Genomic DNA, 72089 nt, shown 5'->3' with positions numbered 1-72089 from the left:
AAAATATATTCCAACCCTACGTTGTCTCTGACTAGTGAGTTAAAAGTCCAACATTCTGATTTGTTAATTTTTAACCTGGGTATATAAAAATGTTCTGATTTTTTTAAATGAAGACATAAAATTAGCAAACGTTTCCCTCCACACACACATTTCTACACTTGAATGTAAAACACACAGTTAAGCGCCACTTGAACAATACAGTAATAACTAAACTAGATAACCTATCTGGATTTAATCCAGCCTGAACAAAGACAGCAGTTCAAGTTGAAACTGAAAGCCAATATTTAATATATGAACTGGTAAAGACAGCATTCGATGTAACTTTAACAGAATCACAAAAGTTTAACAATTGTGTGGGGTTTGTTTGTGAATTTTAACCTTCTATTTATTGCAGACAGAAAAGAAACATTTTCAAATAACAGCTGAAGAAGCTTACAAATTAAATTACATGAATGCGTCTAATCTGGGAAGAAGGAAGTTCTGCCTCAGATACATATGTTTTATGCAACAGAGCTGTTTACTTTATTTGTAAACCCTTCAAAATACTGTCCAAAGTTCATTCTTTGTTCAAGGTAAGAATGTAATTGCACTGCCTGAAATGCAATATAAGTAATAAAGTTAGGATTCACTAGAGAAAGACAATTTGGAATAAAGAAAAGGCAATTTAAACAATCTTAATGCCTCTCCTCCCTCCCCTCTTTCTTAATGACTCTCTCTCGTCCCCTTAAGAAATCTTTGAAGTAAGCCAAAAAGCACAAGCGAGTCTGTTTAAAGGTCATGTGTATCTCTGCTCCGTTTCCCCTTGGTGCAATACGCCTTTGATAATCCCAGGAGTATACACTGTTGTTTTACATTTTCATCCAAGTTTCATTTTTAGGGAAGACACAGCAATGTCCAAGCTTTATATACAACCTTTGATATGTGTTTAATATTGTTAATTATGCTCTTGTTCAGACTTTCAAAAGCAAAGCCTATCAGTGGAAGTTCAATGGAGATTTATTTGCAAGCACAGAGCATACTTACAGAGAAATAAAATTAGGGAAATAGGAAGGCATATTGAATATAGGCACTCTTTCTGCAAAGATAAATGATTTAGTAATGAATAGATTCTTCAGGCCATAAAAAATCCATTTATTTTCTTTTGAATTTCAACTAGAGGTCTTGCACTTTCCCACTCAGTCATAATCCATTAAAATTAGAATACAGAGAATGAAACCAGTGTACAGGCAGACCAGACAACAACCATAATGTATAATAATAGGAGTTAAAGTAACAGATATTTTAAAAGAGGCAGCATTTCCACAGAAAGGTACTCGTTTATTACCATTCAACATGGAATGAAGATGTGATCTAGAACACACACTGCTTTTACAAATTATCTGCCTCATAACAACATGCTGCCAGATTTTAGTCAACTCATTAAAATGAAGGATCCGCCTGACCTCTTCTGTAATTGTGGAAATATGATTAGTCCAATAACTTCAAGGTTGCTCCACATTAAGCTTGCCTTATCAAGGAATCTGACCCTGCAGCAGAGTGAACGCACCGAGTGCTGGCTTCTGCTCCACTCGTGTTTTCCTGTGTTTTATCTGCACGGGAAGAAGAAAGCTGACGTACACCTGGGGTGGAGCACAACAGACTCGCCTCGCTTTGTGCCACGCTTCATCCCTTGCTTTCAGAGGGATGGACACATCAGAGGTGTAGTCGTGGGGGCTTGTCCAGGTTGTAGCTGTCACAACAGGGATTGCCCACCCTGGGACCAGGGACTTGCTGATGGCCGCGTGGCTGCGCGAAGGCAGAGCCCTTGGGGCAGGTCTGATGGGACAGTTCTGTGGCCCAAAAGCTAAACTCAGCCTGGGCAAGCAAAATGGTCTTGTTAGGTTTGAAACAGTATTGACTCGGTGGCTGAAAATATGCTAAGCAGTGATCAGTTACTGCTGTAGCGCCGCTTCCCCTTCCCCCTTTCATTTCTGTGGTTCCCAGGGTCTAGCTGAGTGAGATCTCTTTTTAAAGAATTAAATTTCTTTTTAAATATGAACTGGAAACAGGTCCAGTATTGCTACCTTTGGGCCCGTGGGGACTTTTACTATTGAAAAGGTCCCCCCGAGGTCAATAGCCAGAGCTATTTGCATGATTAAGGGTTTACTGAAACAAAGGAGAGAGACTGGAAAAATGAAAGGAGAACTGGCTGTTTAATTTTTGTGTTACCTGTAGCCTTCATATTTCAGCGTTAATGTGAGTAAATGTGTCAGGAGTTGGGTAAATGTGTTGAAATTAGCTGGATGATTACAGAACAGTGAGAAGGGAGCCAGTTCTGCAATAGCTCCATTCCCGACACTGCCGCTGTTTCTCCTTGAGACGAAGAGATAAAACACAGTTGCCTCCAGGTCCAGTCAGACCTTCACCTCCTGTCTGCTCTGATTGCTGAATTTACCACACTGTTTTCATTAGCAAATATGATTTTCCTTAAAACATCCTTCTGAACACCAGGGTGGCTCAGGAGTTAACAGCGCTGAGACTTTCGTGTGGCTGGGAGCGATGGGTAGATCTGCCAGCCCTCCTTGCTCATTGTCAGGCTCAGAGTGTGCAGTCAAGTCAAGTGATGGGACTCTGCTGTAAACACCAGATTGACAGTTCCAGTGTTTTTTAACAAACACAACTTAGGCAAAAAGAACTGGGGTTTGATCTTCAAAGTATTTTCTAACTTAATGCTTATGAAAGTTATGAACAGTTGTATGATGCTTTGCAAACATCCAGGTTTTAGCATTTTTGGCTGTGCAGATTAACTGGAAAAGTCTGTATCCCAACCAACTACCCTGAAACACTGAAATATCTGGATCCCATTTCTCTAACGATAATCCATATAGTTTAGAAATTAGAATAGAAACAGAAATAGAAGGGAATAGAAATTAGCTTGAATACAGGTTAAGTAAAAACTTTAGTCATGATTTTATCCCATTATTGTTTTCTCTTTCCTCAAGCTGCTCATCAGAGCTGCAAGCGAGCTTCGTCCCCAGACAGACGCTGCACTGGGCACACATCTGGAAGCTGAGTGCTGCAGGAGGCATCCTGCTTGTTTGTTACAGCTGGGCTTGAGAAACACATTCAGGCCAAAAGGATCTCAGGGTTTGATCCATACTTACTATCTATAATTTGACCCATGGAATTTCTGTATATCCTGAAGCCCAGGAATTTTAATCTAACAGTTTACATGTTTAAAGACAAGAGCTTTTGGTTACACACTGTAGCTGCTCAGTAGATGACTGTAAATTTAAGCAAATTGCTAAAGACTGAAACTCCAGAAGGCAGGAGGAATGATGCAAACAGAAGGTCCTGTTCTGACTCAGTCACTTACCAACTTGTGTTACATTTTTATTGCAGGTCAAAAGTCGACAGAGTATGCAAATTTAAAAAAAAAAGTTCTTGTTTTGGAAAAATACACCATTTTAGTATTTATAATTACACACTGAGGGACTTTTATGCTCAGCCTCATTTATCTTGGATTTTTGCATAATTTGAACTAAAAGTGGCAATATATGTAGAGCTCATTTATTCAAATTATACAGGGTTAGTGTTTTCCCTCTCTTGAACATGGTGTGCATTTTGGGATAAGTGCCAGATTCAAGGAGGGAGGAGGAGTATAAAAAGAAGAGACTGGAAAAAGACTACAGAGATCATTGTTCCACTTTTAAAATGGCTTCCAAACCCTCATGAAAAATTAGATGTGTAAGTTAAATCCTCTTCCCTTTGTAAGACAAATATATTCTCTGCAGATCTCAATAAATCCAACTGACATTTGCAGTATTACTCATGCCATCTAAGGTGTACAGAAAATTGCTGTTCTCACCTGTGTAATTTAATAGAAGGCTGCTTTTCTGCATCCTCAGACACTAAGTCTTCCCTTTTCACTTGCCATTCTTTAAAATAACATATGTCAAATACATTAGCTTAAAAATTGACTTACCTTGGCTGTGTGCACAATGTTACAGATTTTACTGTAAGGATTACTCACTGGGCATCCTGTTGTAAATAATGTTGTGAATAGATCTTATCATCCATCACAATCCAGGCAAAACATGTTTACAGTGTGGTTATCCAGTAAATGAAGTGTTTTGTATTCAGTTTTGCACTATACTAATGAACACTTAACACGGTTCAAATTAAAGGCATGAAATTCCTGCTGAACTAAAATCTCCAATGCAGCAGAACTGCTGTGCCAGACAGGACGGTGTCAGTCCTTAAAGGAAGGTGGCATAGGGCAGTCTTTAAGAGACTTAATTATTCCCCAACATAACAATTGTAGCTTGTATTGAAGTTGTTCTGTCCCCTCATCTTCAAAATGTGATCTTCCCTACCTTCCTGCAGGCTACTTGGGGGGACTTTTGCACAAATTTGTCTGTCGAGCAGACTGAAATGAAAATGTGTGTTTGCCATGAGCGCTCTGGCAGCTCACAGCTAAGCGGGAGGCAGGTTCTTCACTCCCAAATGTAAACTGGATGCAGAACATTTTAATGTATTTGGAGACCTTAATGATCTGTACTTAAAAAGTGAATTTGCCATATTCTCCACTGGTGTAAATCAACATTCACCCATTAAGTGCGGCATAATTTTATGCCAACATGACGATCTGCTCTGAAACCCATAAAGAAGCACATCCCATCAGCACAAAAAAAGACGACTTGTGCTTCTGTGGGCACAACACAGGTTGCATAAATGGAGTCATTTTTGTGAGTCTAAATTTCCAAAATGTCCTTCTGTAAGCAGGGACAGATGCAGCCCAGATGTGAGCGGGACGTTTGAACATCGTTCCTTCCATCCTTGCCCCCCGTCGCCGCGGCTCCCGTGGCCGGGAGACACGTCCCCCTCGCCGCCCTGACCTGGGCCAGCGGTGGCTGTGGCTCCCGACGGGGCGGCTCCAGGCAGGGTGCAGCGGACCCCCAGCAGCCGCGGCTCAGCCCGCAGAGAGCCCTGTCCCACCACCACCACAGAACGGGCCTCCAGGCTGCCCTGGGAGCTCCCGTGTCCCGCTCCTTTCTCAGAGACCTGGCCCTATTCACAGTCTTGCTCCCATTCCCGGGTCTGTGCTGGCGACTGAATTCTCCTTGAAATACAAAGTGTCATCGTCACTACCGTGGTTTTTACACAAAATGGTAGTTTCCAAGCTTTCAGCTTGTGAGTCCTGTTCTGGGCTCGTGTGCCCGTTTCCTTCTGCACTTCCAGGTCGTGAACCAGCTGAGTCACGAGCTCATCTTTGGGAACTGCCGATTTAAAGTATCATCGTAACTCCATTGCCAAGCTCCAGCGAAGTGCTGTGATTAGCAGGATTTATTTTTCTTTTCTAATAATACATTTGTTATGGAAAGAACAGAAGTTGATCTTCCATTCCTTAGGAAACAAAGATGCAGTGTTCCTTTTGTAATGAGATGGCCTCAAGGAACGAGTAATAAGGAAAAAAAAGCAAAAAAAAGCAGACATCCACTTTTTAAGATATCAAACGCTAAATTGTGCTGTACAGAAAATCTTTTAACAGCCCCTGCTATGCTTGTTCCATCTCCATGATGGGCCATATTGTTGCCCCAAGGAAATCTGTAGAAAACTCCCGTTAGAAAGTTGCTTTAGTGCTGCTGAAGGGCAAGTGCTGTATCTATACGTGTTATGTTTTGAACCATTCTTTCTCCGTGGCTTGAAAATGAGCGTCACTGCTTCCACATGTAAAATATGAACTCCCAGTGATACTCTTCCCAAATGCTAATGCACAGCTGTGGAGTTTGGATATTCCAGAGCTGACTCATTCTGCAACACAGCAGATTCACAGAGATGAAGTGGAGGAGGGGCAGTGCAAAATAGCTCTTTCAGGAATTAAAAGAACTCCTAAACCCCAAAGTATTACTATTCCATTACAGTATTTCTTTCATTGAAAAGTTTGGGTTTTAATGACCCCTAATTGATTTTTTTTTGGCTTTGCTTTGTTTCAACTTAAAATCTATGTCACTCCGGCGCAGCCTGCCAGTCTTTTGTCTGATGTTACAAACAAATCCAGCCAAACATTAAGATTCATAAGGGGGATGGGGGGGAAGCACAGCTTCTTAAAGCCACATCAAGTATGTTAGAGACAAAACATTTAATTTAAATGGTAGAAACTAACACAAAACAGCTTCAAACCTAGTAAGCAGTGTTAGCTAAGTAGAAACACATGTTCTTTTGACATTTGTTTTCATGACAATTAGAAGCAACTAGTTTTCAGCTAACATTCTTGTTCATCCTTTTGAGGTTTTGGCTAATACATTAATTCAGAATTACTGCAGAACAGGTGCCGATTGGAACAGTATAGGTAATTACATGCAACTTCATAGTATGTAAGGCAAATAAGCCAAGTCTGGTTCAGGCACGTACATAACCATATATTCAATGAGTCAAGCAAATGAGGAACACAAAACGCTTTCATTTTTATGTTGCTTTGACCTCAGTGTATGTTTTGTTCTAATGTGTTTTGCATGCTCTGATCATCCTGATCACATGCATGTGTCTCATTCACTTGCAGAGCGTATAGTTTCTTCCCCCCATTTGAAGACAAAGCCCTGTGACAGCTTGCAAAGACAAGAACAGGTTTTTAACTTGGTGTCATTAGCTGGTTGGGTTTGCAACAGTTTTAATGTCAGCCCAGAGCCACTGAGAGGATTAACTTGTCAAAAGGCTCTTCCTACCTTTTTTTTATTTTCTCTTAGCCAAGCAGTGAATCCTTGCTTTACTGAAGTCAGTGGAAGGTTCAAGCCTGACTTCAACAGGGACAAGGTTTCACATGCAGTTAGAGACACGGCTGAGGGGTCTGACATGCCCTGCTGACTGCAGGGAGGTGATGGGGAGACGGGGACCGTGCCCTCTCCGGTAAGTAGGTAACTCAGGCTTGAGTTCTGGGATAACTGTGAAAGTCCAAAAGAACCAAAATTGCCTCAGAGCTGGTCAGCAGTGTGCGTTACCCTGAAATGTGTTGCTCCAGGAATAAAGGACCAAGTTTGTCCAAGGCCAGGCTACTTTTCTCGCAAATAAGGGTGGAACAGGATTGAGGAGACACGGGGAGAATCGTGAATGATTTGGCTTGCTATTCCTGGGTGCCTAAAAGGGGTTGGAACAACACTGCCAGCAGAAACGTCAACACATTCGCACCGCAGTCCCTCCCGGGGTGGAGCGGCATCGATGTGCCTTCCCTTTGGTCCGACACAGGTACAATCCTACGGACTATTTTCCCTGTTTTGCATCCCATTCCTTCCTGTCACCTTTGGCAACTGCGTGCCTCATCGATGCTGGTATCAGTCCTAAGCAGTGACTTGGTAAGGGTCTGACAGATAGAGAAGAATGAGCAGGTTGTGTCCCAGAGCATATGGAACAGGGAGACGTCACTGGGAACATTAATAGAAATTGTATTAGCACCTCTGAATCCAATTTTCAGAAGAGCTACGAGAACTAGAAGCACACACTGCTGTTGCTATCAAGGGATTTGTGCTAGTAAGTGAGATTTTCAAGAAATCCAAGTGACCTGTTATTGTTAGCCAATCAATAATTATTTTCTTTTTGTTTGTTTAAACAGATTTACCATGCTACTGAAAGACAGGAGTAATCTTAAAACCCTTGCTAATGAGTTAGGAAATGCAGAAACACCACACCCTGCACTTGATTTATTTCAGTCAAACAATGGATTTGAATGTGATGAAGAATGCAGATGTGTCATATGACAAACCCTGTATGGATCTAGCCTGCATTAAATGGATATATATGTGACCTTGGCCTTCATGAAAGACCAACAAAAATCTTGGCTTATTATCCTTAAATCTTCAAAATACCATTTCAGCATCCATATATGCTCTTGACATACATGCATCTGTATATGCAGAGCTGGGTCTTCTCCCGTATAGCACAAAAACATTATAGCAGGATGTCACAGTCTTCCCAATACTGCTGTCTATACCGCAGGGCTCCTGGAGCGCAGCAGATGGGTGAGGACCGCATCCCTCCTCAATTCTCACTGATGCCATTGCAAACCCAGGCAAACCAGGGCGTTTGTGCTGGTGTCAGCCGCTGCTGTGCCTCCACGTTAGGGGTGTGCATTTGCAGGGGTGTGCATAAATTTTAATACTATCACAGATTTAATACAACTAGGTTAATGAATATCACTTCATGTAATTAAATAGGTAAAACCTTACTAGAAATATAGGACTGAAATGTAGTGTCATAAATTGATTTAGTGCAAGTATGGTTTCACGGGCAGTGAAGGTTCTCCTGTTCAGTCTATATCAGGACTCCAGCAATTGCTCTCCCTCTGACCTGATTGACTCTCACTCGTTGTTAAAATGGTTTTGGTTTTATTTTTCTTTCTTTGTTCTTGCTTCTCCACAATATAATATATAATATATATTATAAACTTTATATATATATAAAAAATATATATATAAACTTATACATTATATATACTACTTATTTAAATACAGCAGTACTTTTCACCTCTAGGAGAAGAAAAGATTCTGGTACTGCCCAGACAAGCTATATCTCTCCCGGGAGGGGGTTGCCGCTATAACGGGTGCCATGCAGCGACACGGCAGACTGTTTCTCAGCACCACGGGCTGGGGCTGAGGTGCGGCAGGAAGCGTAAGTAGTTCAGCGGGTGGCTCCCCCCCAGCTGCAGCAGGCTCTTGGGGACAAAATGTTGTCATTGCCATGAGACATAAAGCCGATCCTACCCCGCTCTGCTCATCAGAGTCCCAGCAACAGTTTTTGCAACAGCAGGGTGTTCACTTCATATCAAAATCAAATTATTTTACTTTGACGGCCTTTACCTCCAATTGGATCTGGCCTGGTGTAATCTCACTAGGAGGAGCATTGGTTAGACCAGCAGAGAAGCTGTCCCTTAATTCCAGTTTGCTAAGCCTGCAAAGTACTTCAGAATCAGCCAGAGTGAATGTTGGTATACATAAATACTGCTATTATCATGCTGTTAAATTATGCCTTTTATCTGATGATCCCAAGCAGTTTATCAACAATGAATGATGCCCTCACAACATCACTGTGAATCTTGTCAATAGATAAGGTAATGCAAAAGAATAGAAGGAGCTTTATACGAACTCTGTGCTTTTTAACAAGCTGTAATAAATTGTGTATCACAGGGTGCAGAAACACTACATAAATACTTCTTTGCCAATGCTATATTTTGTGCATATGATTTTGATTTAATCTCACTTATTTCTGAAGTCCATTAAACCAATTGTCTTAATCTCACTTATTCTGCAGTGTATTTGCTCTGTGTAGCAACAGTATTAATAAAAATCCCTCTATAAACACACACCAGCTGGAGCAAGCACCACAAGAACTGAGAAGGGTGACCCACATGTACAGCATTATCCATATTCTTTTTATTACAGATAAACATTTTTTCGGGTCCTTCTCGAGAATGCCTTCTCCTGGATGCCCTGCTCTCCCCTCCTGTCCTACAGAGAGCCAGCAGCTGCGGCAAATCAGACACTTTGCATCCTGCTCCCCACCCCATGGGGAAGTAGAAATTTCTCTTCCCCTCCCCTTTTCTCTCTGTTCAGCCGGAGGTGATAATCCCCTCGGAATGCAGCATTTAGCACTTGTCAGGTATATGGTAATTGCTACATTCCCAGGGGATTAAATCCGTGGAATCTAATTACAGTGGACTGAAACCTCCCTATAAGAGAGGAGCTCTGCTGTACGAGAGGAGTGAAAGTCTGTGTCGGAGTAACAGGGAGCTGAGGGAAGGTGAGGCCTTTGCCTCTTTCCTACCCAACAAAAGCACTATGGTGGTTCTTCTGTCTGTCCCTTTTGGGGTGAGTATGGGCACTGCCATTGCCAACTGCGTGAGCAGACCAGGCTATGGGAAAGGCTACGGGTAGTGCTGAGCTCTGGCTGCAATTCCTGTAAAGGTCTGTGAGTCCCCGGTCAGGGCAGACTTGCATCCGAGCCTGAAAGACCCTGTAAATCAGGCCTTCATCTTATGGCTATAGAAATGCATGAAATATGAAGGAAAAGGTTCTGTTTGTCCTGGGCAGCAATAACGGGGCCAGGCTGGTTGCAGGCAGCCAGGAGCGGGAGGAGGTGGGGAGGCAGAGGCAGCCCTTCAGCAGCAGAACAGGCTTCAGGCAGCTCAAACAGCAGCAGAGCCTCACCCCGAGAGCAGCGCGTCCAGCTCCCGCACCCACAGGCACCGGGTCACGTGAAGTCACCCCACACCTTCCCTTGGAAGGGTGTTCCAGGTGGCCCGAATGGCCTCAAACTTCTTTATTTCTCCTGAAGTATACCTACCATGATCATTTTTGTCTCCACTTGTTCTCATAACAACTCTGGGTTGTGCTTAACTAAGCTCGTGCTTAATTGTATGCCCTCTTGTATGTGCTTACCCTTGCGTTTAAGGTGGGCAGTGGTTCTTAGGTTTGGCCTTGCTAGTGAGCTTTTTCATTCCTTGAATAATATGGATGCAAGCCAAACCCCACTGAAGTCAACTGGAATTTTACAATTGACTCATAGGCCTTGATCAAACATGATTTTACTAAATCAGATTGCAGTATACATCCACAAACAAACCCATATACACTCATCTACATATGTCCATAAAAATTGTTATTATGGATAATCTAATCCAGCCTCAGTTGCTACTAATGTGTCACCCAGAAGCATTTTAGTTCATTTCCATTTTGAAGGCAGCAGAGCCTATTGCAGAGGAGGAAAAGAAAATTCAAAAGTATGTAACACGAATATGCTGATCTATAGATGATACCAGTAGAAAATGAAGGAGACAGGAAGAGGTTTGTTTGTAAGAGGAAAGATCTCACTACATACACAAAGATGAAGTGCCTTATGTCAAGATACCAAGTGAGATTCTTGCTCTGTTTGATTTAGATCAAAAAAGAACAGATGTGCTGCAAACCCATCTATAGAAGCTATTTTGTTGCATTCAGTTTTCCAGTGGATAGTTATATTTGGAGAGGGAAAAAATATATATACACAACACCTTGATACCTCAAATCAAAGCCCTTTGCAATTGTATGCCTGCCTATTCAAAGAAAAGGGCTCTGTCTTTGATTACCCGACCTAATCTTCTGAAAACATGAGTTTTAAGGAGATGAGTTTCTCCTCTGTTAAAATCTACACCTGCCGACTCTGTAACTGACAAAACACAAGTGGGAAGATTTTAAATTGTTCCTGCCTATCTGCATTATTTGTATAATACTGCCAAGACTGTGTTGCCAAACAACAGTATTAGAAATAAAGTAGTAGAACTGACTTTCCAAAGCCTTAGGTTTTAAAAATATTGGCTTCTTTATTTGTTTGTGATTTTTGAGACTGTGAGTATTCTCAGTTCATATTTTCAAGCTTTTGTTTTCATTCAGAAAGACTAAAAGAAATAAAGAAATAACTTCGAGAAAGTACTTACGGTTCTCATGGAAACACATGAGAACATTTCTGCCTCCCAGAACTGAATCTTAAAAAACCCCGTTATTGTAAGGCTTAGTGACATTGCTGGAGTTGACACACTACGCAAAACATCACTTCTGCCGTCTTTGAATTATTATTTATTAAATAAAGAGATGTACAAGCAGTTCTGTAATGAAAATATTAAAAAAATTCTGCACAAAATATTTTAAATTAGGAGACCTGGCTCCTTTACTAGCCTAGCCACTGAATTTCCATATGACTCAATTTCATCAGTTTTTTGCATCTTTACTTTCTGCATATATGAAGTTGACTTGTCATCCTTAATAAATGAATCCTTAAGAATGTGCTCTGAAATTCTTGGGTGGAGGTCATACACATGTCTAGAGTATTAATCCGTATTATTAATGCTATGACTAAGAAGCATGCATAATTAGAATTTGGAAACATAACTGGACAGTATGTATATAGCCTATTATAGACATCTCACCAGCAGGGAAATTATTTCTAACTATGCCACTGATTTATTTTTTTGTTTGGGGTAAATTACCTCTGATGCTTGATAGTTTGCTCAAAAATAAATAGGGAATACTAATTCCTGCTATCCTTTCTGGAAATGCTTTTCTTCTGATTTGGGAAACGTTGAGTGTTTAAGTCCCAGTAATCATAGTTAAATATAGCATCAATGAGAAATGGACTGATAAAATAATTCTTTATTCACTTATTCATAAATCACAAAAAATGTGATTGACCTTGGCATACCTATCAGCTGAGCAGAACAAATAATTTTACATCTATTTGCTCCATCCTTTTTTTGCAATTTTATTCTATCTTTCTTCATTTTGCCTGTGTATATTTGGAACAACATTTTGATATGCAGTAGTGTCCTTTTGTGGTTTCTTTTTTCATATTTTCTCTTTTGTATTTCCCTGTGGTCACACTCTATTACAGCGTACAGTAATTTTAGACAAGAGGATCCACGCAAAACAAAGATGCTCCTTCAAAGACAGGCAGAAAAGCAAGAGCATGTTACAACCCAATCTCCATTAGTCCACCACTGACAAATTACATTGCAGTCACCTAAAATTTCCTCTGCTATTGCACTGAATTTTTGCATGTTATTTACGAGCTGTTGCATTCGACTCCAGAAGTGGCTGCACTTCCCTCAATGAAAAATTCACCTTGCAGTTTCGAAAACCTCATTACGTTAGCTCACGTTTAATTTAATCTTTGCTCAGAGTTTGACTGGGTGTAAAAAACGAGCGAGGAGTTGAAGAGCTAGCCCAATATCTGCAAAGTGTAAAGTGTTGCTTTGTCAAGAAAAATGCCCATGTAAACAGAGAAAAGGCTCTTTGTGGTGATGCCTGTCAGTTAATATAAAATCATGTGTCCTAAGAGCCGGCTGCGGGGGAAAGTGTTAAACGTGGCTGGCACATGGGGGAACATACCGCAGGTGAGAAGAATGATCTGATGGGCCAAATAAAGAGTCTAGAGGTGTCTGTTTGATGGTGAGCATCGTGCTCGCAGGAGGCCTGTCAGCTGCTCCTGTAAACCTGCAGAAGGAGCTGGGCTGGGGCTGGCGATGGCTGGTGGCATCACGGGAGGTTTCTGAGGAAGGGGCGATGTAAAAAGACACACGCCACTTTCTCTCCATCAGCCTGCGTCTGTTCTGCAGGCCAAATCTCCCCCCTCGCCCGGCTGTAAAGTTTCAGTGCGTTATCAGTATCCTCCGTGCTTGCTTCTAGGCCAAGCGCAGCTCCAGCCCGGTCCTCTCCGCGTTGCCCAGGTTGAGGCTGGGCGTGCTGGTGTCTGCCCCGCCAGCCGCCCGTCCCCTTCCCGGGAGGGCACGGTGCTGATTGCAACTGCTCTGGTTCATGGACCCGTTTCATATTGCTCTTCTGTCAAAAGCCCTAGATTTTATATACTGATTTTTGGGAGCTTCAAAATATAGTAAGTCCATTAAAAACTCCCAGTGAAACAGGCACTGAAGCTCACTGTTCATATTGACACCATGTTTAACCTGTGTCCTTACCTACCTTAATTGCTGTAGGGGTCAAATCAGAGCAGGGAGTAGTTTTTTGTGTGTTTCTTTGAACCTGCACATTTTTTTTTCATTACTCGGAATTTGTTGTAAGGAAGATTAATACTTAGTAGCTTTGTGAATATCTTCACTCATTTTTTTTCAGTAGCTGCACAGCTATTAAAAGCAGGGATTTTTTTTCAGCCAAATAATAAGGGAAAATAACATTCTGAGAAAAGATCATGTGACTTTTTCATAAAACTTCTTTACAAGTATCCTATTTTCTTAGTTTTATTATCTACTAAGCTATTGGATTTCATGTTTGTTTGATTTATTTTTTTTCTTTCAATCTGAGTCATAACATTTATGCAATAACAGCACCAGAGCCTGCTAGTGAAAAACAACTGTGAATCCAACCCAGATTAATTTTGATTGAAAATTGTCACCTATTGATGAAATTGGCCTATTAATTTAGTGGCTCCAGCCGCACGAGTCGCTACACCTGAAAGCCACCAGTGTGGCTGACAGCGTTCGCGCCCGGGGAGCGACCCGCGGTGCGGAGCCCAGGAGGATGGGGATTCCAGCCCTACCTCCGGAGCGGCTGTTTTCAGGTCAAAGCTGAGCTGCTGGCTGTGTGCGAGTGCTCAGGGCGTCTTAGGAGACATTTCCTCCCTGCTCTACTCCTAGAGGAAGAAGAACTTCATTTCCTAGGGTTGTGACGTTTTAATAAGTACTAGATTTTCTCTTCTTTATTCTTCCCAGAGGATTAGAGTTAACTCAAGCAGTAATTTAATATCTGATTACAGATAACTGGGAAGTGTGACCCAAAATCTTGAGCTTGGTTGCCAGAGAAATTTGGAGAAGTCCTACCTCAGCTGTACACTTTGTCTTTCTCGATGCAGCACTGTGCACGGGAAGTATATTTCTGATTAATATTGGGGACACGTATAGATGAAATTACTGACTGTCTACACACATAAAATGAATTCGCTAAGTATGAAATTAGCAGTTTGCTGCTGAGCTCAGGGTTGCTGCAAATTTAGAAGGCAAAATACACAGCAAACCTTGGTTTAGTCCTCAAACTCTCATTTACATTAAAAATATGCATATGCATGCCTATCGGGAAACATCTTCAGAAGTTGGCAGTTTAGGGCAAATTTGCAATGCAATAAGTAATTTATCTTAGCGAGGCTGCGAGATGACTGGTCATCATATGTTTAAATCTTGCAGCTGTGTATTGACTCATTCCTGCACTCCTCCTGCCAGCCATTCTTCCTGACTTTTAATGTGGAGACAAGAAAGGCGAGTGGAAAAACTGAAGGGAAGGCCTCGCGGTTCTGTCAGCTGCACGTGGGCAAGCGAGCAGGGTTTTTTGCAAATACTGCCCAGACATCGGGACTATGGGGTTTATGGTCACTTTTACAGGGCAGGTTAAAAAAAGATTTTACCTAAATCTTCCCTCAGAGACATCCTAATGCGAGCGATCGGAGGTCTCTGTATACACAGAATTACCAGGCTTTTAAAGGGAAAATAACATCTGATGAGCAAGATATGTACCGGTTATTATAGGTGCCTAAGGAACTTTGCTCATGGTGAGACCTGTGAATGTGATGGAGATTTGTGCATAGTTATTTTTAGGAGCATCAAATTGATGTCACTGTGACACTGCGTTTACGATTTTTTATGTTGCTTTCCTGAAGAGCTCACCAATTTCTTCATCTCATCAAGACAAACTATCAGAAACATTTAGAAAACGAGAACAAAGGATAAATCATTCTGTGCTATTGCCAAATCATTCTACACTCTTGCCAAATTGTAGGACTTTTTTTTTTATTGCTTGAAACAGTATTAAAAAATATTTTTTAATTTAAATTGAGTGGGGGAGACAGGAGAAGAGGGGAAAGGGAAGAGATATTTTATTTGTCAAAACAACGAACATTGTCCACGTAGTGAAAAAGAACAACACATTTCTGGACACTGGTTATAAACCCTATATTTTAGTAGATAAATTTGGAGCCACATAACTATTGTCAGGCTAAAAAGAATATTTAATAGAATTTTTCTTTTTTTTTTTTCCCTAAAAAAAACCCCCACAGCCAGCTATTCTTCCATTATTTCTAATCACTATGTATAAGTGCTTTGCTAGGAATACATTATCTCCATTTGCAGACTGCAAACTTGTGTTTCTGATGATAAATCTGCTGAGACATTGGCTTAGTTATGAGCACAATGCATGCGTAGCTGGATGATATTTCATGTACTGTTTTATATCTAAATTCAGACAATATGAGCCTTATGTTCCTAATATTGCCAATGCTGAAAATGTTTCACAAATGTTAATATTATACCTGAAACGAAGTTCATGGAAAAAGTAGGAAAACCCTTAAGCTGAAAGCAGTCCTGTAACGAGACAAAAAAATATGTGTACACTTCACATTAGGTATATATTGAGGTCCTGTTACACTTTTTCTTTTTTTTTTGAAACAATGTCTTAATGGAATCATAATTTAAGGTCTTATCATTAAAAAAAATTATATTTTTAACTTCTTCATGCACTTCTGAATGCAATGTACCTTTCCACCAATAATCATCAGTCAGAGCAGTGGGTATTCGCAGCTGGAATTATACTAGATGAGGTGTCCTGTGCATTACAGCAATCTCTGAGCAGGTACAGCAGTTAATTAGTCCCCTAGTGTGAAGTTTGCAATCAGGTGTTGAAGCAGTTTCAGTTACAGTGTTGTGGTGAATCATTTCCTTCTGATGCTTGTGGTGATCAATCATGTGGGGCCCTCTTCTAGATTTTCACACTAGCTTTAAGACAAAAGACGTTCACAAAGAAAAACAAAATATTATCCATCTGGGTACCCAGCATGTATCTCGCATCACTTTGACTATTTTAAAACTACAAGGTTATACAAACATTTTACTCTTTAAAATTTACATATTAGTCTGAAACAGGCTTCATAAGGAAATGTTCTAGAAAAAAATATCAGAGTCTAAAATACAAAAAACTATATATATATTTGAAATGCTGGGGGGGGGTGTGTGGTTTTTTTTTTAATTGCCGGCCTTCTTTCTGAGCATTAAATATCTAACCAATATAACACTCAGGAAAATATCCTGCTTTTCCAGAGGCAGCTTTTAAACCGCATAGCACATAAAACTAAATACTTTCTTTTTTTCTGAAATAAACGGCAATACAGGCCTGTACTTGTATGACCACGCATATTTCATTACGTACACAGAAAGCACATATGAAGAATTTTCACCTGCAGCTATTTTGATAGATTGATTTGGATTCAGGAATGCATCCCTATTTGAGACCACGCTCGAGCATGTGGTTAACAACACGCACAAGGTAATACTTAAAAGTTGGTCACGCACTTAAATGTGGTCTTGAGGAGGGCAGGATTTGAGCGTGTGCGAAAGTGATTTCTTGACTTGTGGCCTTTGTCGTTGCAACACAAAAATATGCATGGGGAACGCCAGCCGCACACGGCAATTACGACAGCCTAACCTCCTGTCCTCGGTCATGTTTTAATATATAAAATAATTGCGTGATGATGAAGACCTTGGGCTCTCAGAGGTTTCAGTGGGAATTAAGGATCATTGGAGGTGGCGAAACTAACAATATTTGCATAAAAATGCACATGGGAAAAAGAGAACATCAACTGGATAATAATATTCCCGGCCCTATTTTCAGCGCCTTCTCTATCTTTTTAGCTGACTGCTATGCCCAGGATGGGTTTTGCTAGAAATGTAAATGAACGTGCATTTCCAAAGATACACTTTTTTCTTTACCTGATGGTAATAAATTATGGAAAACAATTTTTAACTTTTCCCCATTGTTTGCTCCATTTTCCAGATCTGTACCCTGGGGTCTGGGAAGATTATTAACTGTGAAGATTGCTTGCTTTCCATTGCTACTTATAATTATAAAACGGTTAAATGAATAAAGAATAAGGAACGTGACTTTGTCACCCTAACTCATGAGTGATTGTCAAGTGAGGTATCCCAATAGGTCAAACACTGAAGTCTTCATTTATTTTTTCATTTTATCATGAACTAAAAATGGAAATCCTGATCTCCCAAAGACTTCTGCGCATTCATACTTTAAAGCATCAGAAAGAAAAGCCTGCGTCTTAAATATGTATGTTACAGAAGTGAGACGTAAGGAAATCAGAAGTCAACGCCATTGACTTCAGTAGAGGTTTTCCCATGAAGGATTGCAGGATCGGATTCCGGGGTGATACAAAGGGAAGTTTACAGAAAGTGCTGGGGGTGGGGGAGCTGTTATTGAAGATATAATTAAAGTTGCAAGAGTAGTTACTAACGATCACTTCTGATGAAAGAAGCAAACTATATGCCAAGTAAATTTGAAGGTCTCTGCTTTCTTCTCAGTTTAATTTCTAACAATAAGGATCCTTCCTGAAAGCAAGAGGAGGGTAGGTCTGGGGGAGGGGTGTATTTGCATTTTCGTAAGAGATGGGGGATATCACTCGGGTAGGGAGAGTACAGAATAGTGATTATGTGGAGACGCTGGCACTTGAATGTTATTGCCCCTGCTACAGTATTTTCAATAGCTGGGTCAATATAACATTGGCTGTCCTTGCAAAACACAACAGGTCAATAAATAAATTTGTCAGCATTTTTCTAGCTTGCCACGCTAGGAAATAATACAGGTTACTAAAGAATTGTCACCTTTGATTTATAAAGCTAATTAAATGTAGGTGGTTTGGTTTCGCTCAAATCATTTAGCAAATTAAAAGATACAGGGGAAGAAAATTCTACAAGTGAACCAGAGAAATACAGTACCTCTGAATACTTCTCAGCTTATGGAGACATCTGACCTCGATTACTATGACTGTGTTTAACACAGCACTTTAGTGTTTCTTACCCTTTGTCTATTGACAAGATATGATATTCAAAATAAATCTGCAATGAAGCAGTTTTAAATTAGCGTTTCAGATTCTAGGAATTCATTCCAACTTCAGTCTTGGGGCAACAGATATTTTCCCTAGTGATTTCCTGCTTTTGCAGCACTTACTATTTTTTATTGCTTTGCATGGTATTGTATTAATAATACTTGCGTCTATTCATCTCATTGGGATTCATTTCATGTGCAAACTGGCTTTACTCTTGTATTAACAAATATTTCAGTTGAAGACACCATCCTTCTAGTAGGCTTTGGAAATATTACACACTATTTTGCCCTGATGTGTTACAAATGAGTGGCTCCTGCAAACTAAAGGAACAGTTTCAGGGATTTTTTTTTAAATCATGGACTTTTCCTAATCACCTTTGGCTTGCAAACAATGAGAGTCCCAGATGAGAGTCTCTAATATTCCATCTAATTAGGATTCCTTTGTTTCTTTTTTTTTTAAAAACCTTGGATTAAGATCCTCTGCATCTGACTGCAATGGCCCAAACCGTGTGCAGTTACACTGTGCGGCCTTTCTTAAGGAAAACAGCCAGACTGGTACTTCCTGAATATTGTGGGATGAAAGGGGGGTTGGATAGATTCAATCCTAAGAAACCTACAGCAATGAATGGGGGGAAATGAAGCTGACTCGTTAATGAAAACTTCCTATATCTCCCCTTGGGATTTTGTATTGGGGATGATAAGTATCGTGTCCAAAGCCATGAGTCAATATATTCCTCACAGCCAGCGGCTCCCAAATCCACTCAGCCCTTCCTTGGCTATGAAGAGCTAATCTGGGGCTGATGAATTTCTGTCTGGGATTTCCTGGACAGAAATACATGCACACGTGCTGTGTAATGGCATGTAGAATTAACCTGATGTATCCAGGATGCATCAAACTTATTGCACATGTGTGAATCAACCATATGTTGCGTGGTCAATAAATCCAACATTTCCGAGAAAAGCGGCGCAAGAGCTACGCACCCACTACCCAGATCCCAGTAATCTGGGATGTATGAAAACTCATCTGATTCTACTGCACAAATTCTAATTGCGCTGCCCTTTTAGGGAGAAAACCCAGGTGAAGGGCAAATCCAGCCCTTGAATTTGTCTTGAACAAAGAAGAAAAGGACAACAAAATTATTTTCTCCATCTTGTTGGTGACAAAAAAGTATGTGCTTGCAAATATGTAAGCATAGAGTAGCCCGAGCAAATCTCACTGTATTGCATCTTCCCGTTCTGTTCCTCCTTTGGCTAATTACTGCCAGATCCATAGGTTTGGTTCATTAGAAGATGTCATACGGCTATTGTACAGTATTCTTTAAAGGTTTTATACACTTGGTTCAGTGGCTGTGTCTCACACTTGTAGCACCTTGGGGAAAATACTGTGCCTCTCTAAGCCTCAGTTTCTCCATCTATAAAATGGGTATGGTGGTGCCTACCACTATTTGTAAAGTACTTGTACCGGTACGCAGCAGTGGTTCTCTTATTCTTATGGCCGTCTATGACTTTTAATTAAACTGTGGACAGTTTTAAGTAAGACTTGTGCTACCTATGCAGATTGTGCCTCTGCAAGTCGCTCACTCCTACACAATGCATGTTTAATGCATTAAACAAAACTCACGTTACCTTTGACCTATTCCTGTTTCTAAGACACAAGACATGAAAGTCTAGGACATTAACATAGTGCGCGACCCTCTCTGAGCTAGCTTCAAAAATTCTATATAGTCATAGCTATCTTCAAAAAGTCTTTTTCCTCCCTTGAAAAATGATCAAGTAGAAACAAAGGCTGTTCAGATGACAAGTATTTCTTACTAAGAATAATTTAAATCAATGAAAATATTTATAAAATTAAGTAGTAGGTGAGTATAGTGACTCTGTTGACTTTATGTAACTGGTGATTATTATATTAAATACAAGGCATATTCTTACTACAAATCCATTATCATTCAGTATGTGGCTTCTTGATCAAAGCAGTTAATGCAGTTATGAACCCTTAAAAAGGATTAGTGACTCTCCTGCCTTAGAAAAGAATTATTTTCCCTTTATTTTACAAATTGTGATTTTATTTTCAAAGCTGAAACAAAGGAAAGGCTGTACTCTGGCAAGGAGAGGCACTGCTTAAGGCTGACAGCTGGAGTACTGTATATAGGATGGCAGTTCTTGATTTGTCAGCATGTTGCTAGGGGTAGGGAAACTGAGAATATAGTAAAATGCCTATTGGGATATTCCTGTACCTCATGATACATATGCACACTCGCTCTTTCCCTCGCCTATCTATATTCACTGCAACTCCTTAAAAAAAAAAAAAAAAAAAAAATCCTCTTGACAAGCCCAGAAGGACACATCCTTCTGTGTTTCCTTCTTCTCTCTGCCTTTGTGCACAGGTCTAAAAAGTAACAGAATGAGGGGCAGCAGAGAAACCGAGTCCACAGGACGGTCAGGAGGCAGCCCTGGGATGGAGGAAGGGTGCAGCACAGCCGTGCTGCCGGGGCGGCAGGACAGGAGAAGGGGGGCGGGCAGCAGCGGGCATGGCCGGGGGCCCTGAAAGCTAAACCCTCTCCTTACTTCAAAGGCAGTTCTGTACGGGGACCCATGGCAGGAGAGAGAACCTTAGATCTTTTTGGTGTTGGTGCAGGTGGAAAATGCGGAGGGCACATATTCACAGTCAGTTCTTCCGATTTCTCCTGAGTGTCTGTACAGGTAAAAGGAAATGAAAATTTGCCCAATTAGCTCTTTCCATGTACAATTACCTGGTTTACATACCTGAATTAAAATAATTACATGCCTAAAGCAGCCATCCAGCTTCACGCACATTTGCAATATTCCATCGAGTTCCTAATTTTTCTTGAAAATCCACCTTTGATGACGAATGTCTAAAACCATTTTGGTCTCTAACCCAGCAGAATAGATTACGGAGCTTTTCTTACACTGTATAAAATGATCCCATTTACTATTGCCTTTCAACGTTTGCTAAAGGCATTTATCTAAATCTACACACACAACACCAGAGGACACAGCATTATGAGTTTACACGTTTTTCTAAACTTTTGTGTGCCGCGTTAAAGGCTTCAATTCGCCGCGCAGCCTGATAAAGATGTACGGTCTGAAAGCAACTGCTCTGTGCTGTTCCTGCGGCAGCAGCAGGAAGTCTGCAGCAGGAAGCATTTTCTCACTCTCATGGTTTATAGTGTCACCAGAAGTCCTTGATAAAGCTATGGTTGCATCTGTTGGGCAAGGATTTTGTCAGCACCAAAAGCTGTTGTTAGGAGACCTGGGAGAGAGGTCTGCTTCTCTACAATATTAATAGCTAGCTGCTGCAGTATACTTCAGACTAACATGCTTCTTTTTTCCTGTAAGTATGCATGTACATGTACTTTCCACTCATTATATGTAGTCTGTACCGAATGTCCTGCTGTCTTAATCACAGAAACAAGCTGTCTTCTCCCAAACTGTGTTAACAGAAACTTCATTATTATGCAACTATAATATCCTCTAACTTTGGAAGAACACTCTCATATTAAAAAAGTCCAATTTAAAAATTTTCTCCTATTTAATCTGCGGTAACACCATCTCAGATGAATAAACTGAAAGGGCTTTACATTTCAATTCTACATGTCATTTCATTTCTGATAGTTTAGTTTTTGCGTTTGCTTCCACAGAACAAGTCACCTTCCTCTTTGTCTGTCAGTAGTTGAAGCTTAAAATGTCCTCAGTGTTACTGTGAGGCTTCATGGTGTCTTGTTTGAAAACACGGGTTTTAACTGTAGAAAAATTTCCAATTATGTTAATTTCTTTTTCCAAAGTCCTCTCAAAAGCTTCAATATGAAGTAATAGCTAATTTCTTTTGAGGGAAAAAAAAAAAGTCATACAGGAAATAACTGTAATAATGGCAAAAATGAAGCAAAAACTGATTATTTACTTTGAATAATATCCTGACACAAACAGACTGCAGGGAAGGTATTACTCTGTCCCATATATAATACTTCCATTGTAGCAAAACACCGATGTCAAATTTTGGATTTCCACATGTGAGTGGAAATCCTGCTTGTTGACGGGCTGACTTCAGAGGGCTGCCTTGTCCATACGACAGCCTGCCCATCACCGCAGGATTAGGCCTCACAGAATAGTAGGTTTTAAAATCAAAACTCCTCTTAAGCATGCTAAAATGCTGCGGTGGAATCACAGCTGCTGGAAATTACTGTAGCTCCATTAAAGGCAATAGTGTGATATTGATACGCACCAGCTGAAGCCCTGCTCTGAGCAGCCCCTTGCTGGCACCATCAGCGCCCCAGCCCCAGCCCCCTCATCCCACTGCATCCCAGCAGTAGATGAAGGCTGGTAGGGAAGGCACACTAGGTAAGCAGGAACTCAGCATTTTCTTACATGTGTTTTAATTGGGCGGGTTTTCTGATACTGGCTGGCTATGGAGAGTTGCCTGTACCTGAGCCGGCAGCACATCAATATTGGCAGCGTATTGACACCACTTCTCTTGTGGGATGGTTTGGGAAATTTTTGGCACGACTTGGCGCGGCAGGAGTTGTGGAAGCTGTGCAAAGAGGCTGCGCTTTGGGCGTGGGTTCGAAAGTTACTTGAAAGCTTCTTAGATTTGGGAAGTGGGGGTTTTTCTGTTCCCCCTCCCCCTTTGCCCCAGAACATAGATGGCAAATGTTCATCACCTGTTTAGCAGGGCACCGACTGCGTCGTCTCGCACAGTTGCAAGAATGTTATTTTTGCAAGAAGAGGGAAGCAGAAAAATGTAAATCAAATAAACATAACAAATGTAAGGACAGAGATCAGGTTACTCGTCAGTTGTGAAAGGAGAAGAAAGCTAATGTGTTCTGACGTAAAATGATATTGATAGCTTCTTATGGTGTCAGAACAATAATTCTCAAAATGGGGAAGACATTCACTGTGTGTGTAAGAACATGTGAGGCAACTCTCGCTCAGATCAAGCAATACTTGTTCTCATTAACTAGCATTAGAAACCAGTGAGATCTGGCAACATACCATGCCTTTGTCAACTGTCATGCTAATACCTCATTTTAAACAATTGCTTGTCTTTTTTTATAACCTTTCAAATGCACATTTTTGTCATACCAGCTCTATGGCATTCACAATGTTAAGAAGCCTCAGATTTTTTTTCCTGCATTTCTGATACAAGGAGGAAGTGTTGATGAAGGTACAATAGCAATCCTGGGAAGAAACAAATAATGATAACAAAGAGCCAAGCTCAGGGAATTCTTTCTGGTATCAGGTTAGGAAGAAGAAAAAACATTGCAACCCTCCAAGAATGGTAATACCACTTCAGGATTGATCAATATTAGCTTTCTATTTATAGAGCACCTTTCATTCTGAGGCTGTGCGGTGTTTATAAATTAATAAACACATGCAAGAATCCCATCATCCATTATTAATGTATCAGCACTTTCAGTTTATGAGAGACAGTTATTATTTTTAACACTCTGAAAGTTTTGGAAAGAATCACAAAATTACTTTCTGTATCCCATTCTCTCTGCCCTACGATTCAAGCATTTAAGTGCTGTAGTAGCGCTATAGCTGAGTGTGAGGACATACTCTAAGGTAAATACTTTTGCAAAACTATGTCTCAAAAAATTAACTGAACTCACCACGTTGTTCCTAGGGGCTACACCTGACAGAGTCTGGGGTAATCTCACATAAAAACCCTTACAAAATGAATACTTCCTTAATTCTGAATTAATATGCATAGATGTCTTCAGTCTCTCCACTATCTTAAGGCAGATAATTTTGTTTCCTTGCCCATGGTTCAGTTCTTGTGGATCTGCCTCCACATCACAATCACAAGCAGCAGTAACTGCCACCCTCTAAGGCAGTTTCAGTCTTTGAATGCGCTTTGAATATGCCATAGAAAGTAAAGGAATTAATCTAGAAATGCCTTCTTCAGTTTGGGAACACTGTGAAACTTTGACAGGCTACTTCCATTATTTTGATGATACACCCTGTGGTAAATATTATTGGTGTGCCTGAAATTTCGGTTCAATTTGTTTAAGATCAAAACAAAGAGGAGGCAAACTTCTTTAATGGAAGGCAAAATGAAAAATGACCCCCAAAAGGAGAAGTGGAGAAAAAGGTGAATGACACCCACAGCATAGCACAAGTGTCAGAATTGAAATGTGGCTGTAAAACTCTTCTTTTGCAGACTTGTGAGCTCTGTAGGATCTTAGATTTTTGGTGTAGATCAATTTATTTTGTAACAAGCATGAACAAAGCTTACTAACGGAGTGAGGAAAGTTGTATTAACAAATACAGGATTTAAGCATGTCATCATATCAAAGCAATACATTTAGGCTTCAATTTTAGAACCAGTTCAGTTTACACTTACCTCTGTATGTGTAAGTAGCTCAGGGTTGGGCTTTTAATATTAGATTTTTTTTTTTAATTGAAGAACGGTGTCAGGTGCTAATTAGCATGGGCGAATATGCTTTTATTTTGCCATATCCAAGCAGTGGAAAGAAGTAGTTTATAAACTCAGAGTGAGAAGACTGGAAGCTCAAACTAATCAAGGAAGAGAGAGGATTAATAGCCAGTCTCTAGATCTGGCTCTTGATATTCAGAGTAAAGGCCACGTGATACCAGGAAGGACAATTTGGAAAGTTACAACAAAAGTTTAGGGCCTCTGGTGCTGATAACTGAGCCATTCTGGGCAGAGGGTATGACTTCATTATCTTCAGTTTGTTTATCTTCTCAAGCAGCCTTTTTTACATCATTTATATTTCATCGATGTATTTGTCTTCATTCACTGCACAGCACAAATGTATGCATGCTTGAAGTTTGTTTCTGTTTTTAGTCCTGAGGAAGGGCTTGCGTGCCTGAAAGCTCTTCTCTGTCTTCCAACTACATCTAATAAAAGATATTACTTCTCCATGCAAATCTTTATTCTCCTTCTATCACCACAGTAGCAACAATGCTGCTGTTATTACTATTGCGATATACTCCACCAAACAACTAACGTGTGCTTGAGTAAATAACAGTAAGATCCCACAGATCTTTCACCCCATGAGTTATAAGAAAAGAGAACATACACATCATGGTGTGCCGTCATTTCGAAAAGGATCCATTTGCAGAACAAAGTACAGGAACAAAACTGTAGTTTGAGCAAAATGAGCTTCGAGAAAGGGATGTATTTTCTTTGAGAAATCTACATGCTATTGAACAAGCTTCTGTTTACGTCTTTTCCTATGCTACATGTACTGTGATAAGTAAAAAGAAAACATGTCATGCTTCAAGTCTGTTAAAGTTCATACACAGCGAAAACAAAACAAAATCAAGGTCAAATATTAAATCTTTAATGGCCGTACTGTCAACGTGCCTTGCAGGATTTGAAATCTATGAGTTTATACAGACAGGATGTATAAAACAGTGAAAGAAAAACCCTGCAATTTCTTTCTCATTATAAAAATTATCTGTTCTACATTAAATGTGCTGCTTAGAAAGAAGAAACCTTCAAATTCTAGCTGAGCATAAAAATACCTACGAATGCATTTTTAAAGAATGCAGCACTTTGGTCTAGAATGCAAAGGGGGGGGGAAGAGCTGCTGTTGATGGGAGGGAGCCTGGTAACTGAATATGGGTTGAGGAGATAGTTACTAATGCAACAGCCAGGCGCATTCTTGGGGGGGAGGGCGCGGGGAGCCTCTGCATGGTTACTGCACAAAGTCGGTTCATGGATTATCTGATGTTGCAAGAACCTGATTGCTTGCAGCTTTCTCATCACCGTCTCATCTGTGTCTTCGTTTAGTAAATCTAATCATGTGAGCATGTTAGTCAAATCTGAGACCGTGTCTAACTACCAGAGTGCCTCTGCAGCAGGCGTTTCCTGTAAACATACTACTGCGTGTGCTTCTGCAGAGGCAAAAACAGGAGAATCATCTGACACGATGGGATTTTCTTTTACTCGTTGCTGAAATAATGCTGAAAGAAGTAATTTGTGCAAAGAGGAAATTCAAAAAACAAGCCACAAAACACTGATAAAGCCTTCTCATAAGAGATTGTCTGTTTTCTAGTCTCAGTCTCATCTGAACATCGCACAAACAATTTATGAACAATTTTGTAAGCAAAGAAGCAAAATGATCCTGACTTTACAAATAGAACTTCTTGTGCAGAAATGAAGACTGTAGAATTTTATATTCCAACTCATGGCCCAGACACCCATTTTAAAAAGGACTTCTAAAATTCGTTCTATAACTTTGAGCCATTAGGTTACACTCTGATCGTAGTTTCAAGCTTATCTCCTTAAAAGCTAAAACACTGCCTATTTACTTTATCTATTCATGCCAGCGAACGGAGAATTTCATGTAATGACTTGACTGCTAGAGCAGGGGCTAAAAAAAAAAAAAACAAAAACCTGCTGAATTTTGTGAGCCCTGTGAGAAGACACCCAAGATCACGCAGGAAGTCTGTGGCAGAGCTGGGACCGAGCCCAGATCCCCTAAATCCCATTTGTGCCTTAACCACACGGCGGGCCAGATTTAATAGCTGCCTAAATATGAATCTAAAATGAGAGAGTCCCTGTGCAAAAGAATGAAACTTGGCTGATCTCCTGCTGCCAGGTATAGACTGGGTATTTTGCTACTCAGGCCAGTTGTTTGAGACAAACATCCCCACTAACCCTCGAAAGACTTTAAATTTAGGTAAAGGCTTCCTGTTGCCTGAGCAGCTCAGTTTTCATTCTCTCTGACAGCGAGGGTTTTCTCATGTGCACTATGCAGAACAGCAGGACTTAAGCCAGTTTGCAAGACTTTTAGTATGAATTTCTACATAATGTAAATGTACATAGTGTAATGTAAAAGAACTTCTAAATCTAAGTACGTTAGGAGTTTGCGGACTGAAACTAAACTTTTCAGCTTTAAGCAATGTTATTTTATTTTTTTCTGTTGTTATGGAGGAGATTATCACAATTTTGGGCATGCTGCCTGGTTCCAAAGTCTAGTTTGGGGCTAGGTTTAATATTGCAAGACCATGTAGTAACATATAGTGCAGAACAGGTCTGTCAGTCCTTCCTGTGCATTTGTTGTAGAAGTTTTTACTTCATACATAATACATCGATTGCTGGAGCTTCTCCAGAAAGGCAGCAAATGTCCTCAACGCAAGGCAAAACAGAGGGAGAAGAAAATATAAAATTTATTTTTACAAGTTGGCCCTTGCCTCATATCAAACATTTCCAGCACCATGAGCATAAATCACAGAGGTCATTGTGGCTAATCTGTAAAAATAAATTGGATGTTTTCATTTCAGTCATGTAATGTGATATTATATGATGCATTTTGAGAAAAAGGGAAAAAAGAAGAAAAGTTGTTCTAAGCCCCTCATTTTTTCTGAAACAGTCTTTTTACTTTCTTATGTTTTCCACAGAGGTACCATATCTCAGTGGATAAAAACCATACGGCTTCTATGTTCTCTGTTAAATGATGTTTACAGTCATCCAGAGTCCTGGCTGCAGTGAAATGCCCCTTGTGATCAAATGCCCCTTCAGTATATTTCACCTGAAAAAGTACAATCTTTAAAAAAGGGTAAAAAAAGAAAGGGTGGGGGGCAAGTAATGGGTTTTGGTATGTCATGAGAACAAGAAATATTGCAAAACCTGACTCTGTGAGTCTTTTAGGAGACATAGTTAACAACAAAAGCACAAGTTTAATATTTTTTAAAGTTTGTGGGTCCTTAAGTTGTTTGTAAGTCTTCAATATGACTTTAAAAATGCTAAAATCAGAAGACAATAAAAAGACTAATTTTTTAACACTCATGATTTTTAAGAGAGTCATGTGACTCAGGACATTGGGTGTAGCAAAACTGGTAACTCCCACACCCATTTCCAGCAAAATTCTACTTTGTTCTTTTTCCCATGCTGCCATTTGTAGATAATCGATACTTAAACTTACAAGTCCCACTGGAGTGTGCTGGTCTGCTCCTATGCTTAAACTGGGGAGTGTTTGTGGGATCAGGTTTGGTCACGTGGTACAAATCAGTGCGCAGCGAGTTACAAGGAAACGTCAAGCTCTTGCAATACAGTGGAATATTTTGCATACATGTATAAACACCTCACTCGGATACATCATACTGCAAAAAAATCACACTTAAAAAAACAACTGAAATTGCTCATTGTGCAACCAGCCCTGCATCAGCTTCCTCCTGTATCAATTCAAAACTCTCAGACCATTCAGAGCAGCGGGAGGACCAGGACCTAATGCCTGAAAACCTGTAAAGAAGCAGATTAAGGCAAAACTCCGTGGTCTTGGTTCACACAGCTGATTCACACAGAGTTTTTTTAACGTTCAGGAAACTAGTAAGCGTGCACCATCTACCTATATGACTAGTTGAAGGGCCAGGTCTTAAACATATATATTTAAAAAGTTGGGCCTTATCAGTTTTGGCCTTCTTTTCATGAAAAGAATTCTGTTTCAAGTTAGTGTGAGGCAAGATTCAAATTTGCCAATAGATATTTCATCTTCCAGAATTACCTGGTGAGTAAGTATATTACCACATTCTGTAATGTTTTTGATTAATCCTTATTTACCATATAAGTGACCTAAATTTCAACCTGAGCAGCGTTGCTCATTTTAGACTGGGAGAACATTTTGAGAGCACTTTAAAAAACGCATTAAAAAAACCCCACATAATTTTAGTTGCAATTATTTTAGAAATGTCCTCCGTTCAGGCAGGATGATTTTTACAGTGAAGCAAATAAGCCCCTGGGTGCGATCTAAACCTACTGATGTAACCTAAACTGACTTTAACAGGTCTCAGTGTGTCTTTGGGGGAAAAACAAGAGGAGAGACGACATGGAAACTCACCTCTTTCTTATCCCATTTACTTGAAAAAGGTGCTAACCTCAGAGTCTAGCAGAGATTAAGCACTTTGCTAACAGTATTATAACAGTATTACAGATTGCATTAACTCCTAAAAAGCTCCTCAGTTCCAAGTGGAATACTTGAAAACGTGTTTTCAGTCACTGCTTAATTCCACTTTAGCGTCCGTGCCTCTGGAGAAGCAATGCTATGCCAGACAGAACAACGCTTATGACTGTCAGAAGAAACGCAAAATATACGGAATCCCCGGCCGTTTTTGGGTAACGTCCACAGCCAACTGCCGTCGTTCTGAGGCGCCTTCCTCCCGGGGAGGCCGCCTCTCCCGGCGCAGGGCCCGTACGGCAGAGAGCTGCCCGAGCAGGCGGGGGTCACCGGACTCCCAATGGCACGACAGAAAGGGATGGTTCGGGCCATTTTACCCCTCAACGATCCACCAAAGGAAACCGATGGACAATACTCACCAGGTGCATTGGTTTTATTTACATTTGCAAAGGCCAGGCTATAGCAGCGGCCCAGACCGATCCGGCCCGAAATGGCCCCTGCCGGGTGCACGCTTTATGTCGGGGCGATAGAAGGCTTTCTGTAACGGTCCTTCGCGGCGTTTTGTTATTCAGGGAGATAACCATCGCCCCATCTCCCTGCATCACAAAACACAAAGGCCGCCGAGGCCTCGACCCGCCGCCGTTGCGGGGCCGCACACCGCCGGGGACTGCCGCGCTCCCCCTCACACCGCGGTGGCACAAAGGGAACAATCGCCGCGGCTCCCGCGTCACCGCCCGGCAGGCCCCGGCCCGGCAGGCCCCGGCCCGCCGCCCCGAGGCACCACCGGGCCGAGCGGCAGCCGCCCCGCGCCCCCCGCCCCGCTGCGGGGCACGGCGGTTAACGCCAGGGCCGGGCCGGGCCGGGCCGCCCCTCCGGCCCCGCGCCTCACGCGCCGCCCGCCCCGCGCGAGGGGGCGTGGCCTGCGCCAACCGGGGGCGGGGCCTACGCGGGGAGGGCGGGGCCGAAGGCAGGGGCTGCCCCAGCAACAGCTGCGGCGGGAGCGGTTTACAAACAGTGCCCCGAGCGCCAGCGCCGCCGAGTCCGGGCTCCGGCGGCACCGCGGGCGGCCGCCCCCGCTCCCCTCCTCCCTCTGCCCCCACCTCAGGATGCCGGCCGGGGAGGCGGCTCAGGCGCAGGTGAGGGAGGGCTGGGGGTCAACTTCCAGGGGGCTCTGGCCCCCCTCCCCTCCTCCTCCCCCTCACAGGGGGCACCTGAGGGAGGCGCAGCCCCCTTCCCCTCGGGGCGGCCTCCGCCGTGAGGGGCTGGTTGTGTGACGGACCGCGGGGGGGGGCAGCTGCCGTCCGGGACGTGTTAAGGGGATCTGGGGGGCACAGCCCCCTTGTGAGGAGGAGGGCTCGGGGAGGGCCCCCCCTCAGAGCAGGGCCGCCCATCCCCGTGCTGTCCGGCGCCTGGGAGGCTGGCGAGGCGCACTGACCGCCCCGGGGGGAAAGAAGGAGGAAGGGCAGGTGTGTGGGGGGACGCGGCTCCCGGGGGGGGAGGAAGGGCCGGGGAGGGGACCAGGTGTGTGGCAGCCGGCCCACCTCGGGCCGCGTCAGCCTCGCCCCCTCCTGCGGCGGAGCGGCAGCAGGTAACGAGCCCCTCCCGCCGCCCCCTCCCTGGGGGCCGGCCGGCCCGCAGCGCCCGCGGGCGGGCAGGGGGGCGAGAGGCAGCGGCGGGCGCGGAGGGAGCGAGAAGCCCTTCCCTCGCTCCCTCCCACCCGTAAACTTCTCGCTGTCCCCGATTTCCTTCTCCTGCCTGGGGTCGCCTCCCCCTCCCCTGCTGCCCCCCGCGCAAGTAGGTGTCTCAAACTTCCATTGTATACCTGGGTATTCGCGTTTAAATACTCAAGGCGCCGAGCCCGGGTTTTGGGGGTGCTGTTCTGCCGGGTGGGGGGGTGGAGCGGGAAGAGACTATTTCTTTGTGAGTCAAAGATGTTCCTGGAAGAAGGATTTGTAGTAAGTGGCTCACGGGGCGGAGGGGAGGGGGGTTGTTAATGAAAAGTTTATTGATCCGTTTTGCCAGTTTTTGTTTCGTTTACCTTTGTCTTCAAGGCTAAACCCTTCCTGATAATGTCTTTGGCGTCGTGTTTCTCTTTTTTTTTTTTTTTTTTTTTTTTTGAAGGGGAATAGGAAGTTTAGAAAATAAATAAATAAGCCTCAACTGACTTCTTAAGCAACAAAAGACGTTGCCAAGCGAGGACAATAAAATTCTAGAATATCTAGAGATTGGATTTCATTCCTGTTCCGTGATACCCACTGGACTTTCTGTTTCTGGGTGTGGGGTTTTTTTTTTTGTTTGTTTGTTTCCCACACAGAAAACCTGCAGCCAAAGTAAGGTCTGTATGTACTCTAATGAGCCATCCCATAAAAAGTGCTGTGTGACTCCCAGTAAGTATTTGAATTGAAGTGTAATAGTTTTGAAGTGGTGGTGAACAAAAATCTTTATGTTGGGTTATTGATCTGCTGATGAAAGGCGTTTGAATTTGAAAAGGGTTTAGTTTAGGGGTTTTGTGTGTTTAAAGGTTTTTTTTAAGGCAACAACATTTTTTTTTATTATTATTTCTGAAATGACCTTGAGATCTTTAAAACTACATCAGTTTCTACCAGTGGGTTTGAGGGGGAGTCAGTAGCAGAAGGATCTAGTGAAAATCGAAAATAGAAATAGGAACTGAAGTAGATGCAGTGAAATGTTTTCTTATAGAAGTATGTGAAAAGGGAAGTTTTTGCAAGAATGTGTGAAAAAGAAGAGAGGGAAATAACGCAGTTTCAGATGCAATGAGAGAGAGGGAGCATATCATTCTTCACATTTTATTAGGCCCTGAAATGCAGGAGTGATATGATCTGGAAGACACAGAAATAAAACGCCTAACTACAAGTTGAATAGCAGGCATTGACTTGCTGACCAATGCTTACATGCTTGTTGGTTGGTGGGGGCTGGTTTTGTGTCTGCAAAGGTATCAGAGCACAGTGCTATGACAATGGCTTGCAAATGCTTTAACGCCATGTTTTATTGCTCTTAGGAGCTCTTATCAACTGAAGGTTTGGGAATACGACTAATACTTTAATTTGTGATGTCCACACTAAGGTTTAAGCGTTTCCTTGGATAATATAAAAGGACAGTTTCAAATAAGTAGGATAAACTGCATTCTTTGGCAGAGGGGGAGGGAAGAGGGAAAGGGTGGAGGAGGTATTTTTTTTTTCCTTCCCCTTTACTAGTTCTGTAACTGAGTCAATATTTTAAGATCTGTAGCAGGAATGTGGCTTTGTGATCACTAATCTTTCTGTAACTATTTTTTTAATGAGCAATATTGCAATTCTGTGCAAAATATTTGGATTTTATATCTCACAGCTCGTTCTTGAAAGCAGTATGAGTTTTCAAGTTTTGTCTTTAAGTTTTTAGGATGATGAATATGAAAACCAAATAACTTTAGAAACATGGTTATTACAGTGATTATTGATTGGCTTGGCCTACAGCCAAGCAACTCTTCTGCATGCACCAGAGTTGCTGATTTAAATTCTATAGATTCTTTTTCATATGTTAGCCTTTTTGAATCGTTGAACAGTATATATAGCTATTTAAGAACAGTAGATCAGTTTTTAGTTAAGGTTGTTCAATTATGTCTTCATCGCTTTGGAGTTGGTTGAATGACTTGACATGAGATTAAGCACAACAAAAGAAAAGGCAGGGGAACAACAGCTGCCTTCCAGTACCAGAGCACTAGTATTCTTAGCAGTTAAGCATTTTACCTTTTAGTATTACGTGGTGTCAGGTTTAAATGTTAATATTTATATTCGTGTTTACAAGAACCTTAGGCATTCTGATAAAACATCAGACACTCGAGTCCTGGATATTCGTGTTTTGGGGTTGTTTGTCTCTTGCATTTTTAAGAAAATTATCTTAAGATCTGATACTGAGGAGTGAATTGATCTCATTAACTTTTCAGACAAAAGTAGCAAACAGTCACCACTAGTTTGTACTTGTTTAGTTACTGTGTGGTAAGAACTTTAAGGTGTGTCCTTAATGGCAACTGACGATTCTTGCTGCGAAGCCTTGTTTATTTTAGGTACATGTTTTATACAGAATTTCCAGTGGGACAAATTACTACACTGACTGCACTTATTCTTTCTGAAGACTGGCTGTAAGCATAAGAGAATAATTTTGCCATGCTGCAATCAGTATATATTTTAAAATTGAAGCCCTTAAGTTTTGCTGTATATTTTGAGGCTTTTCCTACTTCCTTTGTTTAAACGTTCTTAAGCAGTGCATATCATATATGGATTTAAAACATTCATATGACACTATTGGGGCCGAATTTAAATTTAAAATGAGTACCTATGTCCTTGTTGATCAAAATAGAAAAAACATTTCTTTAAATAAGTGGATGTTTTCTGGTTTTGAATGTGGTAAGAAGGCTATATTTGTATCTTGTAAACAAAGTTTCATATTAAGTAGTCTTTAGAGAATGGCCTCCAGGCTTTGGATTAGAGGTTTTTTCTTTTTTTTTTTCCTTCATTTTAAGTGAATAATCTTTTTTTTTTTTTGCTTTGTTTTGGTAGGGGTGGGGAGAGCAAGATTTAGGGTAGCGACTAGAAAGAGGAAGATAATAAACTTTAGCACCTTTTATCAGACTGTCTTACACAAAAGGTTACTTCATTTGGTTTCCCCTTTCATTAGATCACACTCAAAAAATTCCTTTTTGAGCACTTATGTCTAATCTTCAGTCAATCTTCTTCTTCTTACTCTATATTTTCATTTAGAACTATGTTGATAGATTAATATAATATTTTACATGAACAAAGTGCTAAGTTATTACTGTGATCAGGGAGAAGTAATTTTAAAGGGGAACTGTGAGTTTCACATAGACTTTCAAAACGATGATTACAATAAACTTCTAGTTACAAAAATCTGAGAGTTTGTAATTAAGAAGCTCTGGGGAAATGTTAAGTAAATTTTAACTTCCCTTTGTTCTTTGGGACTTTTTGTTGTCCCAGCCTTTTCTAACCTGAATCTTGATTTGGAATTCATTGTCCTAGTAAAAGATTCCATACACTGTATATGTAAATACACTCCCTCTTTCCTGTGTTATGAAATGCTGTAACTACAGCTGGCATATGGAAAGAACAGTCCCCCCCTTCCCTAAGGTAAAATGGGCTAAGCTTTCTTTTCTTTGCGAGAAGCTGAAAGAAGAGTTTGACCTTTGAACTCACCCTCACACTTCCACACTGCTTTCAGGATGATTAAATAACCAAGGATATTTGCCTGTGTCTTATGCTTATTTATCTCACTTAAAATGTTCTAATACTTAACTGTTGAGGTATTGTCTTTAAATATAGCAAGACAGTACATTTCAGTTACAGCAGGGCTGCCATTTGCCAGCTCAGCCCTCTTATTTTTGAGACTCTTGATTTAGAACATCAGCGTTCCAATCAGATACTCTTTTCCACATCTCATAACTACAATAATTTCAAAGTGCTATTTACTTTTAATGGACTTTGGGTCATTTCTGATGACCCTTTACCCCCTTTTTTAAGGTGACTTTAGTAACAAAAAAGTTTTTCTTTCTGGTGCATTAATACGATCAGGGGATTCTGCTGACTACTGTATGCATGCTTTTAGAGAGATGTGACTCATACCACAAGAGATTTGCAACTGAATACAAAAGTAAGGAAAAGGATATGACCAAGCTATGTAAGATTCTCAATATGTGTTGTATTTTAGGATTAAAAAAAATAAAAACAGTTTTCCAGCCTAAACTTACCTAGGTTTTGTGCACCACCTCCAAACAGAAAGCTACTCTCAAAATGATTTGCTTTTAGAAATCAACTTTTTTCAGTGAAATTCCCAAATAATCTTGTTTTGTTGCTGATGAAAACTTGTTTATGCCAAACCTGGGTGTATGGCAGTGAGGAAAAAAATACTAAAACTTCTACTGTTATAATCATGTGACTTTGGTCAGCATAGTTTACAGCTTATCATAAATCTAGCTCTTCTGATTCTTCCTCATTTTTTTTTTTAAGGGGGGGCAGCAAGTTAAGTGGTATAAGAACAGACTTTCAATTTCAAAGTAAAACAATGTACATGCTGGGAAAAAATGAATTATAAATCAAAAATATAGGTGACATGCTTGTTTCGAAATACAATGTCTTTGAGTTCATTGCAGAAGATGGAATTGGTTATCAGACTGCCTTGAGGATTTCAAAAGAAAGTACAAGAGGAAATGTGGTTAGAATATGCAGGAAAATACATGTAGATCAGCATGACTTAAAGATTTGAGCAGAAACCCATCCAAGTATAAGTGAATAATTGACTGGATAGTGATTTTCTATGTGCTAAAGATTTTATGTAACTAAAAGTATCAAAGTCTGAGTTTGTTTATGCGCAATGGGTACACTTGCATTTTTCAGTGTAATAAAGTGAGCGCAGTTTACCTCTGACATAAACTACATAAGGGAAATTAAAGGCTCTTGTATTGTGCTTACACTTTATAATGATAGTTGAGAACTGGTTGGGTGAAATCCTTGGGGTTATGTCAGCCTCTCTTTCTTTTGTTACACAGGTAGGAAGAAGCAAATTAGATGTACTCCAAAGACTATGATGTTTAGTACCTTGTAAGGAAAACGGATGTAAAGGTAGTCTGGAGAAGCCACAATTTCTGTGTAGCTTTAATGTTTGTTTCTAGTCTTTTTTTTTTTTTTTCTTATGGTAGTAAAATTTGTATATGAAACTACTGCCTGTTTGAAAGGTCAGTTTCTTGTGGATGCTAACTCTCCTTTCTAGGACAGTTTGGCACTGTGAAGCCCGGTATGTTGGACTACATTATCACATACATCCCTTCAGTCCACTGGTATGAGATAATGTAATGCTAGGCAATTAAAAAGGTTTAGTCTCCATCAGTCTATGTGGGTCTCTGGAAGATCTCCCACCTGCATGGAAGAAAAGAGACAGCTATTTGAAGTGTCTATTTCTAGCACTTTTCTATTTTGGTATCTTCAGATGCTAGTCCAGGGGATGACTTAAGTAGAAGTAAATGTCTTTCCCTTGGACTGTGTACCTTTCTCCATCTTTCAAGACTGATTTTTGCAAATACATAATTGTGGGTATGTTTGAAAGTGACAACTTCAAAGTCTGTGCTGTGCAGAGGGGAGGATTAAGAAGTTGCTGCTTTTTCTTCCAAGTTACAGGGGTTTGAGCTGTGTTGGGTAAGAGTTAGATTCAGAGTTGAAGTCAGGTGAGAGCACTAGGGAAAATTAATGACCTTAACAAAGTGAACTCTTTGGAAGTGACTATGTCTCTCAAATTCAGGAATGGTAAAAGAATCTCTTTTCCTGTTATTTCACCTATGCTGCCTAAAGGGGTGCAACTTGCCTATAATTGCTACAGAGGATCTCCTGGCTCTTGAGTAATAAGGAATTAAGTCTAATTTGGTAAACTCTGAATTTACCACTTCTTTGTAGTTGTGGCCGCTGGAGAGACCTAACATCCTTCTGCCAAGAAGTAAAAAAAGTCAAATTTGCTTTTAAGGTCTCTGAAAATATCTCCTTTCAGACAAAAACCAAGACTAAACATATAAGGCAGTCTATGTAAGGTGAGACTGACTCAACAATAAAAATGTATCATTCACTCCACCAAGAGAGTCTTTACCTGCTGTGGAGAGAACAATAAACTGTTTTGTAAGGTAAGGGGTCATTGCCAGTTTAAGTGCATGTAACTTCTTGATTTAATGAAGTTGCATCATCTTATAGCAGTGGTGAAATGTGTCCCAGACTCATTTAAAATAGGATTGCTCTTGTGTCTTTCAGTCTTTCTACAACAGGTGTTGGCCACTTGATATTGTCTAAAGTACATTTTGGGTTTGTGGTTCCTGAGAAATTCTCTCCTAATCAGAGGGGAAAAAAGGGGAAAAAATCTGGCTGTTAGAGCAGTCCTTCTGAACTTTAAAAGTCAATACTTATTTGTAGCACTTCCTCCTTTAATGCCAAGAATTAGTCTCTTTTATATTTGCTCTTGCTCAGTGGAGGAAAAACATGTGCAAAATGATGCAAGCTTATATGTTCTCTGCTTTAAAAGGAATAATTACATCTTTTGATAGAAGAGGCATTCAGTTCACTGAGGAGACACATTCAGCTCATCCATCCTCTGCCAAAACACTGTTAGACATATAGCCTTAAAGAAAAAGGGACTCCACAGGAAAAGGTTTTTTAGAGAAAGGATATCCTTTGTTTCTATTAGTATAGATGTCTGAAATGGGGGGAGGGAGTTTTCCTAATATTGTTCGCTATTAACTACTAGTTATTTTCCACTGGTGATTAAAATCCTGTTTGCTAGACTTCAGGGGGAAAATGACAGACACACATGCAAGTCTTATCTGACTACAAAAGAGCTTTCAATACAAAATCTTTCTAAAGTGTTTGTGGAGAAATGCCTGGATAATAACGTTCTTGCATTCTGGTGTATATGTCTCCATTTCTTCACTTCTGTTTTTATGAATTGTCTTAGTATCATTGCATTGGAAAGCTCTGTAGTATTGTTAGAAGGGACTGTAACTGAGGAAAAGAGAGTAGCCTCTCTCTTAGGATAAAAAGATAAGCCATGAAAACCCCTCTAAGAGTTTAAGTTCAGGATAACTTTGAAAACTTCAAGCCTGAAGGATGAAGACTAACAAGGGGACTTAAGTTTGCAGATTTAGGGAGTGGAAATTCCAATTTGGGGTCATCTTTTATGTTCTCTTTTCAACCTGAACGTCTTCGTTTTGATCTTTCCTGCAACTGAAACAAACAACTCTCTTCCTCCCCTTCCTCCCCCTAAATCTCCATTTCCTTTAAAGGTACTCATGTTAGTTCTTTATCAGACTGAACTGTTAACAAACTTTATTTAAAAACATGTTTCTACTTGAACACTTGGTATAAAAACGTGTGGATGAGAAACAATGTTAGGTGTACTCACGTGCTTCTCTGTTAACAAAGAAATACACTGGGAAGTTGTGTTAAAATGATTTACTGTTCAAAGATAGAAGGGAGTAGCTCTTCCCTTCCCTAGAAAGCAATAGAACGCACAGTAATGAAGAGTAAGCTACTGGCTTCATGTCGTGTTATGAAGAAAAGCTGTCTCTTCTGCTATTCTGCAAAATAATGTTTTATCTGTGCTGACTTTTCTAGCTTTTGAGCGTTTTAACTTAAGTCATAGGCAGATGGGCAGTTGTACTCTTTCAGAAATAAGGTCACAGTCTACGCAGCAAATAGTGTCATCTTCCCTAGATTTAGGGCCTATCCTTCCCTCAAATTGGGGTAGGAAAGACGTTTCTATCTAATACAGGAAAACACCTTCTTGCGTGAGGTGTGACATGTATGCGTTTCTTCTTAAATGGAGAAAGGAAGTTATGTGGTTGCCATAAAAACCCTAATACCTGTGGAGACAATCTTGAAATTTCATGCTGTGGATGTTTGGAAATCTGACTAATGTTTTGGAGCAATTGATAAATTAGAACCTCACAATGACACTTTGCTTCACTTTCTGACTAAACATAGGAGCCTATGAAGGCCACAGCACACTAGTACTGCTCATACAATGGAGCCATTGTCACTGGTGGGTTCTGCAAACACTACACACACAACCTAGGACACCACAGGTACTATCTTCAGAGTTTGGAGCTCTTGAATATTGTTAGCAACTACTTGGGGATGGTGTTTCTGCTTAATATCCTGTGTGTACTAGGTGTGGTGCAACTGGCTTAACTTTATGCAATGATATATATGTATTAAAAAAAAAAAAAACAACACAGATGCTCTAAATAAGCTAAGTTCAGCCTCAGCTCAGGCTTTTATTTGAGAATTTGAAGTTGTATTTATTTATGCATAAGCTACTCTGCCTATGATCAATATTATACCTGAATATAGATGTGCCCAGACAAAACAGATAATATCCATAAGGTAGTTTTTATTTGTGGTCTCAAAGAGGAAAAAGTGATGTTAACTGGTTCATTTTATTTATGTTCATTAGATAGAACTGGAACAACTATTCTGAAAAAGCAAAACTTTTGGATTGAAATAAAAAAGGTGTTTAAATAACTTGTGGTTTCCAATAAGCAGTCAGCAGAATAAAATCTATTTCATTAGCAACGCCAAAGAGTAGCAACCTGTTCTGAGGTATAAACATACCAAGAGAAAATGTTTCATGTAAAATGACTTGTAATATCCTGGAACTTCTTGAAACATGAGGAAAACTGAATGTTTTTTTTTAAAGTGGAGTTGAGAGTTACATGAAAGTTTCTCAAGTCAAATAGACACAGTAATAATTAAGGTACTTAATAGGCAGCAGCTGGCGCTCTGGTGGGTTTTTGAGTATGGGTTTTTAGTTCTTTGCTGGCTTATGGATTATGTAGGACTTGAAACCTTGTGGAACCTTAGTAGGATAGTGAAAGAAACTCTGGTCATCTCTTAAACAGTGATAGCTTTGCTACTGGTCTTGAATTTAAGGATCTGCTAACAGTGTATTGAGGTGGTTGTGTCTGAGTACATATCTTCTAGTATACAGAAAAGTAACTAAGTATCATATTCTTAGTTGTAACTCTTCTAGTTTTCTCACTTCTGTTTTTAAGAAAGTGTTGCAGCAACTAGGTTAACTTCTGTAATTGTTCCAGCTTGCTTTTTACAGTTTAACAATAGTTTTGCTAGCACAGAATTAGCAAGGTGTAGTTGTTTTTCCTGATACTAGCTATGCAACTTTTATTCCCAGTACTCTGTAGTGTTTAAAATGAGAAATTCAATGGTTAGACTTTGCTATTCTCTAAAAGGTGTGTCTAGAGGTTTTATTACATATTCATGGAAATTTTGAAATGCAGGAAGTAGAAATGCAATAAAATTACTACTGATAGGTCATTTCCCAAAGAAATCTTTGAGACTGTAATATGTCGTCTTTGGTTGTGTAATTTAATAAAAATAAATTAAACTTCTCTACAGGCACTTAATTAAAGTTTTCTCTGTTTTAATAATCCATTTATACGCAACAGCTTTTTGGTTTGGTTCTCAGGTTGTGTGGCAAGTGCAATGAAAACAAGATGTTCTCATCTGTCCAGTTCAATCTTTATTTATATATGTTTTGTGGTGTTTATAAATATAATGGATATTGCTGCAAACCTGTTGAAATATTTGACTAAAGGCCATATAGGCAAATATGACTCAGTTGTGAACTAAAGTTTTGCTAAATGCTCAGGCTCTGGACTGTTAGAGGAATAAAGTACAATAGGTGGCATCCTGCAGTTGAGAAGAACTTGCCACTTCTGGGCAGACCACTCTAGGAAATGTCCAGGTGTGCTGAGCAAGACAGGTTCCTCCTGACCTGCTTGTTCACCTCAAGGCATTTGCAGCAACCACTGGCACATGTGGGCCCTGGACTCTGGTGTGAGATGCATGTTGATGTTTACAAATGGATAGGGGAGTCAGAAGTCAAGATTTCTTGACTCACTTTATTGTGAGAAGGGATAGTCATTCTTTATTTTCAACCTTGACTTAATCTGTAGAAAATTTATCGCTTTTCAGCTATTGGAAGGAAGGATTTCCTGTTTTGTTCTGCTCCTTTACTCAATATCTCTGACTGATACTGGTGTCTGTTCTTTTGTCTGCTGAAAGTGAAAGACAACAGAAGAAACCCCAGGTACTTGTATTTTTTTGTTGAGCTAATATACAGACCTTCAGCCACAAATAGTTACAGTGCTTGTCAAAACTGCAGGTTGTCCACTTTCCCAAGGAAGCAATAGTACAAAATTAAGGCAACTCCTGACAGTTTTGCTGCTGCCTACAGGGTTTTGAATAACAGGAATGTAATTAATCAACATTTTTGGTCCTCAAATCCAGGGCATAATATTATCTTCACTAGGAAGAAAGGTTTTGTTAATAATGGATAAAATCCTAGTGTAGATACTTGGTTTGTAGTTTCAGCATGTGTTAGCTTGTCTAAACAGTGAGAGCATAAAATCATGCCTACTTGTAAAAGCCATATATCTAATCAGAGTGAAGTGTGTAATCACCAGATACAAAAATAAGACTAGAGCTTTGTAGCTCACCTTCTGACTCTAGTAGTATTATCTTTTTTCTTCTCAGTTTAAATAGAATTCTGTCTAGTTGCATCTGCGGTTTTCTTCAGAAATGCTACCTGCAAATTTTTTTCAGTCTATAGGTATTATCTCCTGTATATGATGGTATATCCAAGAACAATAGTTGCCTGAACTGCAAATAGGCATTTCGGATTCCTAAAACAGGAATATCTTGCTCTGCTTTGCAATGCTGCCTAGAGGATGAGCTGTGGCCAGTCCTTCAAAAGTGTTCAGAGCCTCCTACTGAAAACAGTGAAAGTTTGAAAAGCATTCAGCAACTAACACCGGTTGGTGGAGGTGTGTAAAGTGCTTTGAAGAGCCATGGAAGAAGTCTCCAAAGGGCTTGTTCAAACCTATTGATACCTAATAAAATTTGGATCCAAACTCCTGTTAACACATGGATCATGAGAGGAGTTTAAAGTTAGGTGTTCTGTATTTATATGTGCAGTTGTGAGGACAGGTTTAGTTTTTTAGACAGCTGAGTGATGTCTGCTTTGATACATTTAAATGAGATGAGATTGAAACAGACCTGTTTTCAAAGGGCTTACCAGAGAAAATGTTATTGATTGATTGAGGTGGATTTTTCACACATCAGTGACCAACCTAGGGCCTTCTCTAGATTTGATCTATGCCTGTCCCTTAAATTCTAATTTTCAAGCATGTGGTTTTTACAAAATGTTTGTATTATCCTAGGTTAGGTTTGAGTAGAACCATGTGTGGTAGTCCCTGTTAAAAGGGTGTCTCTTCTATCCTCATCCCAGAATGCTGTGGAGGGTGGATTTCTGCTGGTTTTCATCTCTCTCCTCTCTACAGTGACTTAATTCTTGTTGCTCTATTGTGTATATGTTGTAATGCCTCGAAGTGGGGAGCGTAATAAAGCATAATCGCCTTTTTCTGTATTTGTAGACACTAGCAAGGAAATAGTTGATGATGAATCTTAGTAATTCAGTACATGGGACTTTAGGCACTCTGGCATTTGGCTCTGACTTCATACCCCAGAAATGCCTCTGGCCTTTTTGTAGGATGATTCTTATACCTATTACTGCAGAGCACTTACCTGTGGCTCTGAATGTAAATGCATTAAAATCTTAAGTTTGTTCAATTTTTTATCTCACCTGGATATTCATTATTGGTATTCAGAAGTCTTTCAAAGTTGCTGTTCATTTTTGGTTTGCAAATAAATTACTTTCAGGCAGATAGTCACCATTTATGCACATGAGCTTTGCCGCAGCATGTTAACCTGTTGTGTAAAAAATACCTCTTAAAACTACAGTAGAAATAGAACAAAATGGCAAGTTGAAACATGAAGTAAAACATGCGAACCAGCACCCTTTGATATGTTTTTCCTTATGTTTTACAAAAGGGAAAGCTTTTTGAATACTTCAGCTTCAAACTTTTATTATAGCTTCTCCACCTGCCTATAAGGGGGTGAGTGAAAGCCAGAAAGTTAAAACTGGGAAGGTAGAAAGGCAAAAGCAAAGGCAGCAATAGAAGCAATTCAGAAGTGTCGCACCATAGACTGAACCTGCCTATTACAAAACATTTTTGAGTCGTTATGCACAGAGGAAGTGTTAATCACGGCAGTGTTAAAACTGAAAATGGGGATAAAGGGCATAGTTAGAAAAGAGACTTTGGCTGCAGAAAATCCACATTTTGTTGCTATCAACCTGTCAGCCAGTGGCTTGTTCCCTCCTAAACTCTCTACCCTACCCCCGCCCAAAGATCCCTCCATTCCTGTTTAACAGCATATGATGAGTCTTTGGCCCAGTCCTGAAACAACTTGGGTTTAAAAAAAGCTAGAAGCTTCTTGGTGGTAGATTTGATCATTGTCTAGACCTGGATTAGAGGACTGAACAATGAAGATGCTAAACTCTGGAGAAACAGAAAAAAATGGAAGACAAGCAACTGGCAACAAGAATTTTATTCTGTATTGGCATTCTGGTGGGTTTTTTTACCCATCTTCATTAGGCTCTGCATGTTGTCTGTATGATGGTGGAAAAGGAGCTGCTAACTCTTCAGATTAAAACCAAAGAGTATTCTCAGGGTAAGACTGTAGTGCAATGAGTGAATAAAGTGTTCTGAGATGTTGGATCTATTACTCCTAGCAATGTGTTGTCATGTTTCCTTTCCCAGGTGGTTATCTTGCCTGGGCTTGACTCTTCTGTGGTAGGTAAAGGTATCCAATATAGTTGCAGGCATCATATCAAACCTTGGCTCTGTAGATAGAGGTAGTTGCTGGTTAAAGGCCCTGAACATTGTCTTCCCATGGCTGTTGGACATACTGGTTCTGCCAGCAGGTGGCCTTACAGGAGCGTTATCTGCAAACATGTTTGGGCCACGGAACTGCATAAACAGTTCAAGTTCTGGTGGCTGATTTCTACTGAAATGGTTTAAGATTTAATGGCTTAAGACCACCTTTTTCTGTCTGACTGGCACCACTGATCAGAAAAGGCTGGAGAAAGTAACCTCAGCTGCATAGATAGCCACCCACATCTTTACCTGCTACAACTACTTGTCATGGAAATCTCTGTAGCCTGAACTATTACAGGGTTGTGTTTGAATTGTTACCCTTTCTTTGGCTGAAATGAAACAAAATGTTTCCATTTTTTTTCCAAATAAAAACAAGACAGAGGTGGAAGTTGAAATGAATTTTAAAACCCTACTTTGCCCATACTGTCTTCTGCTATAAGAGCTATAGAGCATATTGTGTTTTGAAAAATATTAATTCAAGTAATGTGAATCACTGGCCAGCTGTCTTTTATGAAATAATTTGCGAAAGTGTGAAGTTTGAGTCAAAATTTTGAATGCATTATTTTCATTAGATATTCATGAGTTTGGAAATGTGCCTCATTGCAGAATGATTCCTCTTCAATTTATATGGTCCTGTATTAGTTTGGTAGACTTTTCCTTTATCCAAAAACTTGATGAAGCAGAGTCCTGAATTCCACAATACTATAATTTGACAGCCCAAAGAGTGGTGGCCATTAATTGCTGCTAGCAGATGTTATAACTCTTCTAGACTTAGAGATTTAAATTGGAGTTGTGATTAACTATATTATAACCCTTTTTAATCCTGTGGAATCTTAAACCTTCCCTTTTGAGTATAATCAATAAAACATTTTTTTGTTGCATGCAATTTGAAATTAGAAGAGTTTCCTTTTTAAGTGTAATAGTTGGCTTCTTGGATGATTTAAATACTAAATTCCTGTTCAAGAAACAGTATCATTAGTTTATTTCAAACTTTGAGATGATCTAATTGTGCCAGCCCAAAATTGTCACAGAGTTTGTAAATCTGTTAATGATCGTAAAAGCTTTGAGTACTTAATACAAAGATATGTGCTGACGCTTACTGTGTACCAGAACTATGAAAGCTAATTCCAAGCTGTCTAGTCTTGAGGGGGGGGAAAAGTCTTTTGCTCAACAGCCTTTAGAGAACAAACAAGTAAAGTTTTACTGTGCCTCTAAACACTGGTTTCACAGGTTCAAGGAAAGGTTACTTTGGCTTGCTGCATTTACTTGTTATGAATTCCGTAATTTATGTATTGAAATACAGTTTCAGCAGCTTTATGTAACTGGATAAGAGTAGGTTTAGAATAGATAGTAGACAAAGTATTGCTTTTGTATAGCAATCTTAATACAGAACCCCAGCTAATGGAATACAGGGATGTTCAAGACTATACTATTTCAACTGCGGTGGGTAGAAAAGTGACCAGAGTGTCTTCTAGCTGTCCCTCCTTGACTGCTTATTGAGCCTTCTGTGTTCAAGAGCATTCAATAATTCTGTAGCCCTAATGCTCTCATTATTTGGAAGACAATAACTTCCTTTTATTTTGAAAAGTCTGACTATTTTCTCTCTTCTCCAGGTGCTGGAATTCTTTGTGGCACTGAACTTGTCCTTGAGTGTATTTTGCCCAATGCAACTATTTGAAATGTTTGTACAAAAAAACTAAGTGCAACTGAGTGTTTCTACCAACTTGAAAAATCAGAAGAAATAGTTTGAAAAAACCTCATTCCATCACTGAGAACACCGATGGATATGCTTTCAGTGATGTGTGAACACAGATAAAAATTAAAAAGAAATAATTCTTTGCTTGTGGAAAAAATCTTTTTCCTGGCAGAGGTCTTTTAGCTTAGCAGACTTGTAAGCACATGTTGGAGAACTTTACAAGTGTCCTTATTGTGATCAGTGAGCATCCCCAAAGAACTGAAACCTTACATTAAAACACGTAATAGGGAACAGAACGTAGGAAACATGCCAACTCAGCCTCTCTTGGCATACATGGATGGACCGGATGGAATAGCCAGTACCGTTGGTGCACAGATGGAGAATAATGATGCCTCAATGACAATAAAAGGAACAAACACAATTTCTTACAAAAGCTTGCAAGAAAAGTTTCTCATGCAAGCTGAGGGATGCATGCCTCTGGACTGCATGTTTTGTGACGAGACTTTTAAACATCCTGAAGAACTTGGTAAGCATGTTTTAACTCAGCATAGGCCCACTCTTTGTGAACCAGCTGTCCTGCGTGTTGAAGCAGAGTATCTTAGTCCTCTAGATAAATGTCAAGTAAGAACAAATTTGCCTTCACCGAACAATGAAAAGGACAGTGAAGAACTTAGTTGTGAAGTTTGTGGACAAACATTTGATGAGGCTTTTGATGTTGAGGCACACATGAAAAAGCATAAAGATTCTTTCACGTATTGGTGTAATGTATGTGGAAGAAGATTTAAAGAGCCGTGGTTTCTCAAAAATCACATGAGAACGCATACTGGAAAGCCTGGTTCTAGAAACAAGCACCAACAAGGTTCTGAAAGCCCCATAACAATAAATGAGGTGGTGCAGGAGCATGTAACTGAAAATGTAACGTCACCTTACAAAATTTGTATGGTTTGTGGTTTCCTATTTCTCAATAAAGAGACTCTAATTGAGCACAGTAAAGTGCACACCAAAGAATCAGTACCCAGTGGTGAAAGCCCCCAAGTGACTGGTGAACCTAATGCAGAAGAAACGTCTCAAAGAGAGGAATTTTTGCGATTCTTGAACTTAAGACCAAACTTGGTTCCAGAAAATGACAAATCACAAAAACCTGTGAAATGGATAGCTGAACTAGATCCTTTCAACACATATCAAGCATGGCAGCTGGCTACCAAAGGTAAAGTTGCTGTTGGCCATGGCCAAATTAAAGAACCAGGGCAAGAAGGAAGTACAGACAACGATGATTCATCTTCTGATAAAGAAGAACTCGGTGAAATTTGGAATGCAAATAAAGGTAGCCAGACTGAAACTACAGGGAAGTCAAAAGTAAATAAAAACAGCAGTTATACAGGGAATGGTAACTTATCCCAAGACAAATTGAAACATCCTGGTGGTGAAGTGCCTTCTATCGAGATGGATTCTAAATTGTCCCAGAACAAAGAGAAACCAACACACTGTTCAGAGTGTGGTAAAGCCTTCAGAACATACCACCAGCTAGTCCTTCATTCCAGAGTACATAAGAGAGACAGGCGGACTGATGGAGAGACTTCAGCTGCTTCAAGGACGTACTGTGGTGATATAATTGCAAGCCTGGATGAAAATGGAGCAGGAGAACGAATAGAAGGAGGCTCTGAAGATGGATCTGAAGACGGGCTTCCAGAAACACTTCATTTAGGTGAGTAGCATTCTGAGCACGTAAGTTCGAAATAGCTGTTACTGTAGTGTTTAGGAACCCTTTAGAGCCAAAGAATGCATCTTGCCTTCCAGTTATCTTTTCAAAACTTGGCCCAGAGATATGAAATGTTATGTTGGGGGAAGGGGAAAAGAGAAAAATGAGAGGGAAAGAAAGGCTCTGACACTGCCATTTTGAGATTTTTTTTGAAGTTGTGTTAGGCCTTCTTGCAGTTATGATTTGGGTTACTGGAATCATTGAAATAGTTTTAATAACAATCAGTCTAGGAAAAGTCACTGTTTACTTACCCCTTGTCTCCCTCTCCCTCCCCCCCCCCCCCCCCCCCCCCCCCCCCCGCAATAGCAAGATTCTTAGTTTTACTGGATGCTTTTGAGTGTTGCATATACCTTCTTGTTCAGCACATGTTTTTACAAATAGTATTTCTGAAGAAATCATTGCGGTTTCACTTTTTTTCTGTGTCTTGTAAGAAAGGGCAGAAAATGTCCAGTGCTCAATACTAGCAGTTGTTAAGATCCTGAGAAGTAAAGAATAATTCCAAACTTTTTCTATCAAACTGCAGGCTGTATGTTTCTTTTGAATGGTAGGTAACTTGAAAGCCTAAATGTCAGAACCAGCAATTTTAAATGAGTTGCGTAAGGACATGCACACAGGCTATTAATATGTGGACATCACGTATGTAAGAGGTGGGCTCAATCTGTGTGTTACCCAGGATTAATTCTGCATCTCACTGTGTCTTAAAAAAACAAGTGATATGAATGATTCCTTAATTGAAAAAGATAGCATGTCTGGGGACAAAAAGGAATAGCGAAAAGTCTTCTAGCTAATCTAGCACTCTTGTGTGTGACATGCTTTGAGTCTGAATTTAAAGAACAGACACTTGCATAATCTCAAGAAAAGACACAACGTACAGAATGTCCTGGCACACGCGACTGACTTTTCCATTTCTGGTAATGTGCAGCCCTTTATTTTGCCTCCAGTAACAAAGGAATGGAATTATTACCTAATGTTAACTTGCTTGTTTTGTTTCTCAGTGTCTTATCCTAAACTACAACAGCTTTCATTGTGAGATGCTGAGTCATGCTTATTGAGACATTATCTGTTTGTTTAAAACAGCTATGGCTTGTCTTAGCCATAGTTTAGCCATACTTGGCATTTCCAGTATAAAAGCTTTCTAACATGTAGGAACTTCAGAGAACTGTTTTAAGCTATCTGTGATGTATCTAACATCTTAGTCAAGCAAAGCGACTCCTTCCTTCTCTTCCCACTGTGGCTTTCTAGTCAGTTTTGACTTGGGTATTTTACAGAAGTTGTCTTGATGTTTTTTCAGTTCAACCTGCCAAAGAAATCATGTTGATTTGAATGGTGTATTGTGTGTAAGCTTTCTCCCCTTTCTTGTTAGTCATTATGCTGTACTTGCCGCCCTCCAGTGGTAACTGCTGCTGCTTACACTTGAGTGGAACCAGTTTTTAATCTGTGAATTTGTTCCTTGAATACATGTTTCACAGAATAGCCCCCTTGTCACTTTCCTACTCCCATGTTTGTCAAAGCTTAAGCATTAATGCTTCTAGCGAAAGATTACTCATTAAATCTAAGGATGTTGTTATACAGGCACAACTCTCCATTGATTAGCAGAGAAATAATAATAATGTTATTACAATTAATAAGAAAACCCATCTTCCTTGCTGCCTTCCTTCCCCAAAACACCTTCCTGTGTTTTGCCATGGTGCGCAGAGCAGGTTTACAGTCTGGATCATCATGCTTACACTTACTAATTCAAGCACTCCCTTTAATAAAAGAATACAGTTTATAACCTGTATGAATTTTTGAGATGGGCCATTCTCCATCAGGTTCCTATAGGTCAGTAAAGATAATTTTTTTTTTTAAACTTCTTTGAGACCTAGTTTTGCATGTTGTTTGTTCTCTGGGGCTTCTTCACTACAGCCACTAACCACAGTGTTATGTGACGCAGACAGAAACTTTTAAAACTCTTTTGCTCTTTGATTGCTAAGTGTGCAGCAGTACAGAACCAAAGATGCTCCTAGACTGTAGGAGTTGACAACAGTTCATCATTCTGTGTTTTTCCTTAAAGGCAGTTAAGTTAGTTACTCATAGTTTTAAATGAGACTCCAAATTTGCATTTGCTCTTCATAATATAGCTATATTTTCTCCCAAAGATAAAAATGAAGATGGTTTGGAAAGAGCAAAAGTTAAAAACCTTGGAGCCTCCAGAGAATGCAGCTATTGTGGAAAGTATTTTCGCTCAAATTATTACCTCAATATTCATCTCAGAACTCATACAGGTAAATGGGCTTCACCTTTGTGGGAGGGTAAGGAAGTCTGCTGAATCTAGTTGGATGGAATATTTGGTTTCGCTTAAGAAAAACAGAAGTTGCCTTCAAAATTATTGATATTAAGAACAAAGTTTTCTCTAATGCAAAAAAAAAAAATTCCAATTGAAATTTCTTAGAAGGTGTTAATTATTTACATAAGTGTAAATCTTTTTGAATAGGGCTAATTACATTAAGTACTGTTAAGAATACAATATATTTTAAAACTTTTAATTCTTTCTGCTTTTAGCAGTCTAGCAAAAAGTTAGTGGGTTTTGTTTTTGGTTTTGTGTTTTGTTTTTAAAAAAAACCCCAAACATTTCCCAAGTACTAAGTTGATTTTCTGCCAGTTGCTGCTACCTGGGAAAAAGCTGTGTCTATTTTTCAGTTCAACTTTGTTTTCCATAGCCAGGCAAACTCTTTCTACTTCTGTTAATGTATGTCCCAGTTTCTTTTGAAACAGCTCTATTTATAGATGAACTGTTTGTGTTGTTGAATAGCATACTTGTGGTATGATCAAGGGCTACAAATTGTTGGAGTTGACCCACAGCTATACTTCTTGCTTATCTCTGCCAAACATATTGTCAGCTACCATCTCCGTACATAGCCAACGTGTGGAAAATATCTTCATCGTAGCCAGAAGATGTCACTGTAGCTAGTAAAAGCAGTAAGATGTAGTTGTTTAAATGATTTAGATGAGTTTGAGAATTATGAGTATGTGGAAGGGGAAAGGAAAATCTATTTTACTGTTTTGCAGTCTACATTATTCCCTTGTCTTTAATTGTATTCAAGACTTCAAATCAAATTGTATCAAACTTATTTACTGATAAAACTGTGTTTCAGGTGAAAAACCGTACAAATGTGAATTCTGTGAGTACGCAGCAGCACAGAAAACTTCACTGAGGTATCATTTAGAGAGGCATCACAAGGACAAGCAAGCTGATAGTGCAGCAGACGTGAAAAGTGACAGCAAAGTTTCATTACAGAGTCAGGAGACGGAGCTCTTGCTGGCTGCTGACGGTGCTCAAGAAACCAAAAATTCGAAGAGGCTTTTTCATTGTGCCAAAGATGCTGAGGGCTGCCCCCCTACCAAGCAGCAAAAGGAAGTTCTGTCCTTGAACAATGCAATAGGCAGCACAGTCCTTTTAAAAATGAAAAATAATTCTAGGGAATTGAACAAAGGTTCCGTTTGTACCAATTCAAATAAAATACACGAGAATGTGTCCACTCCTTACCCGGAAAAACTAAAGGCTGAGAAGGAAACAAAAGAAGCTCAGCCCAATGTTCCTCATAAAAGAGAGAGAGAGGCTTCTGTGGCATCAGAGGGAGATGACGTCCAGTATGTTTGTGCTTTAAAGGATGGAAAAAATGTGAATGATGTGCGAGAGTGCACTGAAAACTACAAACACAAACCTATGGTGGACTCTCAAGAAAAGCCCTTGAACTTATCTGTTGGGTCTTCACAAGAATGTTCAGTGGTTTCAACTAGAGGCCTACTAGCACCCAGCACCTGTCCATTTTGTACTTACAGAACATTTTACCCGGAAGTCCTAATGATGCACCAGAGGCTGATGCACAAATACAATCCTGACACCGTTAACAAAAATGGCTGTAGAAGCAAAGCTCTAGCTAAAGCCAGACGCACTGGATGCCCTCCAGCTCTGCTTGGTAAAGATGTGCTTCCTCTGTCTCTTAATTCTAATAAAAGTAAGGCTTCCCCATCTACACAGCAAAAACTGTTGCAAACGGGGAAAGCTAAACAATGTCACCCTCCACAGAACAAAGTCCCTCTCTTTTCAGTGACTGACTCAAGCAGCACAGCCCCAAGTAACCTCAAGTTTCATAAACAGCAAAGTAATATTGGAGCTCAGGCAAATAGCTATAGACAACCTCAGCAAGAAATGCACTCCAGTTCCAGTATCTCTCCAGTATTGGACAGAGTAAAAAGATCTGAATCTAAAGTAAAAGCTCTAAGTGTCCCAGTGTCTCAATCTGGTCTAGTAAGCAGCAGTATGAATGGGGCTCTCGACTCTCACCTAAATGAATCTGCCTGGTCTTGTCATCGAGGAAGAGACTATCTTTGTAGTAAATCTGTGAGCAATCTAAATCTAGACTATGGTGAAACGTCTTCTAAACGAATGAAACCTAATCTGTTAGCTGTTGAACATATTGACTCTCCAATGGCTAATTACAGAAGATACGAAATGAGCAGATTTCGTGTTGCAAACAGATATGCAAATCTGCTACCTCAGGAATGTTCTCGCACCAAACCTGCATCCTCTGTTTTGCCAACCAAACAAGGGCTTCTGAATTCAGATGATGTTGATCCTCCTAATGTATTGACTGTTCTCAAACCTTATGAGCCATATAGCTCTGGATCACTTTACAGTTCTTGTGGATCTAGCAATGGCCAAGTAACCAGCTCTACAGTAGAAGGTACTGTATCTCCTTCCTAGTTAAATGTCTTACACCATTACAAAGGAAGGTGAATGAAATATAAGTAAGTGCGTACCCACCTTGAAACAGAGAAAATAAAGCTGTACTTAGCATTTCACCAAGTCCAGTCAATGCTTGGATTTTAAATTTAAAATCCAGGTTCAGCAAACTCCTGGCTTGGGGAATTAGGCATGGAAGGTCTGAATTTTAAAGAGGGATTTAAAGTTCCTTCCTCCCCCCTGCCATGGGTCTCTGATAGCAAACATGTATTGTTTGCTCATCAGAGCACTCCAGACATGCTAACTAATCCAGGATATGGAATGAGCCTTTCTGCTTAATATACAAGAAGTCTTGGACCATCTGGAATATTAATAAAACCTCTTACAAAAAAAAAAAAGCTGTCATGGACAATTGTTCCCTTCAATTGCAGAAAAGGATGTATTACAAATCATAAAACTATGATTTAAATCTTATACCTCTGTTGTTAAATGGGTTTTTATAATGTTTAGTTTTTAGTAGGAACAAAATACTTTGTTAAATCAAGACAACATATTTCTGCTATTCTAATTATGGTGTCTCATTGCACTAAGTAGTAATACTTTGTGGAAAATTCTGGGCCTAGCAGAGATAAATGTTTTGTGATGTATTTGGAAAACTTTGGTACTTTTATGAAATACATGCTTTTTGTGTTTTGTTCTTAGTCAACATTTTCAAAACTTAGCAGGAGGCCAAGATTAATAGGTGCTAGGTGATATTTAATCAGTTGTCTGACCATTTGTAGAAGATGGTATTTATGACTTTGAGCTGAGGTCAGTATGGACTTAGCTATAAATATAGGACTTCGAATTTTGAAATGAAGATCCTCTTATAAAAATGAATAGTGTGTATGCCCTGTGTAGTCTTAAAGTTTCTGCTAAGTTCTTAAACTCTGAATACTCCCATTCTCTGGAAGCAGTAAGATTATTCTTCTGAAGTAGTCTAGGTTCATAACAAGCAGGGGTGTGTTACCTTCGGTCAGAGCAAACTGCAAAATACTAAATACGCATTTAGTTATGTGGCAAAAAATGTATTCGCTCACTCTGTTCTGGTTTTTGTTTGCTTGTTTTAAGGTTGTGGGCTTCGTAAATATTCAGGCTTGCTAGTGGGTTACGGAAGGATGAAGGAAAGTGTTACAGTTCTGTTTCCAGTCTGGGTAGGGAGTGGATAAAGGAAAAGCCAGCATCACAGTTGACTCACTGAAGTGGTTGTGAAATGGAGTTAATTCCTAGTTTCATGAAGAGCGTTGTCTGTGTACCATCAACTGTACCATGAATTGCTATGAGGAGTGTAAAATGGGCACTAGGTTATGCATAGAATGCAGAGGGACGGGCAGAAGGACAAATGTTGTTGCTGTCTTTTGATTCCTAGTGGTCTGAGAGAATGAAATACATACAGGGTTTTTTCTAAGCACAGAAGTCATTCATGCAGTTGTAGAATTTACAGCTCTTTGCAAGACTTTTTTTTTTTTTAAAAATTAATGGTTGATAGCAGCTAAAAGCTTGCACTGGCCAAGGACTTGTGCTTCATGACGTTGCTATCTGTTGAGCAGATAGAACATTCAGGATTTTGAGGGAATGCTCTTGATGTTGTATAAAACCCTATAAATTTTCATGAAAACAGGAAGGGGAAGGTTAAAAAGTCTTGTAGCTTCAACCAGCTAGACAAGTCTGTATCCCAAGGACTAGATGGTGGGCAGTGTCTTGCTCCTTTCCAGCATTACTGTACATTGGGGATGGGGAAATTCTCTTATTTTGCCAGTAGTCTTAGTGAGGTTAGCCTACTGAAGTAGCAGTTGATGCAATACTATTTTTAAACAATGACTTCATTGGAATCCACCTTGTTCTTCTTCTGAAAGCTCCACCTGTCTACCAGAAAAATCTGCGGTAGGCTTTTCTTCCTCTTCTTTGGTACAAGCCTGGAGACAGTAGCCTGTAGTCAAGAACTTTCTACTGTTTCTTGTTATTTAGAGCTCTCTGAAAACTATGGCTGCAACTAGTTTGACGATATTGTTGTCATGGAAATAAAGATTTCCTTGTTTGTTACACAGTGCTGGCTCAGGGCAAGAAAAGCAACTTTTTATGGCTGTTACCTACATCAGAAAGACTTGTGAAACAAGACCCCATCTGTGGGTTTTCTTAGCAACTTCAATAAAAGCCCTGTGCAATGAAATGTAGGCTTTTAAGGCTAATTTCCTAGTTTTCCAACCATTCTGCTCAGAAGTACCCAACCCAAATCTTGATAGTTGTCTGAGAGGGTGGAGGGTAGCAGACAGGCAAGCTTCTCAGTATTCGAGTTTTAATGTGGGTGGAGACAGTGAAGATGAAAGTTTCTGCAAATTCTTTTTTTGTTAAAAAGCTGAATACAACTGTTTGTCTAAAAGTTGCAACTCCTCAGAGATGTATTTTGTAACATATCATATGCAAAGTACTGCAGGTGTAGACCTGCAGGTTTCTGTAGTCTTTTTATTGAACTCCGGTGATATTATGAAACATGATGCCAAAACCTTTTTTAAGGGCCTGTGTGGCTTGTGGCGACATTATTTAGGTTCTATGAACATGTTATGTCGCATGTTAAATGCTGGATCAAGTTGTCATGAGAATATGTTCCACTTGGCAAACTTGATTAAAGCATGATGCCTTCCGTTATTGCTTGTAAGCTCTGCCATTCTGTGTTGCCCTGAAGAGACAGAAACATTCTGAAACCACTCAGTTTGTGTTATTTTCAAATTAGTTGCCTTTGCAATGGCAACATACTATCAAGGATAACCTGTTGGCTGATTGATCTGGCAGAGGCTGCAAATTAAAGACAATTGCTCATGACACACTCCAATGGCTTTGTAGATTCTGTTGAAATATTAATTTAGCTTTGCCATTTTAATTTAATTAAAGCTCGCTAGGTTTTTTCAGTGCTGTGTTTAAAGCTTTCACGGAATATGGATGGCAGTTGGGCTTTTTGTATCCTGTGGGAGTAATGATTCTTGACTTTTTACCTTAATTTTATGACGTGCTTTTGACTGCTTGCTTAAGCTAATAAGACTTAATATGGAACAGGCATTGATTTCACATATATAAATCTGAATTAATGGTCTCAGATAAACATGAAATTACCTGTATACTAGACTGAAAATTGCTCAACAAAGGTCTTCAAGTAAATGTATATTAACACTCTTTCAAGTGTCACAATTGCCATATAATTTATGATGGCAATAATGTAGTATACCTGTTTTTCCTCTCAAATACTCATATTCAAAAATTCAGTTTTCAAACGTACAGAAACTGGATATGTAGGCATCGTGCTATAGAACGTACTGCAGCACTTAAAGCTTCTTAAAATGAAGCCTGCCGTATGATGAGATAAGCAAAGATATTTCTTTCTTGCAAATGAGCAAAATCTGGAGAGATGGACATCGTGTCTATACAGCTTAAAACAAAGTTGTTAAATTAATATTTGTCATTTCTCTGTGGTATTCTGGGATTCTGGATGCTAACATAGACCTGCTCACAATTGAATGTCTGACCAATTAGATTAGCAGGAAATAATTCTAACTCCTCTAAATTTATTTTTGTCAGGAAAGAGATCAGTGTCATACCAACACTTATCTAGCAGCGTGCTACAAAAGCGAAGTTATGAAAGTTTCATTGGTAATGCACACTTTCGACCAAGTGACAAGAAGACTTGATCATTTACTTCAAGAAACGGTAAACAAACCTTTTGAACTAATTGTTACTTAAATGTTGCATTATGTACTCATAACATCAAAGGTTGCTGCACAGCATGATGAGAGGTTATGATAGTCTGAACCAGCACAGCTGAAAATACAAACTCCTCCTCTCTTAGGAAATGAACCAAATACTGGTGTAGCAGCATTAGTTATTTTGAATAGTGGTAATGGCTTGCATAAAAAGTACATAGATGCTCCTTTTCCAAAAGAAATGGAAGGGCTAACAATAGATAAATATATTAATTACTCACAATACCAGTGTGAAGTGTTCAACGAAAGGGCTTTCCCCTTAAGTCAGTACATGGGGCAGAGGAACATTGAGTGGAGAACAAGAAATGAGAGGAAGTGCCTGTTATCACAGTTCCAGTTCCTGAATCCTATGAGAGGTTATGTTGGTTAGTCCTTCCTGAAAATGTAGACATTACTCATTTTACAGCTTCTGAAGATTGCGAGGATTGCCTCAAACAACAAGTTTCTTTTTGGTGGATTATTTCATAGAGAAGTAAGGGTTTCCTGATAGCTCCTTGGCAGTTTATCTTTGTGTACTGGAGAGGTTGTTCCAAATAGTTTTTCCTTTGTTTGACTGAGGGGTGGGCACAGCCTCTTAGGGAAACAGGTCAAGTGAAAAGAATTAGCCTGGTGTTCGGAATTCCTGTGCTTCATCTCTTCAGTTCTGTAGCTGTATCTCAGAACTTAACAACCCCATTGTGTTTGCAACATTCTTAGCTGCTAAGGAGATAAGTACTCTATAAGACTATAAATAAATATATCTGCTTTTTTCAAACCTGGAGCTACAGATAATTTTCCTCATTCAAATTTAAGGAGATGTGTCTTGAATGCTATAGCACCTGGACCAGCAACGCACTCTGCTGTGGAAAGATTTTACATATCTGGAGAGCAGAGCTATCTGACATCTAGTTGACAGCTTTTAAAATACTTTGCTTTATTTCTTGATATTCTTCTAATCTTACTGCTTTTATTGTCCCCCTACTAAGCATATTTTTGTCTCGTTCTGCTTTTTTAAGCTAACTCAATTTCCTGCCTGTATTTCTACTTGGGGCTTGAGTATCTTCAAAAGTAGGCTTGATTGCCAGCTTTTATTTGGCAAATAGAAGACACAGACCTTATATGGCAATATCAATTTCTAAATACACTTATGAGAGGGTGCGGAAGAAATTCCTTTTATGTTTTAAAGACAATCCTCACAACAAAAAAATGTGTTGTACTATTTTATAGTTGTATACCACAAAACTTTTTTTTTTCTTTTTTCCCCTAGGTCTAAAGACACAAGTGCATGTTCTATGGAGTTATACCTGCAGTTCATCCCTTGAGGAAAAATGAATGGTGAAAGCTACTGAACTAAGCTGTGATTGTACTGTATATAAAAACACTACAGTTTTATAATACTGGTTCTGTTAACATTTTGTACCAAATAGCCATAAAAAGTAGTCTAAACAATTGGGTTATGAAGGTGTGTGGAGAATGTATATCTTGACATTGACTTTTGAGTATTTTTCATTAGAATTAATTGACCAAATATTAGGTAGGAATTATATTTTTACATACTTGAGCGCTGCTGAAGAGTTTCTCTTGGAAAGAATATATAGTCATTGCACCTCAGGTAAACTGTAAATACTGAAGTTGAAATCCTGTTGGCTTAATGCTCCGTTTTCATAAAGGTGAAAGTTTCTCATCTGTTTTTTCTGTTGAACTATGTTAGTTTTTTTTTTAAAACAACTTCCAAATAAACTGTCTGAAACTGCCCAGTTTATAAATGTTGTGAACATCAAAGCAACGGTGCTGACATTATGCTGATCTGCCTTGTATATGTTAGGACCATAATGTGTTGGAGGGATCTGTTTCTCTGGGGTTGTTTCCAGCATATTTTTAAATGCAAGGATGAGGCAATACTTGACATTTGGATTTCAGTGTGGTGTTCCTGAAATATGGTTAGATTCTTCTCTTGGCATTGGTTCCTGTTCTTCAGAGAAGCCTCTTAAACGAGCATCTCTACCAACATAGAAACTTTTACAGCAGAAAATACCTAGGACTCTCATGAGAAACGATACTAATCTAAATGTTTCAAATGTTTAGTTTTGTACTAAACTCAATACAGTTACATTTAGAGGAAAACTTACTTTGCACCTTTATCCAAACTGTAAAGTCACAAACAAACAGACTTGCAATATGAATATGGGATCTACAGACTTCAAAAGGGATGTGGCTATGGTGTAGCCTGCTTGACTGTGCTTGGAAGCTTCTTGATGTCGAGTTTTAGCATCTGCTGGGTGTTTAAAATAAGTGAGAAATAACCGGTAAATGGGAGAATATCTCCTTTTATTTTTTTGTGAAGACAACAAGAGTTTTTTCTAATGCACATGCAGTTTAATTTTTGTAAAGGGAAGACGGCCAGTTACCAGCCAGTAAAGCAGAATTGTTGCATATTTTGACTTGTGTTCCTAGTTGCTTCTCATAAAGCCTGTAGTTAAGAGTTAATTTCTTCTGTACCTGGCTTTGACTTCCATATATTTTAGTAAAACAAAAAATGAAAAATTTTGCACTGTTCATTTTGCTCTCTTCCCTCGTACAGCAAATGTAAAATAGCAAAACCTAGAAACTCTTGTTTTTTCATTATGCAACTTGAGATGTTCCAGTTGTATGTCTTAGTTCCTGTATATGGGACCTATTTTTAATGTCTCTGTAAACTGGCGATGTAATGAAGTGCTGTGTATCAGGAAATTGTACACTATTTACCTTTTTTCCTGTTCATAAGCTGAGCCATATGTACATAAACTAGATTTTTGTTTTCCTAGTTTTGCACTTTTATAGCCTATTTTTTGAAGATGAATTCACTTGGAAAATGGTTAATCTATTTTTTTGCGTGATCTTTCAATGAGTCTTATAGAATGCATGCTGTAACTATCATCTGTGTACCTTACGGGGTTCTGTGATTAAAATGTACGGGGCTGGTTTTTAAGATGTTTCAGCAGACAGACCTAAGACTTGTTTGTTTTTAATCTCCCTTCATGCTGGTACAGTTTCCCTCAAGGCTTTTTTTGGTAGGTGTCTTGGGGTTGGAAGGGAAAAATGAACATGAAGACTCTTATTTCATGGCAGCACAGCCCTGTACTTCAGAATACACTTTGCCCATCAGTATTAACTATTGGGATACTACTGGTTTTGTATGTTTCTTTGGAAATAACAGTGCATATATAGAGGTACAAATTGTTGATTTTTTTTTTTTTGTTTGTGTATTTATTTCATTCCATTTTGTTTTATTTTAATTGTTGAAACCGGAAGTCGTCAAGCAGTAGGCACACATTATTCATTTAATTTATGATGTATTTCACTTTAGTTGAGTATGTTATTACATGTGGATGTAAATATAGACTTGGTGTTTTGCAAAACTGGTTTCTGTGTCTTGCTTTTAAAGCTTAAAATGAGTTGCCTGGAATTTCATATTCACTTGACCTTTCGTCATACTCGCACCGCTGGGGGAGGAGGAAGGAGAACCTGCCAATAGCCAAAACCAAATTCGTGCTCTGTTCAGTTGCTTATATGAAAATACTGAGTGATTTCCCAGAAAATCAGTCTGTGAGGCGTAAGAGGAATACTCTTAAAATAGTGAAGAAACCTTTTGTTTCTTTCAGTTATTTTCCTTCAAGAAAGGAAATTGAGTTATTGTGTGCATTCTTTCTAGTAATGAAATTATAAGGGGAGCATGGATTTTTTTTGAGTGTGTGTGTGTGTGAGGCTTCAGAATTTGTATAGGCTTAAACTATCTTTGTAACCAAATACATTCTGAAAAATTTCTAGGTCTGATGTGTTCTTGGAACTCGACTGAGGTGTCAGACTTCACCAACACCTCTGACCACATCTCAAAACTAGATTATGAGTTTGGAAGACACCTAGAAAAGACTTGTCAAAGGCAACTCATCCTCGAGAGAAAGGGAGCCCCAATCAACCGCATTTAAGGGCACTTACACGAGTGACCACAGCCTCATTGACATCACAGGTTAAGCTTTTGATTCCTGTGCTAGGCTGGCACTTGTTGCCATGATAAGGTTTGTGGAAGTAGGTTAAACAAGTTTCTTGAACGAAATGACGTCGTGTGTGGATCTGTCACTTGCTCTGCAAACAGCTAGTTCTCCGTGCCTGTGGGGCGCAAACGAGGGCTCTTGGAGTCATTCAGCTGGGATTAGGGTAACGTGACTATCGAGAAACTTCTGTGCAGCGCTGAGTGACAGCAGGGTGAGGCAGGATACAAGAAATAAGTGTGAGCTTTGCAAGTCATTTTTACTATTAACCATGGCTTTCCTTTGGTGCCTCTTAGGCGTGCTAAGGGTCCTTCTTTTTGCCTTCAGTAGTTACAGATAAGCTAGACTGACTTTGAGCAACAGATGTGTATTCCAGTGACTTTAGGCATCATTTAGCCTACGTTGCCATACCAATTTGTGAGCTATGCAAGCTGTCGAATTAAAAGTCAAATTAAAGAGCAAATCTCACTGAGTGACCGAAAGGGAGTTGTTAAAGGTTCAGAATTAGTACAAGGATATTCGACTGAAGATTGAGAAGTCCTTTTGGCTTCAAGTCTCTTGCTTCTTCAAACTGTAGGATTTTGGAGGTGGTTTTTCCAGTGTTACCATATCTGTTTTGTCATATAATTAGTTTCTCAGTTGTGAGCTACATTAATACCGCTAAAACTTTTTTTTCTGCTATTCCTTTATTATTCCTAGCCTAAGTCGGGTTAATTGAAAGGGTGAGACTCTCTTTGGGGGAAAGGCCAAAACAAAAAAGAAATGGAGCCAGTGAATAAATCCAGGGTGTCTTTTCACTGTTGTTGGTGTTGATAAAGCTGCTCCAGTTGAGGGGTTGGCGAGAGGTGCTCCTGACCCCATGGTCGCTGTGGTTTCTACCCCCCTCATGCCAATGAAGCCCTGCGATAACTGGTTCGCACAATAACCTGCGGAGTGCCAGGTTGTGTTTGTTGCCTCCAGGCAGGGTATCGGAGGACTCCAAGTACTATCTAAAAAGCTGGAAAGCATGACTAAAATTCAGTTTCTCTACAGTGACTGTAACTGTTCAGATCAGCATTATAAACGCTTGTTTGAGGGATCTTCTTCCAATGCTTTTGATGAACTACCAGTTAAGATACAGAGTCAGACTACTGTATGGCTTGAAGTTATGAAGAAGCAACACTCATTTTCTCTTACGAGGAAGATCTAATATTAAATCACAAAACAGTTTCTTCTTCCCCTTTGTGAAAGAGGAAAATATGCAAGTGTGTTACTGAGCAGATTTCTCTGTTCATTTGCACACACTTAAGAAAAGTGCATTTAATTAGGATTAGCAAGTCTCTAAATTGCAGATGGTTCTCAGGGGAAAAAATAGTTATGAGTGCATTCATGACATTAAAATCAGTACATTTAATTCAATTTCATCTTAATATTAATTTATAACATCTGAAGTAGTAGTTCCTACAGAAGATATTCATATGACTTAAGAATACTGGGGAAAATGAGATCTAGCATTTCCAAACATGCTACAGCATGATTACCACGTGTAATTATGCAGATTGAGTAACTACATGTTAAAGAGTGCCCATTTTGACATGTATTGTTATCTGTAACAAGGGTCGGTTATACGGTATGCAGTTTTATTTAGTTCGGAGTTCATTATTGATAGATACTGAGTCCAGTATTGGGTCATATGTGAAATATGGCAAAAATCAGTAGCTGTTAGTAGCTGTTGGTGTATGACTCCAGAGACAGCAGGCTGCTGGGTTGAGCATGGTTTTACAAACAAGAAGTGCTCTGGTTTTAACACTTTTCAGACTGCCATGTTGGCCTCTGTTCTGACCACTGATCTGTAAGTACGCCATCTCTTTCTTTAAAAAGTTAAATGTAAAGATTGGTATCTTCCCAGATCATCCGTTCTTGGCTTTATTATTGGCTCTAGTTGAACTGAGCCTGATCTGCTTAGGGCAGATATAGCGACTTCATATTCCTTCCATATACATTTGCATGAATGCAAAGTAACAAACTTAGCTCTGGCCCAAGCTGGATCTTTCTGCGGGATAACGAAGCTTGGAACCGGGGAACACTGGATTTTGGTAATACTGCTCCCTTTTTAGAAGTTTCCTCCCTTTGCTTCCACTGAGGTTATCCCTAGTTCCCCAGGGGGGCTGTTGGCTTCCAGGCTGAGCTGGGCTCTGCAGCCTCCCATTCACCTCCTCTGTGCTTTAACACTTCACCAATGTCTCTCAGCTTCTGTAAGATGGGGAAAGGTTGTTACCTCCAGCCTGTGTGTGGAGCACTCCTAAAAAGAGCCATCATTGCTCCTCTTGCCTGCTCTTATTAACGGTGGAAGCTCCAGGGCGGACAAAGGGGTGGCTCTCGACAGCATTGTGACCAAGAGATGATCTGGACGAGGCAATCAGCGCCGTGTTTCCTCCTCCTAGCGAGAGCTGGGAGTGTGTTTGGGCATTAGATGGCAGTCTTGGCAAAGAAGAGCCACCTGGAACAAGCGAAAGGAAGAGATGAGCCGTCAGGAGACAGAGCAGCTCGCTATGCTGAAGGTGCTATACATCTTAAGGCAAGTTTACTTTAGATTCCTAAATTAATTAGCAATTGCATAAAAGTAGATAAAAATAAAACAAACACAGAGCTGCCCCAGAATAGACCGTAACATGCAGAAAGATGTTGACCTATTTAAATAATCCATGTAGCAGAAATCACGGTATAACCAGAAAACTTCACCAAGTGAGATGAACCAAAGGAAATCTGTAGATACAGAAACGTTATCTCCGATTTTCTCTTCTCACCCTATCAATATTTACTGAAATGTGTTGCTACAGAGCAGGTTTAGTGTGCAGTGTAGCTGCTGGCTACCATTATTTTTGACTGCTCAAGATTTTATGATCAATTAAATGATGCATTTTATAATGTGGTATACATCACTATGAGACAGACATTTCTCTAAGTGAATCTTGGGTACAAAACTATTTGTATGAGCAAATCTGTCTAATAAATAGTTATGGAACACTTTGGTGTTTAAAACTCATTTTGCACATATAAAATGTTTTCATTAATCCTCTATGAAAGTCATGACCTAATTACGGATTTTTCGTCTAAAAAAGTTTACTAAAAGTAGTTTTGAATAACTACTTGCAAAGAACCTTTCTGCGATTTCATCTCTCCATCTTTGGTGCAGTTTATTGGAACAAGTGGGAAGTAGTGAACAGGAGGAGCCGGCGTTGCCTGTGTCAGCTGGGGAAACAACAGACTTCCTGCTTTTCTGATAATTCTGGAAAATCAGGAAATAGTTTTCACTTAAAGCAAAAAATGCCCCCCTTTTTCAAGTAAAAAAAATAGTTCACATTTTGTCATGAAATCTTATTTCAGTTTAGGGTACTTCTGAATTTTTAATATATATATGTATGTTCTCAAAAAACTAATTAAACATTGCTAAATAAAGTAATTCTGAGCAAACCGAATGAAACTTTAATGTCAAAGTTAAGCATAAATAGTTAAGGAAAAGAGAAGTTCGGAACAACTGAGTCAAATTAGTTGTTTCAGAAACACATTTTCAGCAAACTTGCATTTTTCCTCCTGTGTTCTTCCAACTACCTCTCACCAAACCTCCAGAAACTCCCCAGGTATTTCGTACATCTGCTTACAGGTTTCCGTTCTCAGTTAAACGAGGAGAAACGGCTCCTCACTTCAATTATTGGCTAGCTAACATATTTTCCAGGCTCAATTTTTTGGTAAACTGTAGTGCAAATAACACCTTAACTGAAACACCTTCCCACTGCACTTCCCAGTGTTGGTGTCGTGCGTTCGCTCTCTGCGTTCCACAAAGTCGGATCGGGATGAGATTTGGCACGTCTTAATTTCTGTTTCTTTTTGATTTACCTGCAGCATTGTGTTTGGGGTTGTATTGCTTGTCTCCCTCCCTCTGCTTGAGGTTAAAAGGTAATTGAACTCAACATTTCTATTCGAATTGGATCTTGTAAAAGTCGCTCCTAGCAGAACCTAAATCTGGGCCTTTGACATTTTGACAGAATCTGTTTTCAGGTTGAAAAATTTCTTTCCCGATAAGAATTTTGGTTGTTTTCCTGTTTGACTCCAAAAGCCTGAGCTGATCATCTTTAAAGCATTAGCACAATTACTTACAGATGGACTTTTTATATAAAAAAGTCATTTCCCCCTTCTCTAAGCCAGCATTATTGCTGTTTTCCTAAGCTCAGGGGCTTCTCATTTTGTTAATTTAACCTGAGTGTATTCTGGGATGAGTTTGTCCAGAGCTATTGATATTTCATTAGTTACTTCAGAAAAACAAGCAAACAAAACTCTTAAACACTTGTAATGCTGTTCAGTTCTTGTCAACTAAATGGGAATACTTGAATGTCCTGGTACAAACAAATGTTTTGGATTTGGTTTTGGTTCTGGCTTTTTGGTTTTTTTACTTGTCAGTGATTTTTGGAATTATAGAGCCCAGTCTCGGGACACCTTAACCACACCTGGATTGCACCGCGCCGCTGAACTGCACAGTCAAAAAGCTGGATTCAGTGAATTTAGTTTTGAAGGCTTTAAAAATAAAGATCATTGATAGTCTACCAGCAAAAAGGAGTTTTTGGTGGAGAGCCAGCTCTGGTAACCGAGGGACTGTAGCTATACTTGCATCGTTAAAAATTAAAGTCGAGTATTAACATAAAACTGGCATCAATTTAAAAAAAAAAACCAAAAACCTTCATATTTAAGGCATATTTCTCTGGGCAATATTTCTTTTATGTAATTTAATGTTTCCTTTGCAGTAGCACCTGCAATGTCCAACCTCAGCATTGCAGCCCTGTTCTGTCTGGTCACTGCGGGAACAACCAGCAGCCAGGGTTCTCCGACGTGTCAAAGGTGGCGTTCATCGCTACCTCTGTACAAATTCCCTAAATACGTTACAGCCATAAAAGCACCATTTTACCAGCAAAAGTATATTTTTCTGTATTAAAAGTGTTGTAAATATCTTTCAAGTGACAGTATCGTTGCAATAAATACTTTTAGTGTGCAGCCGGTCTTTGTTTCCCAAATGCTCGTTAGTGTTGAGGTTTATTGGATCGTCTCTGCAAGAAGTCTCCTCCTCCCTCACTAGGGCCCTTTAGACGTGCGACGCACTTAATATTTTAGGGACTTAGGTGTCTTTTGCAGGACAATCAAAGGAAGCATCAAAGGGCTTAGCCTGGATTACTGTTTGGGCTGCAGAAAGCTCATTTCTGCCAAAGTCCTAAATTTTACGAAATGGAGTGGTCCGGACCTGGCTCCACAAGCCGCCAGTGGTCTGATGTGCTGAGAAAAAATAGAGGCAGTATTTGAACTGTGCTCCCCCAAAGCACAGCTTGGTTAAGAACTCCTTTAGGGCACGCAGCTGATGTTTAAGGTACCACGCAGTCCCAGGGCAGCGGGGAGCCGGGTGCCTACCGAGAGCTCTCACCCCGTTTTGTGCCTTCTTCACCCTGCCACGGGATCCTCGTACTGACGGAATCCTGTGTGAGCACATCCCTTCTCACCAAACCCAGGGCAGATGAGCAGACGCCGTTTGAGGAGGGCCCTGCTCGGTCCTCGTGTACGCGTAGCCGAGCGCTGGCAGTTATTTGGTGTGGTTGGTTATTTCTACCTGCCCTGACAAAAGCCTGGCCCTGTGCACGACTGCCGACACCAGCACGCTCCCGCTCCCCGTGTGAACTGGTGGCTGGAGGAGGAGAGGATCTCCCAGCTCCTTGCCCTGGGTGGGGGAAGCGCCGGCAGCCGGGGTGTCTGTGTGTGCTGCATCCCGGGAGCGTCTCCATCATCATCCTCAGGCCCCGACTCCTTCCTGTGAACAAGGAAAGATCTTCCCAGTAGTGGGGGGCAACTTCATACAGCCTGAACTTCTATACTCTGTTTTGGGTTGGTTTTCTTGTGATATTTGTTATTTCTCTTTCCATGAGGACAGCCTGAGATCTGGAGCCCAGTTAAAAGCTCGGTTTGCTCCAGACTTGCCTCGGAGCTGGGGCTGAGGAGTCGGTGTGAGCCGGGAACAGATGCTGAGGGTTTGTAGGGTTGCCTTTTGTTCCTCTAAACTTTTGTTTTCCCGACCATAAATCTTCCCAACAAACTGCCCCGAGTGACACAAACCCCTCAAGCCGCTGTGCTGGGTGTGGTGTGCGCGGCCGCCGTGCCCCAGCCTGACTCAGAAGTGGGGGCATCAGCTGGGTACAAACGCCCGGGAAGGGCCGGTGCGTGCCCGGGGGTAAGCGATGGCCCCACGCGGGGATGTCCCCGGCCCGGGTACCCCCACTCGTGGAGGGGATCGGGGTGATGGACGGGGCTGTCTGTGAAAGGCGGCCAACTCGTGTGGCACTTTTGTGCTTTTAAATTTCGGAGCAAACCGTGGGTCCTTCCCGTTTTGTGGTGTCTCAGGAAGGTGAGTCAGATAATGCCATGGCAAACCCCAGCCCCTGGTCCCGGGCTCTCCTCTCCTGCCTCCCACGGACTTGGTGATGTCCCGCCTGAAGCCCTTTGTACCATGACCTTGGTGCTAGCTCCCTTTGGGCGCTAATCCATCCGCCTTGGTACCCGGACTTCACTGTCAGGGCAGCTGTTTAAGTTGTGAAACATTCAGCGAAGGTAGACAGAATTAAATTTATTCCTGAATTGTTGAATAGTGTAATATTCGTGTTGTACATAAAAGAATCACAACCCACCCAGCCTGATTTTCCTATGAAAACATTTAACTTTTATTAAATCAAGACAGTTTTAAGGAGCAGCAAAAAATGAAAGCAAAAACAATTGAACCAGCTTTCAAAGTTGCCCTGTAGCCAAAACATCCATCTGAGAAGCTGAAGGGTTGATTTTATTTGTTTGTTTGTTCTTCTGTTGGAGTGTATCACCAATAATTAAAAAAAAAAAAAAAAAAAAGAGAGATGCAAGTTCAAACCCTTGGAATAAATTAGAGCAGTCTCTTAAGCCTGCTGAGAGCTGCCTACCGCTGGTTTGGCAGTCTCCATCAATACGGGAATGCTGCAGCACGGGGAGGCGCTTGATCCTGCCCAGCCCCAATCCTGCCCGGCTGGACCCAGGGCTCCGGAATGGACGGGACACGGCTCCTTGCAGGCCACCTTCGGGGTGGCCTGGGCCGCCAGTCGTGCGCAAGGGCACGAGGTGAAAACCCGCTCAAGTGGCCTGTGTATTGCTGCTTTGTGGAGTCATTAAAATTTTTGGGGTCAACGCCTGTGCGCCTTGCAGGTGAGACGCCCTTCAGGCCAGGATTTGGCCCCGTACCTATAAAACATGCCTAAACCATTAACTCTTCTTCCCAGGAAAGTGGCAGAGGACCCTGCGTGCTGGAGTTAAGTCAGAAAGGCTAGACAAAGCCCTGGGGAGCGGTCTGCGGGGAACAAACCTGTATTGGCAGACAGCAAGATAAATTGGATGATCTAATAGTCCTTTTCCATCTCTAAGTTTTATGATTCATTTGTTATTTTAGCCATCTATATATATTTTTTATTTTACCCTAGAGGGGTTTCTTGAAATGTGTGCAATATATTCCTTTAAAAAAAAAAAAAAATCACTTTAAAAAAAAAAAAGGCAGTGTTGCAGGATCCAAGGCAGTGACTCCTAAGTGTATTCGCTAACGAACTACCTGGCGCGTAGAAGTTGAAGGGCGGCTCACGCAGGTCAGCCGTGGGGCTGTGTGGGTGTGGGACAGTCACACCGAGGAGCGGGTGGTGGCGTGAGGAGGGTGCGGAGCGTTTCGCTGGCTTTGGCTCTGCGCGTTGGGCTGGGTGGCTGAAGAAGGGATGGGTGCTGTCCTGATGGCCCCTGTCCTCCATGCCAGGCTGGGCACACCCCGAGGGGGGCTTGGAAAGGCAGGAGATTTGGAGGAAATCCGAGGAGAAGGGCGATAGCAGGGTGGGGGGACACATCCAGCGCCTCCCTCCCCTCTGAATGGGGCCAACTGCCCTCTCCTTCGGTGACCGGAGAGCGCCTGGGTGGGACAGAAAGGCCGGCAGCTGTGGGGAGGGTGCTCTGCCCTCGGACCACGGCTGCCCGAGGTGGGCTCTGCCGCTCATCGTACGTTTTATCATGGCGAGGAGGAGCAGCAGCAATTAAATACGGCTAACAGGTGATACTGTACCCATCAACATTTAATGAGTACAAGTCTCAGGAATCTCTGCCACAGAGAGCTTTGACTCATCGGCAGTAAATAACCCACCACGGCCGGGGCGGCATCGGCGTGTGCTGCCGCACCGGGGCGCGTGACACATCACCCGCGCGGGGGGGACGTTACGGGGGACGAGGGAGTGCTTAGGGAAACTAAGTGTAAAACAGAGCCATCCGTCTGAGGTGGAGCACTGGAGAGAGGGGGTTTGGTATCTCAATCATGCCTGGTTTATGGCTAGCGAGCCTTGAATTTGTGTGACAGCAGCCCAATGCCTCGCTGTAGATTACACCATAAATAACCCAGGCACGGAGTGGTCAGAGGAGCCAGATGAGGGAAAGGAAAAGATCTGTAGAAACAAATGCAGGGTGGTGTAGTTGGATTTTTTTTTTCTTTTTCTTATTTTAAGTGATTATTATTTAGGGGAAGGGAGGCTGCTAGAAATCGTTCGTGAGTTTTACTGAAACAGGCACATTCCTGTGGTTTTTTACTCCCACAGCCTCTCCAGGTCAGTCTTTTTCTTTCTCTGCAGAGAAAGAAAGGGGAAAAAAAAGAAAGAAAGAAAAGAAAAACCCACACAAAAATCAATCCATCAAATGTCATTACAGATTTATTAAGCCTGATGTAGAAAGACTTTTAACAGTAACATCTTCAGAAAGCATAAAAAGAGCACTTCTGTTCAGTCTTGTGCTTTGAAAATCTAAATATATTTTTATCATATAAATAATTCTTTTCATGTTTTAAGTGCATCTGTTTTTTTTTCCTTTTCAAATTTCCATTTTACAATTGGCCAAAACTGAAGTCTGCATTGACTGAAATGAAGCCATTTGCAAAGCTAATGATGTTGTGAAGCATGTCTATGGTGAACCGTATCAGCTAGATTTCAGAAAGGTAGTTCAATGAGTGCAGCATTAAAATGAGGGACAGCCTCCAGCAAAATCATAATTGAACACACCCAAGTCCTTAATGTCTGCAGTTGGGTTTCCTGATGCAAATTACGATAACATTTCAGATGTGAGCAGTCGCTTTCCAATAGCTGCAGTGGAAAAGAGACATTTTATGCCACAAAGGAAAGAATTACCATGTTTAAAAATGTAAATAATATATGTATAGAAACCTTTTTTATGGAAATGAGGCATTCAGGATTATGTGAGCAGTTTGGGCTATTTTTTTTCCTTTTAAACACAACAGATAAAGATGTGTGATCTATTATTCAGGGCTTTAATTACAGTTCTAAAACTGCAGTGATTTTATAAAAAAAAAAAATCCCTGGGCATAAAAAGTAATGTTTTCTGTGGTAAAGTTGAGGGATTTTTTTTTTTTTTCCCAATGTATTTACCATGGTAAAAATACAGAACAAAAAAATCAGTATTAATAGATTTCAATGTTGCAAAATCATACACAGAAATACATCTTAAATGCACTGGAATACAGTCATCTTCCTATAAATCAGAAAAGGCTTTAGATAAATAGGTTTGACCTGATTTAAATTTAATGAGATACATAGTCCTGATTGTTAATAATTGGTTTGGGGGAACCCAAAACAATAAAAGCAGTAATCTCCTCTAGTATAAATTATACGAATTTATTTAGCAATCAACCAAAGGGAAAAAAAAATGCCATTAACATTATCAATTTGTTTAGTTTAAGTTAGTTATAATAAGCAAATAATTTGAAGCAAAATTGCCAGCTAGGCTTTGAGAAAGACAGTAAATATGGGAAGATGCGTATCTGTGCTGAAGCTTTGGGGCCACTAGGTGGTACGGTCCTCCAGCAGAAAGGGCTTTTTCCATTGTAAGGACCATTCATAATCATCAAAACCAAGTGAAACATGGTTTTGATTAAAACAGCCTGTTGGCTCAATAATCTTAGTAATTTTAAAAACATCCTTAATGTGGAAGAAGAACACTGCAATGTCAGAAATGGCCTTGGGGCCCATTATAAACAGCAACAAAATAAATAAGGAGGAGAAATGAGAGGTCATGAAAACAAAATTAAGCTAATGTTTCAAATTTTGACAATTATGAATTGTTCCTCCAAGAAGACATTAAAAAAAAAATTCAGGCACTATTAGATAAAATACAAAGAGAATAATTGTACATGTATGAGTTTTCCCATGGGATTAAGCATGCTTTAAAAGCAAAACTTGACTTAGATTTCCCCTCTTCCCCCCGCGCCCCCCTTTATAGCCAGCAATTGGGCAGGTCTCATGCAAACACAGACTTGCTTCTCAGAGTTCCTCCAAAAACTCATCTCTAATTCCTTTATGAACCATTAAAAGATGATGACCAAGAAAACAAACAAACAAAAATTACAAGCATATTTTCTATACAAAAAAAAATAATATCCCCCATTATGGACCAATTTTTGTAGGAAACCGAAACAAGCAAATATAACAAAATCTGTGTTCATAACATGGCAATATAGTTAATATATACAAATATGTACAGTATAAAAATGCATCAAAGGCATAACTTTTCATCCAAACAAGCTGCAGTGCACAATGAAAAGCAGCTTGGCCCCCCTCCACTCTAAGTATACAGGCAATATATTCTATACAGCATGCACTTGTTACAAAATTAGTGCATAAGCACTGAAACATTCTACAGATAAAGTCACCGTGAGTCCTCTCGGAAAGGAGTCCCATTTGTGTTGTTAATATAAAAAATGTGTTTAATCTTTCCTTTTGCGATTTGTAATATATACATTTTTTTTAAAGAGAAATGACCTTTTGATTCTTTTTTTTTTATTTTTTAAACAAAATTGTAGACCTAATGCCACGGGTCACAGACGTAACCTGAAGATGCTGCCAATAACAAACTCACTACATACCACAAGCGCTGGGGCAGAGCAAAACTGTTGAATTTACTATTATGGCCAACTATGCTCTATTATTTAAAATGGGGATGGATCTTGCGTGATTTGTACTGACGTATTCAAGACAATAAAAACCAAAACAAATGTACAGAAAAAAAAAACAACAAAGGATTAATAAGTGGTGCCTGAGCACTAGACAGAAGGGCATATTGTACCAGAGACATATGACAGTGAAGTACCCTGAGCCAAATAAGAACTGTTTTGCTTGTCACCTTTTGCAACCTGTATTGCACATTCCAGCATTTGCTGCATTATAAAGCCAAACCACTGCATTGTACAGCCTGAAGATATCTGCTGTTTCGCTTGGTGCCAACAGTGCCCAGCTGTTACTTCAGCCACAGAATCGTTGCCTGTTTATAAATAGATACACATACACACACATATATATAGTGTGCCGGTGTATGCACAAATATATGAATGTATATAGGGGGTAGATATCTGTATATAGCTGCATATCTACCTAGATATATACAGATATGTAATTTTTGAATGTTACGCGGACTATTTAGCAAGTGAAAACATTGCCCATATAAATCTTCCACATCTGAGACAATTGCATGGATGTTTAAGTACTGTAAATCCATCCCTCACCTGGGGCTGATGCCCATGTGGGGATGTGGGTTGCAAGGGAAAGCATTCTTTGCATTTAATGTAGCTGCATTTTTGCAAGATGTTATTTTCATTTTCTTTTTAAAATATTGGGTTTTTATTTCTTTCTATCTCATCTTAGAAGTGTAATGAAAGAATTTGTTGTCTTTACTTAGATCAAAAAAGAAAAAAGTTTTCTCAGCTAGATGGTATGAACTCAAGTGGAGATGTACGACCTGCTAGGATTAGTATTTAATCTGTTGTCTCAAACAGGGCTTTTTACAAAGGCCTGAAGACATTTCATGAGCTGAGAGTGATGATGAACTGGAAGTTTATTACTCTGCAGTTAAGTCCAGTGGTACAGCTATTTCACTTTTAAAAATACTCTGAAAGAAAATATTGTACAGACACTTTGGTACAAGAAACAACAGTGTCATCTTAAACTTTATCTACTCTTCACATTTTTGCCGGCATAGTTAAAACAAAAAATGACCACTAGTGTAGACTGAAGTATACGGGGATAAAAGTGCTTGCACTGGTATAAAAGTGGTCCAGCAAAGCAAAATAAGCTGTACCAGTATAAAGTGCTTTATAGCGATACAACTGTTTTCACATTAGGACTTTTACCAGCATAGTCACATCAATAACAAAGTTTTGCAATCACTTCCCTGACATAACTATAAAACTTCTGAAGTGCAGACTGTGCCTCAGATTTAATCTGCACAAAGCTAGAGACTGTTTGCTGAAGCTGTTTTCGGAACCATCTAAACATGTTAGGAATCCAGGGTTAGGACCATGAGGACAGTGGGTAGAGCTGTGTAGACAGAGGGTAAATATGCAGAACTCGAAGGAGCAGCTCTGGATTTACACCAGAATAAATGAATTC

At 40.1% G+C, this 72089-nt stretch overlaps 1 protein-coding gene across 4 annotated transcripts; it reads left to right on the top strand.

Annotated features, from left to right (window-relative positions):
- Nucleotides 1-30223: 30223 nt before the first annotated feature.
- Nucleotides 30224-58953, top strand: ZNF217 (zinc finger protein 217). 4 transcript variants are annotated; one of them, XM_075166544.1, is made up of 7 exons: nucleotides 30242-30402; nucleotides 31581-31653; nucleotides 45218-47005; nucleotides 49198-49323; nucleotides 50194-51786; nucleotides 55395-55523; nucleotides 56823-58953. In XM_075166544.1, exons 3-6 carry the CDS (start codon nucleotides 45607-45609, stop codon nucleotides 55502-55504), a joined length of 3228 nt encoding a protein of 1075 aa, XP_075022645.1. In that variant the 5' UTR covers nucleotides 30242-30402; nucleotides 31581-31653; nucleotides 45218-45606; the 3' UTR covers nucleotides 55505-55523; nucleotides 56823-58953. The 4 variants fall into 4 exon arrangements, with proteins under 4 accessions (XP_075022643.1, XP_075022647.1, XP_075022645.1 ...); XM_075166542.1 differs by lacking the exon at nucleotides 31581-31653 and having other exon boundaries at nucleotides 30224-30402; XM_075166545.1 differs by lacking the exons at nucleotides 30242-30402; nucleotides 31581-31653 and adding an exon at nucleotides 41364-43398.
- The last annotated feature ends 13136 nt before the right edge of the window (nucleotides 58954-72089 follow it).

The sequence above is a fragment of the Calonectris borealis genome, chromosome 17 (assembly GCF_964195595.1).
Source record: "Calonectris borealis chromosome 17, bCalBor7.hap1.2, whole genome shotgun sequence".
Classification (NCBI taxonomy): Eukaryota; Metazoa; Chordata; class Aves; order Procellariiformes; family Procellariidae; genus Calonectris; species Calonectris borealis.
This window is presented reverse-complemented; position numbering and strand designations above follow the sequence as displayed.

Excerpts from the sequence above, each read along its gene's own strand:
- ZNF217 (XM_075166542.1), top strand. The coding sequence starts at position 45,607 with ATGCCAACTCAGCCTCTCTTGGCATACATGGATGGACCGGATGGAATA. Across the intron at positions 49,324-50,193 it reads TCATCTCAGAACTCATACAG|GTGAAAAACCGTACAAATGT; the intron begins GTAAATGGGCTT and ends ACTGTGTTTCAG. Across the intron at positions 51,787-55,394 it reads AACCAGCTCTACAGTAGAAG|GAAAGAGATCAGTGTCATAC; the intron begins GTACTGTATCTC and ends TATTTTTGTCAG.